Here is a 71,607-nt window from a genome sequence, read left to right on the forward strand (position 1 = left end):
CAGAGAAAAACAAGTATTGCTGCTGTCCCAGCAGCCGTACTGTGGGACCGCTTAGAGGTCAGCTGTAGAGGGGTGCCATGGAGCCAACGCCCACTGCAGCTGCAGCCCATTAAGTCCTTACAACTTGAGCTTCCCGTGCTAAAAGAACAGTTTGCACACGCCGATACCACTTCGGGATGTGAGCCAAAACGCAACGAGGATTACGGGTTAACTCACTTCAAAGGGAAGCGGTGGACGTGCAAACAGGGCGCTGAGGGACGTGGTTCAGTGGCCATGGTATGATAGGTAAGATAGACGGTCTTGTAGTTCTCTACCGACCTTAATGATACTATGGAAAGCGCACACCTGATACCAGCCTAGAACATAGTTACAGCCTCAGCAACTCGGGGAATCCTGGCTTTCAGCCACTCGCTCCCTGCCTGCCTGCGGACACGGCAGCCGAGAGGCCAACCACCCCCTCACCTCACCCCGGCGGCCGGTGGAGACCGACCTCACCCCACTCACGCGCGGCCCCAAATCTCGCGAGACGCGAGGCGCCGGGCGGGCTGGGAGGGAGAAGGACGGTGGCGGTGCCGGCGCTGCTGAGGAGGCGCCAAGGAGGCGGGGGAGGGGGGTCCGGCTGGGCGCCCAAGTGCCCGCCCCCGGGCCGGCAGGACGGGCCGTTCCTTCTCACCTTAGTTCACCTCCCGCATGCCGCCGGGGCCGGGGGCGCTGTGGAGCGGGGCTCGGGCCGCCCGCCATGGCCGAGGCAGGAGCGGGGAGCGCCGAAGGGGCCGAGGAGGAGCGGCGAACCGCTGGAGGTGGGTGCGCTCCGCTGTCATGCTGCAGATGTGGCAGCGCACGGATGGGGTTCGAGCTGGACGTGTTTCTACGTTCGGCTTAGTTCGTGGTATTTTGTTCCCGACACGCGATTAGCTGCACTCTTAATATTCCTTTTTTTTTCTTTTTCTTCTTCTTTTTTTTGCGGCTAATGTGATTTAAACGTAGCGATGTTGGCCGCTGTGTGCTCCAGCAAGTTGCTGTAACGCGGGCGGCTGTAAAGCAGAGCAGCAGCAGCTGTCCGTGTTCCTCCTGCTCGGTGCCTCGCTTCCTCTAGGCGGAAGGCTGAGCCCGAAAGAAGCGTTGTGCTCGGGGCTCTGAAAGGCAGAAGTCGCCGCTGCATTTCTGCTCAGTTAGTGCCGGTTCTTGAGGTCTACTTGCCGCCGTTTTAATGTGCTTTGGGTTGGGTTCTGTGTGTTTTAACGTTTACGGGGATCCTGGCTGTCCGGGGGGAGGCGAAAAAGAGGCATTTTTCTGTCTGTGTGTGCTTGGTTGGTGAAGTAGTGGTGTAATTCCTTATGATGCGCGTACCGTAAGGGGAGGAAATAATAATAATAAAGCTCGGTGCAGACGTTTGCATTAAGTGGGAAAGCGGTGAACCGTAGGCTTTTCCGTATTGGAGCGGAGGAAACCCTACTACGTGGTTTCTGTTGTTAATCGATGTTTGTAGCTGTTCTTCTAACAGATTTTGAAGAGATGGAGTCTTGATTAATTTTATTTTAAAGATAAAATTATCTTCATTAGCATGGAATAGATCCACACTGATATTAGCTGTGGAGTTTTCTCCCTTGAGGTGCACATTGCTGTTAGTACACCTGGGCATTATTAAAAACCAACTCTAAACTGGGCAGTTTGTATCAGCTAAGAATCGTCTTCACTGTAAGAAAAATATCCTTGTGGGTGACTGGAGGTGCTCTGAGAACTCCTTCCCCAGGGCTTGTTTAAACCATGGAAGTTGTGCTGCGGACTTACAAAGCCAGTGTTTTACTTAAGATAGAAGCTATCTTCTACTCCTTTAGCAGTATGTGATTGGAGAGTTACTGGTGTTAGCTTTTTTTGCTTGTTTGTTTTTCAGTGTTCTCCTCCCTCTCTCCTCCAGTAATAAATTGAGATATATGAGACTCTCAGTTTCTGTCAGTGACCTGATTTGAGCCTGGAAGTGACGAGGAAAGCAGGGTGATCTTCCAAGGGCTTTAGGTATCTTTACATTAGTTACAGTCTTGCTTTTTAATACGCTAATAGGTTTGAGCAAATAATTAGTGTTTTAAGGTCTATTAAGTGAAAATATTATTTAATTAGTAAGTTATGATTCCTGATTATTTTCTTCTGAATGTTAAAAATAGATACAGAAAATTGTCAATGGCCCGTATTAATATTTGGTTTACATTTCTGTAATATAGGATATTAAATTTTTTCTTTTAATCTACTGGTGGCATTAAAAACCAATCCAGTGTCCTTAAGCTAACCTAGAAGAGTTAATTCTCTATTTAGTATTGTGCTTAAGATGGCTTTATCAGTGCTGTTTGCATCTTTCTTCTGTTTCATGCATGCTTATAAAATGCAATGTTAAAAAAAACAACAACAACAACAAAAAAAAAAACCACGTATGTTTTATGCAGCACATTTCTACTGTTTTCACAACTTGACCCAGATGAAAATGGTTGCCCCAGCTTTAACTGTGTACTCAGTGGGCTGTGGTCCGGATGATAAACTTGCTTTAAATAGTCTGAATATGGTTTTCATTGACTTGTTATAAAGCTTTAAAAGCAGAAATATGTAATGCAACTCTCACTCCTATTTAGAAAGTATGGTTGGTTGTTTTACTTGTATTTAGACCTGAGGACCTGTCTGATGATGCATGAACCTATAAACTTTTTCTCACACAGTACTGTATGTATATAGGATATTGGTATAGTTTTTTCATTCCTTAATGAAAACATGCAGTAGGAATTAATTAGAATAATTTTAGAAAGACAATTCTGTGGTAAAATAAATCAATTTACGTGATGTTAAGCTTTTGGAAATGATTTGAATCATCAGCTGTCTTGTGTGAGTGTGCTTATGTATAGGTACAGGTAGATATCCCTAATTGCTTAAGTAGTCAGAGACAGCTGACATCTTCAAATGAAAAGTTTGAGTGTGTCAAGTGTTACAAAACTTGTGTGTCTTGAGTTATAACCTGGTTGAGAAAATCTAGATTATCATAGAATCACAGAACAGCCCACGTTGGAAGGGACCTCAAGGATCATGAATCTCCAACCCCACTGCCACATGCAGGGCCACCAACCTCCCCATTTAATACTAGACCAGGCTGCCCAGGGCCCCATCCAACCTGGCCTTGAACACCTCCAGGGACGGGGCATCCACAGCCTCTCTGGGCAGCCTGTTCCAGCACCTCACCACTCTCATAATAAAGAACTTCCCCCTGACATCCAACCTAAATCTTCCCTCCCTTAACTTCAAACCATTTCCCCTTGTCCTGCTGTTATCTACCCTTTCCAAGAGCTGACTCCCCTCCTGTTTGTAGGCTCCCTTTAGGTACTGAAAGGCTGCAATGAGGTCACCCTGCAGCCTTCTTTTCTCCAGGCTGAACAAGCCCAGCTCCCTCAGCCTGTCTTTGTAGTGGAGGTGCTCCAGCCCTCTGATCATCTTGGTGGCTCTCCTCTGGACCCTCTCCAACAGCTCCCTGTCTTTCTTGTCCTGGGAGGTCCAGGCCTGGATGCAGTTCTCCAGATGGGGCCTCACAAGAGCAGAGTAGAGGGGGCCAGTCACCTCCCTGTCCCTGCTGGCCACCCCTCTTTTGATGGATCCCAGGATACCTTTTGCTTTCCGAGCTGCAAGAGCACACTGCTGGCTCATGTTGAGTTTTTCATCCACCAGGATCCCCAGATCCTTCTCTGCAGGGCTGCTCTCAAGGACTGCTCCTTACAGTATGTAAGGATGCCTGGGATTCCTTTGGCCCAGGTGCAAAACTGTGCACTTTGCTGTGTTGAACCTCATTAGGATCACCCAGGCCCACCCTTCCAGCCTGCCAAGGTCCCTCTGAATGGCATCCCTTCCTTCCACTGTGTCGACCACACCACTGAGCTTGGTGTCATCAGCAAACTTGCTGAGGGTGCACCGGATTCCATCATTGATGTCAGTGATAAAGATGTTGAAGAGCACTGGTCCCAAGACAGACCCCTGGGGGTCGCCGCTCATTACCAGCCTCCACCTGGACACGGAACAGATCACCACCCTTTGCTGCCTTTCAACCAATTCCTTATCCTCTGGATAGTCCACCCATCAAATCCACATCTCTTTGATTTGGAAATTATTAGATTAGATTGCTTATATACCTAGATATTGGGGATGATGGGGGCGGGAGGCAGAATACCCCTGCTTCTCTGTGTGATTGCATTCATGAGGGCTTCAGGCTGAGACCCTTGCATCAAGTAAGTACTCAGAGGCTGTGTGTGTGTTAGCATTCTGATTCAAAGCAGCAGCATTATTTTGATGTGATCATCCTTGTTCCATGCTCGCTGGTTTGGCTTGCAGTGCATTTTTGCTATAGATGGGTTGAACTCTTTTCAGAAAAAATTGAACTAGAACTTTACTGTAGGAAGGTGAGTGTTACTCCAGCCCAAATGTTCTCCAACTCCAAACTTAAGCCAAGGGTTGGTTCTCAGACAGCTTTAGAACACGTGGATGGTAAGGATTTTTCTTCACTGAACCAGACAATGGAATTTAGCATAAGCTCATTGGACTACTTTAAAACTAGAAACAGGGACTTCTGCTGCAATCACCTGCTTCTGTCTATTAAACTGTTGTACTACAGCTTTTACTAACATAGATACAGCCTAATAACTCCTGTGGATGGATTTCAATTTCAGTAAGTCATTTACGTAGTCAGGGGAAGGACCACTTACGTATCATCGTAACTACACCCACTTTCAGCACAATTTTGAGTTCTTTAAACTTGCCAAAGCTTGAATTTCTTGCAAATGGTTTTTGTGCGTGCCGAGGAAACATACGTTTGCAAAATACGCACTTTAATAGTTTGATTATTTAAAGCATGTTATAGAATGTTTTTCAAAAGATTGGAAAAATGTATCTGTGGTCTTAGGAACTTAAATTCAAAGGAGCTTCTTTCATCTTCTGCCAGGAAGTGTTTCAAAATGGGAAGTTGGATTGTAAATGCGTTCTTATTCTTAGAAAGATTTGTGTTAGTGTTACCACATTGATAACTTAAGCAGCTGCAGAGTAATTCTCAAAGTCTGTGGTGTACATTTATCCTCAGAAAACATAGTGTGCCACCCGTAGCTGTTTGGGCTCTTCTGTTTTGTTGTTTGCTGAGGTGATTGGAAAATATCAATGAATATGTTTTGCTGCAATATTCTGGTAGATGGATTTAGACGTTCTTTTATTATTATTTTAAAAAAAACCCCAAAACTGTCTAAATGAGAGCTGATGGCTTTTTTATTGATGTATTAATATCACTCAATGTTTCAGGAAAACCTATGAGGAGTTAAACATATGTTTAGCCAAAAGCTAAACTTTCACTGGGGGGGGATGAGTAGGCCATGGAGTAGTGATGTGTGATCAAGGCAGTGATTTTTGAAAGGCTGTTATGAATTTAAACCTCAATGTATGTGAGGCAAACAGCAGCGGTCTGTGGCTGCTGCATTGTAACAATTGTATGATAATTTTATAGCTACCTTGGGTGGGACTCATCTCACTTACCTTTAGATATCTAGAGTGTAGACATTGGCATCTCAGCTAGTTACTTTCTTCTTTGAGTAATTACTGAAGGGAAGGAGGTAGGCACTCTTGGACTGCGCTTCATCTAAGCGTGCAAATTTATTTTAGATTGAGATGAATCACCCTAGAAATGTACTTCATCAAACTGATTGTAGGAGTCTATTTTAAGTTGAGATGAATCACCCTAGAAATGTCTTCTACTCTCCAAGAGAAGCTAGAATGGCTAGCTCATGTGTGGACATGATTATTTGCTCAGATGAATCTCACCATTTATGGCTGACGGAGTTTGGCCTTAACTCTTTTCTGATAGACTGTCTTTGTTTAGGAATCAATAACATCGGTGGACAAAGGAAGGGCAGCTGATGCTGTCTACCTGGACTTGCACAAGGCCTTTGACATGGTCCCACACCACAGCCTCATCTCTAAATTGGAGAGAGATGAGTTTGAAGGGTGAACTATTTGGTGAATATTGGGAGGAAGATTGCAACCGGAGGGTAGTTGTCAATGGCTCTATGTCCAGGTGGAGGCTGATGATGAGTGGCGACCTCCAGCATTCTGTCTTGTGACTGGTACATCTTTATCAGTGATGTAGATGATGGGGTTGAGCACACCCTCTGCAAATCTGCTGATTACACCAAGCTCTGTGTTGCAGTTGTTACAGCAGAAGGATGTCACCCAGAGGGTCTTGTGCTGGCTTGAAAAGTGGACCCATGTAAACTTTATGAGGTTCAGCGTGCGGGGTGTTACACTTTGGTTGATCACAAATAAGTGTACTGACTGGGATAAGAACTCCTTGAGAGTAGCCCTGCAGAAAAGGTCTTAGGAGGCCTGGTAGATGAAAAACATAATGAGAGCCTGCAGTGGGCACCTGCAGCCCAGAGGGATAACAGTATCCTGGGCTGCGTCAAAGAGATGTGGCGAGCAGGGAGATGAAGGGGATTGTCTCTCTCTACTCTGCTCTTGGGGGGCCCCATGGAAGTCTGAGGCCCTCAGCATGTGAAAGGCATGGAGCAGTTGGAACAGGGCCACAGGAGACCACAAAGATGATCGGGGGCTGGAGCACTTCTCCTAGAATGAAAGGCTGAGGGAGCTGGACTTGAAGGGAGCTGAGAAACAGGAAGGAAATTAAACAAAAAACCAAACCAACACGAGGGTGGATAGTGATAGGACAAGGGTGGATGTGTCTATGCTAAAAGAGGGGAGATTTAGATTTGACCTCAGGGGAAATTTCTCGCTAGGAGGGTGGTAAGGCACTGGAACTGGCTGCCCGGAGAAGTTGTGGATGTCTCATCCCTGGAAATGTTCAAGGCCAGGCTGGATGGGGCCCTGTGCAGAATGATCTAGTGCTGGATTTAGTGATTGGCAACCCCGCTCATGACAGAGGGGCAGGAACTTGGTGATACTTGAGGTCCCTCACAGAACCACAATACGGTTCTATGAAAACCTCAGACCTGTTATTAGTGAAAATTTCAGAAACATGGCATGTATTTAGAAAATATTGTCAGTAATTAGAAAAATCTAGATCTCCCAAGCCTTATATTTTGATGCGTTGCATGTGATCTGCACAGAACTATTGCTGAACACAGGAGTGTAGCGTTACATGTAGATGATCCTTACTTTGTATCCCAGCCCTAGACAGTAGTTTTGTGTTGATAGGTATATATGGGGTTCATACTGAGAACTAAGCAGGAATCATATATGGGCATATGTTTTCAAGGAGCTATTCACCTAACTTTAAAACTTAAATTATCTGTATACAAAGGCCTTAATAAAACTGCAAAATAAATAGTAGTATTAGTGAATAGTGTCATTCAAGTTTGAATTTTGTTAGACTTGCAAACCAGGTGTCTGTAAGTAATAGCATTTGGACTGGAAAAACAAAATGTCTCTAGTTGAATTATATTAGTAGTTTAGAAACTGGCTAATGATTTTAGTTATTTCAGTCGCCCGAGAAAATAAACTTGGATATTATTGTTCTTGAAGCAAGAATGCTATGAAAGTGGAAAATGTTTAGTTTTGCTTCATATTTTCTTAGGGATGTTTGATTTTACTGTTAATGAATGGTAGGAATGTAGATGAGAATCTCCTGTCATAGAAGCAGTTCCTTGTTATTGGACTACATTCTAGGTCATGCTCTTTCTGACCCAAATGATTTCTGAACACTTTATCCATCTCTTCTGAAGTGCTATAAACAGAGAAATGAAGGAATCTTTCATTGCAGAGGGCAGGAGATTAAGATATTCTTCAGGGAGAGGGCGAGCAGCTTGGAATCACCTAGTCCATAGTCAGAGCTATTGCAGAAAGCCCCAAGGGGTTATTTTAAAGCACTTGCTGACTTCTCAAAGCTGACCTCGCTTTATGAACTGCTTCATCTGCTGCTTGTTCAGTGAGTAGTAGGTATGAAAAATGCCCGTTCTTGTCTCTTGAATTCAGAACTGAATTCAGAATAATTTCTTCTATACTAAGTTTGGTAGTTCTAAAGCTTTGGATTTTTTTCCTATTTATTTGTTGAGACTCTCAGCAAATGCACGTAAAGAATATATGCTGCGTGCTCTACATGGCAGAAATCAATACAGATTCTTGTCTTCCTTAAGTTAAAGTTAGATGGCATTTTAGATGGTATTTAGTTTAAGGTGTCACAGTGATATTGGTCAAGGATTCAATCTGTCACCTACACACTTTGATAGTCAAGTTCTCAGTGGGTCATTGTTGCTGATGATTAAACACTTAAATTTTTCTTAGTTAAGAAAAAAAGGACAACATTGGAAAACACAGAGGAAGTAGGTGCAGGTATTCAGAATTTATTGCCAGAATGCCAGGAAAAATGTTAGTTATTGTGATAAAATGACATATAGTTGGAAAGGCTGTAAATGGTACTTCGTTTGAATTCATTTTGTTTCTTTAAGGGAAGTGGTTTAGAAAGCAGGCTGGCCATCTGTGTGCAAAGGAGTATTTAGGTCAGTGGGTCTGTTCTGCCCTGCTTTATTGAAGGCTGAAAGGATCTGTTGTGTTGAAAGCATTCTTGCCTTCGGTACATTTAGATTTCTATTTAATAAGTACTCTGTGCTGAATGTGTAAAAGTATGGTTGTGTTTCACAAATGTGCCATAGTGATATTGTATACTGGTGTTTGATAAGTGAACTAGAACTACTCTTCACAAAAAGGAGTTCCTTTGGAATTGTTGGAGTTTTTATTTGTTTTTATAATTGCAAGAATGTGATAGAAATATCAGATGAGACTATTATAGAGTGATAATGAATGAGAAAGATATTTGAAACATTTGCCGTTTGTGCCCTCATATACATGGTGTAATTTCTTTAAAAATCACTTTAATAACCTTAATTGGCCTAAGTTGTGTGTTTGAAATAACTGTGTTTCTGTTGCAGATGCCCAGAAGCTGTTACTTATTTGACAAATGTTTTGTTATTCCTTGCGTTTTTACCTCATTTGCTTTGGAACTTCCACTGTGGCTTAACGAGTTAAAGAGATTTCTACAATAAAACAGGGGCTGACTCTGTGTAGTCTGACTTGGTAGAAAGAGGATTAGTGGCAGACCAGACGATGCTGTTCAAGTATTAGCCTATTTGATTGAACTCTGCAAAGTAATATTCCTACAGAAAATGAGAGCCTAGAAGTTCATTTTCCTGGTGTAAGATGTGCTTACACCTAAGAGGAAAAAAGCGTACACTGCGTGTCATTCTTTTTACAGATTTTGATCCGTCATTTAAAGGCAGCACAGTTACAAAAAATAGTGATATAATAAAATAAAGCTCTCTGTAATATTCCGTTTTTCTTCCTGCTGGGTTTTCAAAGAGCCTTCTTGGTTTTTGCCTGCAGCTAAAGTAGGAGATGCCCACTTCCTTAAGTGACCTTTGTTAATCCATCTTCTGCTGCTTCGTGGAATTAATCCTTTGGTGTTTTGAGATGTATGTCATAATCATAGAACTGCTCAGGTTGGAAAAGACCTTAAAGTCCAACCACAACCTAGCCCTACTACCCTAACTCTAACAACCCTACGCTAAATCATGTCCCTGAGCACCACATCCAAAAGGTTTTTAAAAGCATTCAGGGATGGTGACTCAACCACATCCCCGGGGAGCCTATTCCACTGCTTAACAACCCTTTCTGTAAAAACCCTTTCTGTATGTCTTTGGATACTTTCCCTGCTAGCTCAGGATGTGTATGGGAGTGCCTATATTTGCTCAAACAGGGTCAGTCCTGTTTCTTTAAGCTGAGTAGTTCTTTGTGATGGTTTTACACTGAGACAGGAAAAAAAGGTTACTAAAATTCCTTGAGAGTATTTTTCTTCCCAAATAGTTGCTGGGGTTATTTTGGCTTGTGACTTCTTTTTTGTCCAACCCAGAAACAAAGTAGTTTGCCTTGAGAGAAAGAGTTCAAAAGGAACTCTGAGGCAGAACTTGACAAGTTTTTAAGGCTGTCTTGACTTACATGGCTGATGTTACGAGTAATCATAGATTTATGTCAGAACTATGGCACATTTTTTTTCTGTATGTTCAGCTGCTTTAAAAAGCTTAGTTCATGTTATATATTTTTAAATTTGAATCTAGAGTTAGTATTTTGATCAGCTAGCTGAGGATACATCGTGTGACTTTACAGCGGGATTCTGGAGGTGCTGGGAGATTTAAGCAGAATCTGCTAGGACTGAGTGAAGAAAAAGTGAAGTGTATTTTATATTGCCTTGGTGAGCTGAATGAGTTGATGAGAGCTTGATGTGAGTGTTCAAAGACTGTGTTTTTTATGTACATAGGTATTTGCTGTGCAACTTCTGTGGGCTTTGTATCTTAGGTGTGAAAGGCACCCATGCAGGTGTTTGTTTTTTTTTTTCCCAGATGAAAACCAGAATGGATGCATGATGTTCTTATTGTACACTGGGCTTATTTTTTTTCTCATTCACAGATAATTTCCCAGTAGATGGAAACTCGTGCATTGCTTCTGGAGTCCCCGGCCTCATGAATCCAATAACTAAGCCTGCTACCACTTCTTTCAACAATTCTGTGGTTGAGATTCCAAGGAAGCGCAAAGGAAGTGATTCTGATAACCAGTAAGCAAATTATTTCTGTTTGTTTCTACAAAAATCTGAGTTGTTTGTGTATTATTTCTATGATGTAACTTTTGAATCCTCTTTCCTTTATATATTACAGTTATTTATTTTACTTTCTTCTGTATGTGTTGTTTGACTCTTTGGAGCACTTGAAACTAGAAAAAAGAATCCTTCTATCCAAGGGGTAGGGGTAGGATTCTGATGTAGGTGTAAGCGAAATTTTTGGGGCATTTGTCTCATGATAAAATGTGAGTCCTGCCTCTCTTTTCTTTCCCTGCATGTAAAGACAAGTTCTGTTTGCAACAAATGACTGAATTGCTTGAAGTGCTAGAATTTCATCTCTAAAGTCTTTTATGTAGAATCAGAACTGCTTCTTCAGTGACCAGGGCAGCCATTTAAATATCCAGAAGGAACTGTGACCTAAAAACGAGTACTTTCCTGCAGTAGAGCTCAGTCTTTTTAAGCAGGTCGTACTTTGTTGTAGAGATAATACAGTCAACTATTTTCTCTTACTCTGTAACTGCAAGTTAACCAAACACGTATTTTCCTGTAAATTTGGAAGAATTAATTTTAATAAATCTAATTTATATTTCTCAGCCAGAAATCAGGATGCAAGTCAGCATGCAGATATTCTGTATGGCAGGCATCTCCAAACTATGTGGAAAATCCACCTTTAAAAAAAAAAAGTGTGCGTGTGTGTGTAAGAAATTTACATCCATTTGTGATTTTTAAAGCAGTTATCTTTTTCTGTGTGTAGTCACTGATCCACAGAACATAGCCATACTGTAGATGTTGATGTAATTGTCAACTCACAGCTTCAAGTCTGTCTTCTAGATCTCTGAACACTTCAGAAGGACAATAACTTCTAGAAAAAAAGTGTTTCTCAGAAGCATCAATTGATTTTACCTATTTAATGAGAATGCTGCTTCATCAGTGCTATTTGCTTGAAGTTTGGGTCTGTCTCTGATTTAGAGAAATTTCTGTCTAAAAAAAAAAAATCACATCCAGTTGAAATATTCAGTTGATATAGTTTATAAGAATTCATAGTTTCTAAAAACGAATGTTCTTGCTGAAAATAACTTGTCAAGTGGGGTTTCCGCTGAACTTTTTCTGCAACAACTTTTTCTAGTGGGGATATTGTGTCATGATTTTCTGCTTCAAAGTGTACATTCTGCTTACTTCATTACCTGTTTCTACAGGGATACAGTTGAAGTTGATGGGGATCCTCAGAAAAGGTACTTTTTATAAATGAACCCATTTCTATTTTCAGTGTTGTAAGCATGTCACAGTCTTCTATTTGGATAGCTAAAGTGTGTGGTTCGCCTTAAGGAATGTTTGTCTAAGGATGCGTTTGTAGAGCAGAAAGTGAAGCTAATTAACGTGTATCTAATTAGTGGGGTGGATAGATCCATCCAGTGTTAGTTTTCTATTGTTTCTTTCAGAGAAGATGTTACGACTTGCTTACCAGCTTACCAGACCTATTTGTGTTGAAATTAAGATAAGAATAGGAAAGAAAGAAGAATAACATATGAAAAGACTGAAGAGGTGAAGGGAATGTCTCGTACTCTTCAGGAATGATGCATTTAAACATTTTTTTTCATTTATTCCCCGATCTTGTCAACCTGCTTTTTAAAACATAACTACTGCAATGTTAAAATATTATTATTACAAAGTGACAAGCTAAAGTTAAGATTAGCTGTACCAATCTTAGAAAACAAAACAAAAAAACGAGTTTTTGGTGTGTGTTCATATTATAGGGCAGTTATTAATTACACGATTATCTTGCTGTGCTTTCTTTCTCTGCACCTCACTACCTTATGTAGAGAAATATTTGTATGTAGCTATTCACTATTCTCTTTTATCTTTCTAGGTAGTGTTTGGTGTGTGGCTTAGTGGGTAGCATTAAAATCTTTTCCTAAATATCATTCATTTCTTTGTGGATTTTTCCATTGTTCTTATTATGGAAAGATGCAAAGGTAGTCCTGTTTTGTGTTTAATATCCCTGCTTTTCTTTTAGAAGAAATATAGATGTATGTTTAATAAAGGGGAAAGTAGAAGAAAAGGTGGTATTCTTTAACTCTTTTTCAGAATAATACAACTTTTGTTCTTGCTAAATTGAATGTATCTACCTTTGAGTTATGAAGCAGACTGTCATTCTGTTTTCAAGGTAGACTTAATCTAGCTCTTTTAAACAGTAACAGCACAGCTGTTGGGACAGAGGCTATATGAAACCATTGAAGACTGTGATTGCTTGAGCAGCAGACTTGCTCTAGTTCCTTCCCTAAGTAAAGGTCCTGAGGGAGGAGGAGATGTAATCAAGAGGCTCCACACTGCACTTTGTGTGGTCTAGATCCGCTTTATCTCTTCACCCCTTCTGGTCAGACAAGGTAGCGTGCTGGGTCGTTGAGATTGGAAGAGACCTTCAAGTATATCAAGTCCAAGCACCATTATTAGCCACCATTTATTATATAGCCCTAAACCTAGGGGTGGTTATTATTAACCACTATTATTATATAGATTATCCAACCACCCTGCTGAGTTCCTTCACTAATTCATGTTCCTGAGAATCATAGATTTGCCAAGGTTGGAAAAGACCTCTAAGATCATCTAGTCTAACCATTCACCTACCACCAGTGTTGCCCACTAAACCATGTTCCTTACTATCACATCTAGATGTTTCTCAAACACCTCCGGGGTGGTGACTCAACTACTTTCTGGAGCACCTGACCATTCTTCTAGAGAATTTTTTCTTAATATCCCTCCCCTAGTGCAACTTGAGTCCATTCCCTTTTGTCCTATAGCTGTTACCTGGGAAAGGAGGCCAACTCCCACCTTGCCACACATTCCTTTGGGGTACTTGTAGAGAGCAGTGCCACATCCCCATATCTCTTAAATACCTCCAGGAATGGTGACTCCACTTCCCTGGTCAGGCCGTTCCAATGTATGATGAACTCTTTCTATGAAGAAATTCTTCCTCACATGCACTCAAAACTTTCCCTGACACAACTTGCATCTTATCACTTGGCATCTGGGGAAAGAGACTGACACCCTCCTGATTGCATCCTTCCTTCACAGAAATCATAGAATGGCCAGGGTTGGAAGGGACCTCAGGGATCATGAATCTCCAACCCCCCTGCCACATGCAGGGCCACCAACTTCCCCATTTAATACTAGACCAGGCTGCCCAGGGCCCCATCCAACCTGGCCTTGAACACCTCCAGGGACGGGGCATCCACAGCCCCTCTGGGCAGCCTGTTCCAGCACCTCACCACTCTCATAATAAAGAACTTCCCCCTGACATCCAACCTGTATCTTCCCTCCCTCAACTTAAAACCATTTCCCCTTGTCCTGCCATTATCTACCCTTTCCAAGAGCTGACTCCCCTCCTGTTTGTAGGCTCCCTTTAGGTACTGAAAGGCTGCAATGAGATCACCCCACAGCCTTTTCTCCAGGCTGAACAAGCCCAGCTCCCTCAGCCTGTCCTCACAGGAGAGGTGCTCCAATCCCCTGACCATCCTAGTGGCTCTCCTCTGGACCCTCTTTAACAGCTCCCTGTCCTTTTTGTACTGCGGGCTCCGCACTTGGATGCAGTATTCCAGATGGGGCCCCACAAGAGCAGAGTAGAGGGGGCCAATCATCTCCCTCTCCCTGCTGGTCACCCCTGTTTTGATGGATCCCAGGATGCCATTTGCCCTCCAAGCTGCAAGAGCACACTGCTGGCTCATATTAAGTTTTTCATCTATCAGGTGAGGATGCTCTTTAGAGAGCAGTGAGGTCTCCCCTCAGCTTCCTCTTCTTCAGACCAGATTAAATAGCTCCAGTTCTCTTATCCATTCCTCATGTTAAACCAAACTGGCCCCAGTACTGAGCCCTGGGGAACACAACTGGTGACTGGCCCACCAGTTGGATTGAACATTGCCTGCTAGGATTCTTTAAGCCCAATCATCCAGCCACTTCTCTTCACCCAGCAAACTGTACACTTGTCCAGACTACCAGCAGACTTTCTTTCATGGGGAATACCTTGAGAAGCAACGTCAAATGCTTTACTAAGATCCAGGTAAACAACATCCGCAGTCGTCTTTGTCTACTCAGCAGGTTATCTTGTCCTGCAAGGAGATCAGGTTAGTCAGATAGGGCCCATCTTTCCAAAACTTGTGCAGGCTGTATCTGATCACTTGATTTTCCACATATGCTTTGAGATGATGTTCAAGGTGATCTGCTGCTCTATACCCTTCCCTGATACTGTGGTCAGACAGACAGGCCTTAATTCCCTGGATCCTCTTTCCTGCCCTTCTTGCAGATTGGAGTAGTGTTTGCTAACCTCCAGTGAACTGGGACCTCCTCAATTAGCTGTGACAGCTGGTAAATTGTCAAAAGTACCTTGGTAAGCACCTCTGCCAGCTCTGTCAGTATCTGTGGATAAACCCATCCAGCCCAATAGAGTTATAAATGTTCTAATGATGTAGTAGGTCACCTGCAGATTCCTAGAGGATTGTAGGCACTTCACCTTGCTCCCTGTTACTGTTTTCCAACTTGGGGGTCTGGGTACCCTGGGAACAGTTGGCCTTGCTAGCAAAGACTGAGGCAAAAAAGGTATTAATTATCAGGGTTCGTAGTATATGCACATTCCTGGTAAAAGTTTATGTAAACACAAAAGAAAAAAAAGGTATTACTGACTTGTCTAAATCTGCATTTGGGTTTATCAGGCTGCCTAGAAGATGCGTGAGATCTAGTAAAATCCTGAGTTGAAAAGCTGAAAAAAGCTGAAAGCTGAAATGAGCCTTGTGTTAATTGGGCTATGGCTGCTTCATTCTTCCTGGGGTCAGTGCTTGGTTATAAGTGGAAGCCGCTTTTGAACTCTTTCCTAAAGCTCTAATCACCAACTGTCTTTCTGCTTCTTGCTTCTGTTTTCTCATAAGAAACAGCTGTGACTGATACACCTGTGTCCTTATAAGCTGCCTGGTACAACATACGCACCTTCTAAAATGATCCCAAGGCTTGCAGGCCTCACCTCTGAAATGGAACTATGTGAAATGTCTCCACTGCTGAATTAAAAAAGAAAAAAAAAGAAAAAAAACAAAAACAAAAAAACTTAAGTACTGCTATGAACATTAAAAAATGCTTATATCAGTTTATTTCAACAAAAATAGTTGCCGACATTAGTATGGAAGCAACCTCTGTGCAAGTACCAAGTTGCGCGTGCTGAGTTGGCAAGGCATCTATTAGGCCATTTTCTGAAATTATTAAAGGTGGTGGTGAGGATTCCAGTGATCTTGGAGAAGAAAAAATATTATTGTCTTTGCTTGATTCACTTATTTTTTTCGTGCTGCTGAAGTATTTATCATGATACTAGCACTATGATTGTCTTTCATTTATAGTTTTCTCATATGGACTCTTTCCAGTCATTGCTGTGTGGTATGGGAAGATGCTTAATAGTTTTGCTTCTTTTTTTCAGTCCTTGAGCAATTGCATTGTATTTTAGGACCTATCTAGCCTAGGGTTGGTTTTTTAATCTTTTGGCAGTAAAATTTTAGAGATAAGAGTATGAATAGAGAATCACACTTGAAAAATTAACATAAAATCACGCCTAAACTTTGAATGTTGTTTTCTTTCAGATAGAAGTAGACCCATAATCATTAAATATCCCCATAATGCGTTTACATAAGTATTAATATTGGAAATCATGCCTTGGTATTTTATAGTATGCATCATTTATAGAGGGCAGATAATTTTTGTATTAGGAATTTTTGTGGTTTTGGTTTTGTTGAAATGATAGCAAATTTGTAGAATTTCCTACGTCTCGAAATGCCTAATATTAAATGTGCAATATAAGAGTCTATGTCTTGCTTTCTCTAGGAATGAAGATGAAGAGCATCTTAAGATAAAAGATTTCAGGTACTAATTCCCAAGATAAATATATTTTGCCAGTAAATACTAGGATTGACAACAGCAGGATTAACCATAGCAATTTGTTGGTTACTGTCAAATGTCTAACAATAAACTTTGCCTTTCTTTCTTCTGACTTTGTGTTAATTCTTAGAGCTTCCTTGGGGTTCTCATTTTCTACTAATTTTAATCGAAGTTATACCACAGAATCTCTCTCATTTAGGAAAAATCTGAGATTAAAAATGTCAAGGTGAGAATCAAATGAAATACTTCCAAGTCATGCATGAAGGAGCTGCCTCTCAGTCCGTATGACTTGAAGAATTGTTTCTTCTTGATTTGTGTGCACATGGGGTTATTTAAGAATTATCCCACATGGAAGTGGATTCAGCAAAAGCAAGCAAAGAATTCTTGTTCTGGAGCAAGTGCTTGTATATGGAACTATTCAAGGATTGCAGTTGTACTGTGAATTCACATCTTAATCTAAATCGAAATTTGCAGAAATTGGCAGAAGCATTACTTGTACAATATGCTAACTAATAATTATGAAGTGTTGTTATAATTTAAATTAAATGGAAGAAATGGAAGTGTTCTGAAACATTTACAATTTTTTTATTGAACTGAAAATTTCATTTTTGTTTAATGAGTACCCCAGATCACTATGCAAGAATCTGTTTCTCATTGCTTTGATAACACTCATGTTCTACCGTTAATTTCTTTTCCTTAAGTTTTGTTTCATTAGTTTGGAAAAAAAAAAGTGTATGTTGGAACACATCTTGAAGGTTTGCTCAACAGTTACCTCTGTCCAGTGTTTCTTTTCACAAGTCTGTTGGGGGATGTGTTTTTTCCTCTTCCCTTTTGTAACTGTGTAGTGTAACAGCTGGCTTTCTGAATTATCCAGTCATAACTACAACTATACATTCTTCTTGAATCTTAGAAATGTGAATATTTGTTCTGTTTCCACATGTGTTTGTAGTCATTTTCCTGAGGTTCACAGTTCAAGGAGCATCCACAATTTGTTTTTTGACTGTTCCTACCTGATACAAAAGAAAATTTGTATGAACCGGTAAAGTCAAGTGCCAACTGGTAAATTTTGTAAGAGCTTTAGGGAGAAAAGCAAATTGCTTCTGTGAGTGATCCAAACTTATTTGCATAGAAGGGGGATTTCTTTTTTGTGCTTTCAAAGAAAAATTTAAAAAATAATAGAAGACAAGATCTCTAAAATTCTTTTAATTCTTTCCATCAGGCCAGGATTAGTTAACTTCATTACCTATAATGCTTTCTGTTACAGTATGTCTGAAAAGAAGAGTTTTGAAGATCAGTTAGCCAAAACAGGTTGTCAGTTTGATCAGTTTGATTTACTACCACCGTGCCAGGTCTCGGTGAGAAAGGAGAATAATCCTCATTTTAATTGAGTGGCTAGCTTGTCTTCTTGGCTAGGCTGGAAATAGAATGAATTTAAACCTTCCTTGACCAGCTGCAGGATGTTAGAGGAAAGAAAGGTCAACTAGAAAAGCCCACATACTTCACTAGAAAGAGTTAAAGAAAATTCCTAGGAAGAATTAAAGAAAATATAACCTGAGTTATAAATGTTTGTGAAATGTACTGTTGTGTGCCCTGGAAGAAATATTATGATGAAAACATTTTTTAAGAGAAGCTCTTTCTCTGTTCTTGAATTCTTGGATTGAGGCTTGCCAAGAGATGAAAGTCTGAGACGGAGTACGAGCAGAGGCTAAACCCTTTTCTTGCCCACCTTCAGAGGTGGATAAAGGGGAAAGCCTTCTGATGTACCTCCAGTGAAAATAGGTGAGTGTATGGGAACTGCTGAGTCAGGGCCTGAACCTCTGATTGATCACCTGAGGTGAGCCATGAGTCAGCCAGAGGAGCACAGCTGAAGGCAATTCACCTGTGCTGCTGGAAGGGGTGGAACCTGGCTGCACCCCTCCTGGACCTATTGAAGAGCTGGCTGCCAGTGGGGAAGGATCTCTTCTGGAGATCGCCTCTTCTGGTGTTTTGTAGGTGAGCCCAGCATATGGGTAAGCTTTCCATTTATTCTCTTTTGTTACCATTGTGCACTTTGCCTAACTCTCTTGATTGTATTGTGACTGTAACATCTTGATATCCATTGATTGTACAGTGAGGTATAGCCTTTTCTTTCAGTTTCCACAGCATGAAAAATGTGTTGTCTGTTGCGCTTTGCTATAAATAAATGCTTGTGTTTGTGACTTTATTCAATGTGAGTCATTTTCAAACTAATTAAATAGCAAGAAGACATCGCTTATCTCAGATTATTGAGTTCAGAGATACTTCAGCAAGTGCTTAAAGCAACTTAAAAAAAAAATAAAAAAAATAGTTGGATGAATACCCCATCTTACTTACACAGAGAATAATGTATTCTGATGATTACTGTTGACGTCAAATATCTGATATATAGAAAGCCTGGAGCCCCCAGTACAGGAAAGATGCCAACCTCTTGGAACACATCCAGAGAAGGGCACTAAGATGATCAGAGGTCTAGAACACCTCTCCCGTGAAGAAAAGTTGAGGGAACTGGGCTTAATTAGCAAGGAGAAGGAAGGCCCTGGAGAGACCTCTTATGTGGGAGCATATAAACAAGTGAGGACATGACTGTTTATGAGGGCAGATAGTGATAGGACAAGGGGGAATGATTTTAAACTGAGACAGGAGAGGTTTAGGTTAGATATTAAGAGTTTTTCAGTTTTGTAACTTTTCATGGTGTCTTGTTTCTGCCACAAATGATCAATTGCTGTGAAGTATGATTCTATGACTCTTAAGTTGTTACTTAACAGAGTTTCGCAGTATTTCATGTAGGTATTGTGATCATTGCTACTTTGATCAAATGAATCCAATTCAGTTGTCAAATAGAGGTTGTGTATGAAAAATCATTTAAATGTAGAAATAGTTCTTGTGGTGCATTATGTTTCCAAAATCAAACTGATGAATATTATAGAGGAAATTGTGTATTCCACATCTTTCTTAAAAAAAACTTTTCTTCTTAGAGAGGCTCACAGTCAAACAGAGAAACGAAGAAGAGACAAAATGAATAATTTGATAGAGGAATTGTCTGCTATGATACCTCAGTGCAATCCTATGGCACGAAAACTAGACAAGCTTACAGTATTACGGATGGCAGTGCAACACTTAAAATCTTTAAAAGGTAGGTCATAGGAAACTAATGCTTAAAGTCCTTATTCTGTCAGGATTTATACTACGTATTTTCTTTGATGGCAAATACATCTAAGGTCATCTGTTATGTTTACTTGCTGAATTCCGTTCTGCGTCTGTTTTAAGTTGATACGCTTGTAGTTTCTAGAATTTTGTTTCGTTTTGGCTTTTCTTTCTGGTACTGAACAACACTTAAGTGTTTGATATTCTGTTTGCTAAAGCTATACCTTGCAATCAAGTTATCCTGATTCTTTTTTGAAATCATAGAGGTCAAGCAATTCCATCTTCTGTTATTTTCTAACCCGCAAATGTTTTGTGATCTCTCCACTTCATACTTTTTGCGACAGTAATACATGTGGTGCTGTACTGACATCACTAGCTGAACTGCTAGTGAGAAGAAAATGTTCTTCGTACCCCTGTTTGTTACTGCAGTTTTGGGGATTGCATCAGCCTTTTGTCTCTGTATTGAAATTTCTTGTTTGTCAGTTGAGTTTAAAATGCACATCACTGAAAAAGACCTTTAAAAAAAAAAAACCAACAAAATTCTGTAAAGGCATGGATTTGAAGGCCAGGTAACTTGTAAAGTGTTTCATATTTCTGATGTTTTTTGTCTAGTGCGAGTTCAGAAAAAAAGTCTTCTAAACAATGGGAAACTATGCTAACGCTTACCTAATCACTAACTACTTATCTAAGTAGATTTGCTGGTAGGGGGCATAGGTTAGAGCTTCAGTGATCTTACATCTTTTATAGATTAGTTTACCAATGTACTTTCATGAAACAAATGAAAAAAGGCATGAAACTAAAGAAAAAGATTAAAAAGATAAAATTTGTCAGTGGTCAAAAGGAATGTCTTCATACTTTGAAAGAATAGTTGATGACTGCAATTACATTTGAGTCTTAAATACTTCGAAATGTTAAAGAGTGAAAAGAAAAAATGTTATTAAATGCTTATATTCTCAGCCACCTTACAAAGCACTCACAGATTTCAGTGAACAATTTAGTGTAGATACCAGTGTCTAGCTTAAGATATATTCCTTCATCTCCTTTTACTGTTATTAATAGCTTTGAGGGTTTTCTTTCTCTCCTAAGAAACATTATATACAAGTTACACATAAGATTCCAGGGTTTTTGGCAATAGCATTTTAGAATAATTTAGTGAGCTGTAAGCGAAGACTATGCCTTGCAAAAAAATTTGATTATGGATGAACATCTAATAAGAATCCCCCTTGTCTTCATGAATTATGTGACTATCTTAACAGTAATTGACTTGGAATAATTTGGGTTGGAGGGATTTCTCAGTCATCACAGACTCTTTAGCAGGATCATTTTAGACTAAAAAGGGAGATTCTGGTTGGATATAAGGAAAAAGTGAGGCACTGGAGCAGGTTGCCCAGAGAGGTGGTGGATGCCCTGTCCTTGGAGACGCTCAAGATCAGGCTGGATGGCACTCTAAACAACCTGATCTAGTGTGGATGTCCCCATTCATTGTAGGGGAGTTGGACTAGATGGCTTTTAAAAGTCCCTTCCAACTCTAAGGATTCTGTGAATTTCTGGAAGTCTTCTTTTCCAAGTAGCTGAGAATTTTGCATAAATAATATCACAAATTAGCAGAATAATCCTTGCACTTGGAGTTTAAACAGTTGTCTTCATCTTGACAATGAAAACAGAAATCTTCAGCTTCAACAGCATTATTTTAACAATGGGTTATAACAACAGCACTGGATGAAGTAGAGTTTTTATATGTATCTTCAAAACAAATGCTTTAAGATCATACAAGATAATGTGTGGAATTATAGCAAATGCTCACCAAAAAATATCTAGAAAAAATTGTGTAAATACTTAAAATGGCTAAGAAGGATTTTAGGGTATTTGCCACAGATGCTAGGACAGTAAATGTAGTGAGTGAAATGTACAGTATCTTTTAAATTTAACTACCTAGAGTGATTTGTTTGGATGGCTGACTACGTTAGAGTGTTAATGAAGCTTTATTCATGCTGTAAGACAACTGATAACATAGGAATTATTCACATTCAGCAAATGTTAAGGATTCTGGAGCAGGTGTACAAAGTGTTTCTAAGTAATGCATTTATCTAGCAGTATACTAAAGATATCTGATCCAAAGTTTCCTTGTTTTGTGCTAAGTAAAAGGCATGGAAAAAATCTGGTGGTATGTCCAAACTCAATATCCACATATGTTTAAGAGGTTTGGCTGGTTCTTTTAAAAACAAAATATCTTCTAAACTTTTATTCATCTGTTCTTACTGCAAGGAGAATTTACAAAATAAAGACCAAATAAGAAATATAATTTTGTTAAAGATGAATTTTTAATGTATCTTTTGACATTCTACGTATGTCTACAAATAAGCTATTTTCCAGGTTCCACTAGCTCTTACACCGAAGTCCGGTATAAACCTTCGTTTTTAAAGGATGATGAGCTCAGACAGTTAATCCTTAGGGTAAGTAGAAGGCAACTGTCGGTGAAATTATGTCCTCTTTAAAGCTTGCTGTTAACTTCAGTTTTTAGTTTGTGAGAACTTCCCACCCCCGCCTCCCTTACATCTTTTTCTTCAGGGAAGCGCTTTGATGCGCTTAGTCGTTAGGATTTATAACCTCTGTACAGGAAACAGGATTTTTCATGAAGAGATACAGAAGATGATAGCAGATGGCAACACTTGGGGGGATAATAAATCTGTGTACACTCTGCATATTTAATACTTGAAACATTTTTTTTAATATTGATATTGAAATCTGCATGCAAGCATATATAATAATCTTAGTTATTATAAATACAGTTGTTTGCTGTGCTTTGTTTAAAATCTTAGCAATGTAATTTGGAAAAGATGCAGAAATAGTACCTGAAAGAAAATCTTTCTTCCTGCTTTTGCATGCAGTCATACGCCCACACCTCTTTACCCTTTCTCTTTTGCAGCTATTTTCTTTTTCTTTTGCTGCAATAACACAACTTGGCAAGATTTGTAAGATGACTCCATGTTAAGCTGTTTTGCAGCTGGCTTTCTTTTTCCCAAAGCTATGTTTAGGAAACTCTAGCTGTCTGTATTTAAAGGTCTGATTTGGTCCTTGCAATCTTTTAAATTGCTTTTTGCTGTGACTTTTAATTTATTTAATAAAAAGCATACAAATGTACTTCCTTCTATCCATCAATATTGATTGTATATTTTAATGGTAAGTTTTTAAAGATGCTGTCTTTATATTTTCAGGCTGCGGATGGATTCCTGTTTGTGGTTGGATGTAACAGAGGAAAAATTCTGTTTGTCTCAGAATCAGTTTGCAAAATACTTAATTATGATCAGGTGGTTATAATTGAGTTTCTTAGTTTGTGTTTATCTTAGAATTTGTCTTACTTAGAAATTTTTAAATTTTGTTGGTTTATTTTATCCTTTTCTGTAACTTCTTAGAATATCCTTGGTTTGACCTCTTTCAAATTAAGGCTAAATTTCCCAGAATAAAAATTTCAAAGTGCAATCAGTGCTCATGACATGAGTAATAACTGGGTTTCAGTTGATCATACTGTAGAGTTGCTACTCTGAGGGAAAAGGATAATTTGGAAATGTCCTAATTTTATCCCTGAGAGATTTCCTTTAAATGGTGATTTTCTTTTCTTTTCTTTTCCTTTTTTTTTAAGCCTGAGGAAAATCGGTTATAAAGCAGTGTGCCCAGGTGGCCAAGAAAGCCAATGGCATCCTGGCCTATATCATAACTAGTATAGCCAGCAGGAGCAGGGAGGTGAATCATCCCCCATACTCAGCTCTAGTGAGGCCGGACCTCGAGTACTGTGTTCACTTTTGGGCCCCTCACTACAAGAAAGACATTGAGGCCCTGTAGTGTGTCCAGAGAAGGGCAACCTTTGCATTAGGCTTAGATACAGACTGGGTAAATGAAAGAGGTTGAATGTTTATCCTGCTTTCTTAGAAGCTTTGCAGTATGTCCATTTCTGACTCTAGTTTATTGGAGAGGTGTTTGTTCCCCTTTCATGCACCAAGAGTCCAAAATGAGTTGCGGTTTCAATCTACAATACTGATCATTAACACAGCTCCTTTCTACCCTTTGATTTGACCTGCTGTGTAGAAGGTAGGGAATCGAAAAGAAAAGAAAAAAAAGGTTGCCAACTTGTTTGAGAGTTCGTTCCGGTTTCAAAAGATGGTAGTGGTGCTTACAGTAGTGCTTACAGTAGTGCAACAGACCAGCTCTGGATCAGCAGAATCAGCAGGTTGAAAGGATCCCAGCTAAGGAGATCCCTGTAAATATCTTCAACTAAGAAGCGCAGAGGTGAAAGCTCTGTGCACCTTCCAGACAACTCCTGATTAGCAATGCTCTTTTGTCCTACTAAATGAGAGTTCAGTCATAGGTACCATTAATTTCTTCCTATTCCTTCCCTTGTCCCCCCACTCCCAAAATAATCTGTGCACATAACCTTTCTAAAGGATCGGGAATCGTGTTAAGTAAACAAACAAAAAACATTCTGTTTTAACAACACTCAATCTTTTTGAATATGCAACTAAATTGAGTATTTTTTTTTTCAAAAGGAAGCTACAGATTATATATTTGGCTACCCAGCTTGATAAAAATAATAATAAATAATGAAAAAATAAATGCGGATTGATCTATAAAAGTTTAGAATAACTGTGGTGTTTTACAAGGTATTGTTGTTTTTTTTCCAGTAGTGCAGAATGTTGTTTTTCTGAGGTCTGTAATATGTAGTGTCCTGTTGTAAAACAGTGAGGTTCTTTTTTGTTTTTTTAATAGGCCAGTTTAATTGGACAAAGTTTGTTTGATTACTTGCATCCAAAAGATGTTGCCAAGGTTAAGGAACAGCTTTCATCTTCAGATATCTCTCCCAGAGAAAAGCTTGTAGATGGCAAAAGTAAGTCGTATTTGAACGCACTCAGATTTCTTTTTTCTTTTTAAAAAGATGTTAATGAAGTCAGTTCTTATGTAAAAAATAATTGTGTGCATGGGTATACAACCTTGAAATATAATTTCTATGAAAAAACATGTTTCAGTGCTCATCTGCTGCTTATAATTCACTTGCAGTTTAAAAATTAGCACAGAAAAGAACTTATTCTAGGTAATAAGAGTGATTGAATTTAGCATTGTTGAACATTTACCAAGTTGTAGTCTGACATTCTTCCTACCAGGCATACTACTTTTTTTTCTTGTATTTGATAGGTCTTGTCAATACAAAAGACCTGATGTAGTCGAGCATGGAATAAAATACTACAGTATCAAGAATCACTGTCTTCTCTGAAAATGCTAAGTGTCGATTCTAATTTAACCAAATCTATTTACAGTTATTTCTGATATGAAAAGCATTATGTACTCTGCAGCTAATAACTATTGTATAGCTGGCTTTTATAGGCATCTTTGCACTTCCTCTGTGTACAAACAGGAGTTGAAAGTTGGTAAAGTGTATTTATTACAGTATGATTCAAAATGTTAAGTATAGCTTAAATTCAGTTTTGTAGTTCTTTCAAAATTTGGAATCTGTGTGGCAGCCACGTTTTCTTTGCCTTGTTTAAAGTTATTAGACATTTTTTCTTTTGTAATTGTAAGGACAAAATTTAGGTAACTGAACAGTAAGGAGAACATATGAGAAACTGGAGCCTTGGACTCAGCAGTTTTATTCTTGGATTTTTTTGTTTTCTTTAACTACTTTACTAAATTTTTGTAAGCTGGCTTGCAAGTACATACAGATTTTCAAGCTGGACCAGCTCGACTGAATTCTGGTGCTCGACGTTCCTTCTTCTGTCGGATAAAATGTAGTAGGACCACAGTCAAAGAAGAAAAGGAGTGCTTACCCAACCCAAAGAAGAAAGGTATTCAAACAGTGTAGCTGAAATGGGGGCTTTCAGTCTTGAAATTCAGTATATTTATGTTCCAAGCCAGTAGTGTGACCTTTCTAATTTCACTGATTTCACATAGTAGCTGTAGAGAAGTGTGTACTACAGACCTGTTCTGAAAAACAGTCTAATTGTCCTCTTTCTCCTCCCTGTTCACTCCTGAGAAGAGGAAGGGAGGAAGGAACCTGGGTTGCATTGTTGGTTTAGGAGGCACGATCTGTTCTAGTCAAATTTTTGAAAGCACTGGAGCAGATCAGAAGAGTTAAACTAAATAACATTTGTCTTGAAGATAACTATATGAATAAGGCCTGCAAAATCTGCTGTTTTGGAGGAAAAAAAGCAAGTAAAAACTTTATCTGATTTATATTTTGTATTGTGTGTACTTACAAATTATTTTTTTAACAGTAAAGTTAATTTATCAGTGTAATTCCAGTGTTTTTTCCAATATCTTTAATTTAGTTCATAGTTTTAATTTAGTTTGGTATGCCTGTAGAGCAGTATGTTCTTGTCAAGTTTTCAGTGAATGAATCTTTTTACAAATGTAATTTCCAGCTTTTGGTTAATATCTTGGCATTGATTTTTGGAGGGAAAAAAAAAAAAAAAAAAAACCCTGCAGAAATTGTTATGGATCTTGAAGGAATCTTCCTATTTCTTTTATTTCAATGTAACCTGCTGCTGTTGAGATATGACATACAAGAATACATTCTAAAATGGATCTGTTGTTGTAAGTCAGAGGAATTCTATCTCTCTTGATGTGTCAGCTAACTGGGTGAGATAAGAATTTAGCTCTTAGAAACATGCTTTCAGGCAAGCAGTTTTCAGAGAGATCACATTAAAAATTTGGAAAACTGGCAGTCACAGTAGGATTACTCAATTTTTCATTTTACAAAGTTGATTGATGTTTTCCATAGCTAGCAGTTAATGCAGTCAAATCTGTGTAAGTCATAATTTGGTAAAATGTTAAGATTACTTCGCCAAGCTTGGGGGAAGATAGGGTTTATAGGATACATCTCTGTGGATGTTGAGGTTATTGGGATATTGTAGAAGTCAAAAAGTTTCTACCAGTCACAGAAATGAATGATAGTGTATGCTTCACTTAAATATCTTTAGTATTTGTGTTTTTGTAAAAATTGAGGACTTCAGAAGTCTGAGATAAATACAAAGTAGTCTCAGTTATTTTGGTTTGCTCTCTTTGTTGATTGTTTTAGTAATGGCAGTAAAAATGTTAAAACCATAGTATTTGCATAAGATAAATTAGTTTGGAAGCTACAGAATGCTTATTTAGTTTATTTTGATGTATGGCACATAAAAAAATGTGAAGGAGAAACAGTGGGTTACTATGCTGTTGTTTTGTTATTGTTTTTTTTTCTGTGATACTGCACTGTCAACTCCTATACTTTATCTTCTTAAATCTTGCATAGGGTTAGAAGCACTCTATTCAGGTAAAAATATACAGCCAAAATTAAGTAGTAAAAAATTGACTTAAGAACACACTGTAACATTATCCATAGCCTTCTACAGTTGTTGTAAGAATGCATAAAATATGATTGTTGGTCTTATGGTGAAAGACTTTTAAAAATTATATTTTGAACCATAGCTGCTTAATTTCTTTCTTTTTAATAGATCACAGGAAGTATTGTACCATTCACTGTACTGGGTATATGAAGAACTGGCCTCCTAGTGAGGTGGGAGTAGAAGAGGAAAATGATGTAGAAAAGAACAGTAGTAACTTTAACTGTCTTGTTGCAATTGGGAGGTTACACCCTTACATCGTTCCACAAAAGAGTGGAGAGATAAAAGTCAAAGCGACAGAATTTGTTACACGATTTGCCATGGATGGAAAATTTGTCTATGTAGATCAGCGGTAAGAGTTTTCTTCTTTAACAGAAAGAAAATGGCATGGCTTGGTTAGGTTTTGTAAACTTTTCTGTCAGAAAGGACTGCAATTTCTTAAGCAGGTTAGAATTTCTAGACGCTGTACACATGAAGAGCCTTGTCATGAATCTGAGTCCTTGGACTTCAGTTTGCTAAACGTAAAATATAATGTAGCAAAATAAGTGCTTTGTCCTTTAGGGAAGTGTAGGCTCCCAAGATGAAAATGCATTGTAACATACTCTTATATACTTAAATATTTATAATAACAAATTTCAAGACAGAGTGACATAGCTATACGTATGAGTTATATTTGTTTGTAAGTTGCACTGATAGAGAAGTAATAAGCCCTTCACCGAAAATGACTGCTTATTTATATTGTAATGTTTGGAGCAAATACATTATATTAAATGAGTTACAAAGTTATTTCACTGGAATTGTAAGGCAAGTTCCTATTTTCTGAACTTCTCTAATATAGATTTTTGTTTGTCATACAGTCTGTTACCACTTCACATTTTGAATTTCATTATTGTCACCAGAAGACTTTTATTGCTTTCAGCCATCTCATCTCATATCTACAAGTGTTAGTTTAAACTTATTCCTAAATATAGCAGAGCAAAATTTAACTATTAATTTTTTAAATGACTCATCGTGTGGGTTTGGTACTTTGAATGCCTAATTGGAAGAGCTGATAGTCATATATACTTTGTGTCCATTTAAATTGTGCATACAAATGGTTTGCATATTTAAACACTGTTATTTTGTCTTTGAATTGATACTCTTACACAATCTTGTTCTCCTGTATTATTCATTGCAAACAGATCCAAGGTAAACTGCAGTTGATATATGCTATTGTTTTAGAGCTATGCTAATACCATTTTATCAGACACAAACGTAAGCATCTATTTCTTTAGATATTCATTTTGTGCCTTATCTGATACTTGAGAAAGCAAGCATTACAATTGTTTGAATCCACCGCAGTTCATTTTTTTTATTTCTAACAGTGCAACAGCAATTTTAGGGTATCTGCCACAAGAGCTTCTAGGAACTTCTTGTTACGAGTACTGCCATCAAGATGATCACAATCATCTAGCTGAAAAACATAAAGAAGGTATAAAATGATTGGTTCTCCCAGGCTATGTACAACTACATGTAATTGCTGTGTGAAAACAGTGCACATCAAAAAATCAGAAGCTGGGAATTAATGAAGTTAGACAATCTTAACATTGTCCCTTTCTATGTCTATGTTAAGACATGCCTTCATCAAGTGTGCTTTAAAATCAGGGAGTTTCCTTCTCTGTTGTCAAGGATCTTGTCAAGACAAGATCCTTGTCCTCTGTTGTCTTGGATCTTGGTGCAGTGCTTTAATTGCTGGGCAATAATGCCTCTTTCAACTCTGTGCTTCAATTTTCTTTTTAAGAATAAAGGAGTCCTGAAGACCAAACATGCCTAATAGAATTAGAATAGAATAGTAATTGAAGACACCATTGATGAAAGGTCACCAAATCAAGAGTCTCCCTATTAGTTGTCTGCAGAAACTTAGTACATGGGGTCTCATTTAAGATTAGTAGCACTGTTAAAACAGTAGTTTAATTTTATAAAGGTCTTATCTTGAACATTTTTCTGGCATTTAGTTTGAACTTCTGGTCATCAAAAACATTTTGTTTTTATGGTACCACAAAACAGATCTATTTTTTTTTTTTTTTTAGCTCAACTCTGTCCTTGGAAGTATGAATATAGTGATTGTAATTCCTCTTTCTTATCTAGTGTTGCAGAATAAAGAAAAAGTATTTACAAATTCCTACAAATTTAGAGCAAAAGATGGAAGTTTTATTACTTTAAAGAGTCAGTGGTTTAGTTTCATGAATCCGTGGACCAAAGAACTGGAGTACATTGTATCAAACAACACTGTAGTATTGTAAGTAATTCATTATGTGATCCCCTATGTTAGTTTTTGTCTTAATTACAGTTAGCATTAATAGAAAACAACCTATTTAAGAAGCAGAACGGGATTAGGAAATACCAACAGTGCATAAAGAGGTTGATCAACGTGGAAGAACATTTGACATTTGATTTGCACCAGTTGATTTTTATTTCAGCCTCAGGTCATGGATTGAACTATGAAAACTGTGCAATATACCAGTTGAAAAATTAGAGGAAAGAGTTTCTTATTAAAGGAAGAACTATCTTTTAGGAAAATAAGTACAAATAAATGGAAAAGTGGCATTATTTTTTTTCCTTCAGAGCTTTTAAGTCTGCGTGTGTTAGACTAAGGAGAAGCATAATTGATAGATTGTAGGAAATGTAAGGCAGGACAAAAAGATGCTCTCCAAATTGCAAGGCAGCTGCCCTCAAGACATTAAATGAACTGTTGGAGTGTGTGTTTCATTCTTACTTTGTTACATTTTATTCCTTGTGCCTTGCAATGGAATGATAACTTGGATTGTTCCAAAGGTACTGAGCATCTTTCTCAACAACTTTGGTTTTTGGAGGGGGAGGAGGGTGATTTTTTTTTTTTTTCCAGCAGACAAAGTGGTCTGGGGGCCTTTTACCCACGCTGTAGTTGGTTTGAGTCTTAAGCCAACATCACCTGTCTATTTTGCCCTTGTCCTTTTTCCCCAACAAGACAAAGAGCAGTTAAAGCAGTCTGTGCTGCCAACAGGCAAAGGCCACTTTTGCCTGCCCTGGAGATCCAGGCATCTGCAGCTAGAGGAGGGGAGGTAGGCAGCAGCTGCTAGCAGAAAGTAGCTGCTGATCTGTTCTATTAGCAGCTGTTTCTGATTAATGGCTCTCCCTCCTATAAGTAGAAATGGCAGTCTTACTCTCATCATGTGACATAGACAACTATATTGGCCTTAGTTATTGATTTTGGGAGTGAGTGTAAATGAGCATTTAATTCAGTGCTTCAGAGATAAAAGTAGAAAGGATTTAACACTGAGATGTGTAAGGAATATCTCATTTTGTTACTGGATTCAGCATGTTAGATCTTCTTTGTAAAGCACTGACTGTAATAATATAGAAATAGAATGGATTTCACCATTGAAAATGTTTCTGATTTGTTTGTTTGTTTGATGCTTTTTCATTTAAATCTTAGAGGTCACAATGAGTCTGCTGAAGAACAGGTCTCCTATGGTTCCCAGCCTGCAGAAGGCAAGTGTTGCTTCTTAAAGTTATTGTAGTTGTATCTCCTGATCAATCCATGAAACTTTAGGTTTAATCAATCCAGGATTTTTTTTCATGGTAAGTTATTGTACAAGGGAAAATAATTTTAAAGGTAATTCTAATGAGGTAATTTTAAAAGTGATTCCATTTAGTTACAGCATTCTAATTCATGTAATTCAAGTAACTATGATCAGAAAGGCTTGCAGCATATCTTTTTTCTCTAGTAACTCTTGACTTGGTTTTTGTTTGATAGGACGCAATGCTTCTATCACAGTCTCTTCATGCTTTTTCTGGTTTTCTGCAGAAATACAGGTGCACTGAGTTTAGCTACAGAATAAAGGGTAGCAGATATATATAGATATATATTGTTAACAATTCTCTGCTGTGCATAAGTTCTGATATCTATGTGGTTTTCTTTTATCTTGCTATAAAGTTTTATGTTTGTGAAAATCCAGTATTTTTTTCCTCATTCTTTTTGAATTGTCTGAGTATAGAGGTGATAATGATTAAAGCTAGTAATTACATTGCTGAAGATCATCAGTTTTCAAATTAATTTTATTCACTTATCTTTGTATTTCAAATAAGATAGCGATTCCTATAGGGTTGCTGTTCTATAGAATTTTATTTCTGACAGTAAGAGAGTAGAACAAAAACTGCTTTAAAATGAATCCTCAAGGTGATTGTTCCTCACTGAATAATGAAACTGCTACAAACTTAAGATTTTATTTTATTAACTGTAGGTGCTGTAAAACAGTCTTTAGTGAGTGTACCTGGAATGTCCTCTGGAACAGTTCTTGGTGCTGGAAGTATAGGAACTGAAATTGCAAATGAAATATTAGAATTACAAAGGTAATAAACACTTAATATCATATTTTAGGGGTTTTTTTTTTTTTTAGGTAGGGTTTTAAGTAAAGATGGAGAAGGGGGATATGTGTTTATAGGGGGACTGTTCAAGTTTCATTTTTATTGCATACATTAAATGTGTTTTGGTTGAGCAGTGGCATTGTATGATACAAATTATAAGCTAACGTAGATCTCATGTATGGCCATATACATCACTGGTCTTGATAAATAATTTTGTTCCAGAGATGCAATAATGGAAGAATTATGTAACTACATCTTCAGAAGTATTACTGTAAGGCTCCTTTGTTTGAAATTGAAGTGAGTAGATAAAACATTAGGGAATGGAAATTTATTTGCCTGTGAGTGGTGCTTATATTTTTCTGATAGATTCACTCTGCAAACAGATATTTCCTTGAAACAGTGAAGTGCTTTCATAGCCTGTATTGTCCCTTCCTGATTGTCCTGAACACAGACTAAAGTAATAGCTCAATTGCTCCCCTGTTGCCAGCTGTAGTTTTAAAAAAATATGACTGCACCATTTTAAATTGAAATTCATGCCAGATTCAAGCTGTTAATTAAAGACTCAGCCTTTTAAAACTAACTTGTTTCACAGCGTACCAAATAAATTACAAAGGAAGAAACACAATTTTAATGTGAATATATTCTGTATCTTTTGTATTTTGCATCCACTTTGGTGCCAGGTTTTGTTTATAGACAAAGAGGTTTTTAATATCAATTTGCACTATATCAGCACTTGTTATTTAAGAACATTGTTAGAAAGTCTTTGAGCTGGCTAATTCCAGGGGATCCACATGCACAGCTCTTTCAGGAATCAAGGCTTCATCAGAAGTTCTAACCACTTTTGTCAAGGTCAGATCTAGCATAACAGAACAATCATCTTATCAAGATAGGACCAGTCATCCAAATGGTAGCTTTGGCTAATGAAGCCATCCCTCTGACTTTAGGTCATTTATTCCCAGATCCAGGTAAAGAAAAACGAAGAAGTTGTTTATATTTTCAAATGCAATGTATTCCAAGATCCCATGTAATTTTTTCCAGCAGCGCATTTGCAACCATGCCTAAGGACTGCAATAATATTAAAACTCCCAGTAAGAAGTATACCGGTTTTGCAAACTGTGGTAGAGCTGTAAGGAATAGTTTAATAAGCCACAGTTTGCAAAATAGCACACCAAGCCATCTTAGACTTTAGTAGATGTCCAACTTGTCAGCTTGTCTGTGAGAATGTTATGGGAGGCAGTGTTAAAAATTCACTGAAGTCAAATCTTCCACTAGTAATGCCTTTATTCCACCAAGCTAGTCACCTTACTGCAAAAGGCTGTCAGATTGTTTAGGCGTAGTTGGCTCTTCTGCACACTGAATTGCATGATTACGTATTATCTCCTTGTAACGTGATTCTCTTCTCAGCTGTCTTTTCATCAAAACACAATATTTTATTGTCTGAAACAGTGAAAACCATGGCCAGATCTTAAAAATGTGATGAGTCACAGTGGTTGATTTTTTTTGACTCTGTTTCCCGTAGTTTGGAATCCCTTTCCAGCAGTGAAGTCATGTCCCTTTTCTAGAACAGCCAAATTGCACCGTTCCTTTTGAATGAAATGAAGGAAGGAATAATTGCATCAGAAGTGACAGGATGAAAGGATTGCTATTAAAACAAAAAAAAATCCATCTGCAGCGTGTTGATAGGTTGCTGACATTATCCATAAAGGAGGAGGAAAAGTACTGACAAAAAATTCCAATTGATACCTTTGGCATCAAAGAGAAAATATTACACTTTAGTAATACCATTCTTAACGTCTTCCCATCAGTACCATTTCTAAAGACAAAGAGCCGTTCTATCAAATTTTTTGAAGACCAAAATAAATTGGCAGAAGTTCTCATCTCTGATGGTAAATGTCCAGGCCTGAGCATAGAGCTTATCTTGACGCTTACTCTAGAGCTTCTAACATTAGATATTCTTGATTTAGATCCCCTGACTTTTGAAAATGCTCAACCACGTGAACAAAGTTAGACAAAAGAAGTTCACTCCAGCTCTTTTTTATTAAATAATTATGTGACTACAGACATAATCCGATAGAATGCTAATAATACCTGAATTTCCTCTCTCGTTTTTTAATGTCCATGAGACACAGATGACTTCAGAACTGTGCATTAAGCATGACCAAGTTAATAAGAACATCAGAGCTATATCTACACCTCTATTTATGAGCATATTTGAATTGGTTTAGCATCTGAGGACGCTTTAGTCACAGCAATACTAAAAGTTATTCAGTCTGGATTTAGAGACATCAGTGCAGCTTACCAAATTGCACTGGATTTTGGAATGCAGGGGTCTAATAAATATTCTGCTCAAGCAGCTACACTTACTTTAGGTAGGCTGTTTATTCACTCGTTTCCCACCTTTCTTCCTTTACCACTGAGGATGTGATGTAAATTGGAGCATTCAGAGTGCTGCACTTCTATAGCCTTGTCCCTTGGGAGTCAGGAAGAGCAGGTGGAGAGGGAACAAAGACCCAAAAGGCCCTGGTACAACATTTCCAATGTTATATTCATGTCTGGCATGTTTGGTAAGGGAGGATGAGAGGATGTGTTGTTAGTTTTCCCTGCACCATTTAGCAGAACTTGCTTACGTTGTCTATATTTGAGTATTTAAAAAATACTTATTTATTCCAGTATGTGTAAATGAATACTCTCTGGTCTGTCAGTGTTGATGACTGAAGAAAAAAGAGAAGCATGCTCAATTAAGACCAGTGGACTTTAATCATCTCTTGTGCTTTTTGCTTTATCGAAACTAGAGCAAGAGAATTTAAAGTCTTCAGGAGAATTTAGAACAACGTCTTGGTTTAGCTGGCTCATATTTCATCACTGGCGAGGACAGATCTGGCAGGTTCTGCAGCAGGCTGTTTTTCATTTCATGATCAGTGTGACTTGGTAAATTGGTAAATCATGTACATATAATTTTAGGTTACATTCTTCACCACCTGGGGAGTTAAGTCCATCACATCTCTTGAGAAAGTCACCGTCTCCAGCTTTAACCGTAAACTGCAGCAATGTGAGTATATCACCGTCTGTGAAAAAATGAGAGGTTACTGTCAAAAAAGCCCATGTTTAGGCCAGTTACTCTGGCATGTTTTTGTGAGAGAATGTGTTAGGTATTGCCAGTTTCATGGCAGCTATTAAAATTTATATTGTAAGACCCATGAAAGCAGCAGAAATGCCAACCTTAGTTACTGGGACATCACTTCAAGCGTCAAAGGGCCATTTTCTGAAGCTAAGAGGACTGCAGTCACTATTCAGTTACTAGGATCTTTGCTGAAACTATATGGCATGTTTAATTTGATGAATGTGATTCACATAATAAGGACTCTTCTGAACTTTGTATTGCCTTAAAAGATAAGGCAAGATAAGTGGTCATCAAAGAGTAAAAGTGTTTCTTACCTGCTTGAGTTCAGATTGACAGCCCAAGTTAAACAGCAGTTCTTGCTTTTTCTCAAACATTTTTTCTCTACTTTAATCTTTGTGTCCCTGAAGACCCCTTTAAAGGTGCATGCTGTGTTCCTAGTTCTCGAATGTTTAAAAATTTTACTTAGAAGGTACTTCAGTGGTCTTCTGAAAAAATAGATAGAGTCCATTGTTCTGTTAATCTATTAGAGTTACTGGCTAAAGCTATGAATGAAATATTTATTTACCTAAGTGTATTGTGTATCATTGTTAGTATATGCTGCACTATATGAACAAACATCTACACTTCTTTGAATGTAAATTTCTTTCCATTTAAAGCCAGTCTATCCTTCCATTGCTCTTTCAGTGCATAACAATACTGTTCTGTACAAGGGATTGTTTTGGCTTTCTCTTTTTTTTTTTTTTTATGATGCTCTGTTTACCCCTTCCCTACTTCAGGTCTGTCTTCCTAAGAGTTAGTTGACATACATGTACTGAACTTTTTCTGGCATGCAGCATCACATCAGAAGGATAACTTAGTTGTATTCATTGCAGATGTTCTTTTGTTCTGTGCTGTTTGTTTTAAAATGCTTTGGTAAAGCATTTCAACTTAATTATAATTTCCTAAAGGGCTATACACAAGACAGGCAACCCAAGAGATCTGTTCTGCTAAATTTTATACATGTCCTATGTGAAAAAAAAGGAAAGATATATTTTTTGCTGGTATATTTGTGTTTGGATGACTTCCACCATCCCTATGGTAACAAGATGCAAATTAATAATAGAAAATACTCAAGTTCATGATTCATATAGCATGGTGCATATAACATATAGAAGGTATGCGGGTTTTTATCTTTAAGCAGGAACGTGTCAATATTGACATAGATTGATGTCACTGGGAATTTGTAGTTTACGGTTCTAGACACGGAAATTGTATGCTAGAGCATCTTGTTGTGCTGGATTTATTTACTGATTGTTCAGTTAAGCACACAATAGGGCAGATGCCAAAACTGTGAAGTACCTTTGAGAGATATGTAAGTATCACCTTTTGTTAAGCAAAGGCCAAGGTAGTGTGTACTCTAGTTTAAAAAACAAAAACAAACAAACAAAAAAACACAATGATAATAAAAAATTAAATAAAAAAATAAAGAAATAAAAGATTTTAATATGCAATGGGTCTGCCTTGATGCATATCTTTTATTAACTCTTACTTAGTTTTTTACGCTTTGGCAGCTATTTACATTATTTAATAATGGTATTTTAATTTTAATAATATGTAACTACTGCTTCAGTAATGTAATAATTATGGTTAAATTTAGTATTTAATTCTACTACTTCTGTTCTTTCAGGTGCCGAATAAAGAGTTGATTCAGTTATGTCCTTCAGAAGCAGAAGTTCTGGAGACTTCAGAACAAAACCAAGGTGCTATTCCGTTTCCCAGTAATGAGCCCCTCCTTGGTAAGATTTACTTCTCTTTGGCTGTAGGAGAAGACATTTATAATAGTTCTGTATTTTTCAGTGCACTAGTATACAACCATGTAGAAATTATAAAATTTCAAGAGAGTTCAGAATCTGTCTTAAGATGAGGGGACTCTTAATAGAGATCCCCTTGTCTTATAGCTCTCCTCCAGTTGAGGTATGATCTTCAAGTAAGGATTTGAAAGAGCATTCACTCAAGGTAGGCAAGGCAACATAGTAGGAAGCACCTTTCTGCTTCCGTGGCATGAACTTCACTGCATGGATAAAGAGTTTCAGTAGCTAGTCTTTGACTGTCTGCATACAGCCATTACTTCTTTTTTTTTTTTTTTTTTTTTTTTGAGCATTTACTGTACACGTTTGCCTGAACTTCAGAGAAAGATGCTGTTTAAAAACAAATCTGTTGAGAGAGTTGCCATATTATTCGTGCTTTGTACCGCAAACATAAATGTTTCAATAATTTTTAGGTGGTAATTCTCAGCTGGACTTTGCAATATGTGAAAATGATGACACTGCCATGACTGCTCTTATGAATTACTTGGAGGCCGATGGAGGACTTGGGGATCCAGCTGAACTCAGTGATATACAATGGGCTCTCTAGTTCTCGTTTTTGGAATGAGAAGGAATTTAAAATCCTTAATGCACAACAACCGAACATCCTCAGTACTGTATTTTTTTAAATGTTTCATTTGAATTCCTATGTACTATCAATATATTTTTAAAGACTGAAGCCTTGTTCACGGAGAGACAGTTTCTGCTGCAACTATGGAAAAATGCAATATTTTTTTTTTCCATGATGGCAACTTTGCAATTTTAATACTGAACTATCTGTAACTGGAATGCTTATATTTTTTCTAAGAAGCTTTAACCAAAAGGTACTGTACAATATACAGAAATATTTTTCTTAGTTTTAACACTTAAACTTTTATTTATTTTTTGCTTCAAATGGGACAACGTTGATTATCTATGTCGCTTTCTCTAGAACCTAGTGTACTTAGAGTCTAAAAATATTTATAACTATAACATTTCAATGTAACTCTGATATGCACACACTACAGTTTTAAAATCAGGTATCGTAATTCCTACATAATGCAGTTTTTGATTCCTTGTTCTTTTCAAAAATGCAATTTTTGTAGTCAAAAGTGAAAACGAAGCGTACGCTTCTGGGATCATGGGTTATAATTAGATGGTCTTACCAATCAGAAGAGAAGGTTTTAAGAAGAATCCTTTTGGTCATTTCTCCAGTACACAAACTGAGAAATGGCAAGGGTATGAGGAAAGAGAAACAAAATCATAGTTGCTACGTTGTATTATTTCTGATGTATTATTAGAGGGACAGCGCTTACAACCTAAGAAAAATAATGCTATACCTGTAATAAAGCATTTTGGTTTTATCGCAGATTATTTACTGACTAGAGAAGTTTGGATAGATTGTCTTAGTTCCAGAATGAGGATAGCACTGTTAGTGGAAAAATGTTAAAATTCTGTTGTATCCTTTGTAGTATTTCTGTTCTGGGAGATTAGGGTGATTTTCTATTTCTGGAGTCTGTGACTTTTTAAAAGATTTGTGTAATGTAGTGCTATATAAAATGGTCTTCTTTTGAGAGACAGCTTTTCTAAGACCTGTATCCCAGTTACAGCAGATTACTCAAGAACATGGCATTTAATAGATTGCATTAAAACAATATAGCATAAATACATTAAAATTGATTTTTTATTTCTGATACCAAATGTATAGACAAGTTTGTGTGTGAATTATATATCATAAAAACATAGATTTTCTTAAAGTTTTTGTTTAAGTTCAGGTAATGAAAGGAAAGCACTGAAAGGCACTTGATATTTGTGCGTCTTTGTTCAATACAAATATGAGAACTTAAGCGTCGGCACCACCATAAGCACTGTCACATCTGTTTGAAGTTTAAAGGTGGGAGGCAGGTAGCCCTTCCAGATCTTACAGAGGCAGAATGAAGTGTGAACAAATAGATGGCTTCTCTCCAAGCAGCCGCCAGATGTCATGCTTCTACCGTAGGAAGCCACCTTTCCACGAATGAATACACAGTTTGTCAGCACTGACTTGCTATGCTTTGACAGAGCAGCTTTATATCTTACAGATGTGAATTCTTTCAGAAATGATGAATTTTTGGTGACATCTTGTCCGTGTTTTCTAGAATGGTTTGTTGGTTTAATTTTTTTTTTTCCTTTTTTATTGTCTGTAAGTATTTTGCACTGACCCAGCATGTGATTTCCTGCATTCACAGTTTCTTGAGGACCTGGGGCCAAAATTTACATGTTTTTTAGCTTTATTGGAATGAACTGTTTTGTTCCTTCACAGACAAATAATTTGGGGCTGTATCATGCAGCAAAGTGGGGAAAAAAGAGCAACAACACAGGTGTTTCCTAACAATTGTTAGACTTGTATTTGTACTAATAGTAAACTCAGAATTTAAAATTTTGCCATTGTGAAATGTATTTTCTCTTTTTTTTAATGATTTTGGCCATTAAGGTAAAAATAAATTCTAAATAAAACAAGAAGTACTGCAGCTGAGACAGAGAAATAAGTAAGTAAATGACTTTACAGCTATACAGAGTCTCTTCAGCGTGGTTTCTTTCTTCACTGATTAGTTTGAAAATGGTGCAGATGTTGTTATTGAAGGAATATACTAATTCTTTCACAAGATTTATGTGATCTTCCAGAGTTAATCCACTGTTTTGGAACGTTATTGCATTTCCCTGGAATTCCAGGAAGTAATCAGCTGGAAAGTTTCGTGTCACATAAGATTTTTCTGAAGGCAACCATTTTGTTCTCCATTCAAGATGAGAATAATTGTATTCTGCACAACTACGGAGAGGTTGTGGAGATATTTGTGGATCTTGGTTCTTACAGCTTAAAAGCTAAAAGCCATATTTCAGAATGGTGCTGTTAATAGATCCAAGGAAAGGTAAGTGGAGAGGTGAATGAACTGCTGAGGGACAGCTCGTGCTGCTGCACTACATTGTGTGTTCCAGAAGATTCATCTCGATTGCTCCTCTTTTCTGTGGCAGAGGGCTGTCATAATTAGGTTAAGAAACTTCCCATCTTCCTTGTGAGGAAGAGGTAGGCTTCCTCAGGCGTGTCAAGAGTTCTCATGTCCCTTTGAAGCAAAAAAGCAGTTTCACTAATACAGTTCATGTTTGTTTGTACAGCACTTTTTATATGAGGTCCTGGGGGACTGCTGCCAAGCTCTGTCAGTCTACTGTTTTTTTTCTTTTAAAGGACGTTTAAGGACCTAAGAGAGGTGCATGTATGTGTCAGCTTCTATTTTACTTCATTAAATGAGGGTAAGGGAAGTGAAGTAGCTCAGAATGTCTGATTTATTGAAGGATACATTTGCATGTATGGGCAGTTAGTACATACAATTTATCCTCCAGCTGTTCTTATGCCAAAAATTCTAGAAATAAATGCACAGTCTTCGGCAATCATAAAGGTTTGTAGGAAAAATCCTGCTTGTTGTTTGTTGCTGTGACACAGCTGGCCCTATTTGGGAGGGAGGTGTTTGCTTCCACAGCATTTGCCAGATCTCAGGAGTGCATGAGCTGACATCGGTGGTCTGTCCTGCAGCATCTAGAGAACTTTGGCACAACTGGGAGAAAATCAAGGAGTCAGTCTTCAGGGCTCTTCTGTAAATATAAAGTGTATCAATGTGTTGTGTTTCCAAAAAAAGACTGAAGAGAACAGCGGAACTTTGAATACTACAGCATTTCAGCTGATTTGTAGTGATTTTAAACCAATCTAACTTCAACAGCTGCTTCTTTCGTAAATCTTACAGGTGAGGCTAAACTGTAGAAGACTGGGGCTTTAATATTTATTAAAAAAAAAAAATTAGAATGAACTGATATAAATTCTTCAACCAGAGTGGTTCCATGTTTAGATTTTGTGTTGTCAGAATGGGATCAATAAGCAAATTGGTTTCTTAATTGCTCATACTTTGAGCACATCTGATTTGCCAGGCCTTTAAGAATACCTCTTTTGTGGGGACAGATAATGCTTGTGTTATCGTTATTAAAGGGATGCTAAATCTCTTGTTCTTCAAAACAAACAAACAACAAAAACAAAAAGCCCATGCCAAACCAGGCAGGTGAACTTAGCATTGTGTCAGCAAGATACAGTCACATGCTGAGCACTTGTGCTGAACAAATGAGTTGTGTAGGGCACAGGGCTGGCTGGACTTCATCCTGTGTGGGGCATGAGAGAAGCTGTGGTGGGTAGGGCTGCCCTATTCATGCAACAGCCATAGGCACGAGCCGACTCCTAAAGAAAATGAAGAATAGGAAAAGCACAGCAACAGTTTTAAGTGCTTTCAGCTTGGGGGATTTCCTCAGCTTCACTTGGGGTCTGTTTGGCAAACCCCACGGGATGCATTTCAAGTGTGTCTATTTGAACTAACTGCACTGAGCCTGTGGAAACATCCTTGCTATTGCAGGAAGAGCTGCTCGTATCTGTTTTGGCTCCTGTTAGCTTCATTTTTGGATACTAGTTCATTTTTGGGTCATTTCCTCTTGTTCTGGAAATGACAGCAAACAGTTGTGTCTCCTCTCCTGTCTCTGTGCTGTCTCTCTCATGACTTAGGGTTTTATGATAGTACCCCTTTATGAACCAACAGCTTTTAATCTTAAATCACAGTTCTTTGGAGATGTCTTGCTGTGGTTTATTACAATAATTACAGCAAGTTCATAGGTTGCCTTTGCAAAAAAAATGTGTATTTAGTTTGTTATAACCTTTGGGGCATTTTATATCCTTGTTCTGGAAGGAACATCGAGTTTCCAGTATAAAAACATGTGTTGTATATCTCAGAAATCAGAGGTCATTATTTCAGAGTTCTTACAGTTGCTCTGGTGGAAAGCCATGGGAAAGAGTCCAATGTCGAGAGAGTATGTAGATAAACAAAAAGATCAAATGAAGTGAAGATTCACATAGAGTTGCAGGAAACAAACAAAAAAAAAAGGCAGCAGACAGGACAACTACTTCCATAAATAATCTGAAATGTAATTTTCTACATGCTGCAGGCAAGGGGCGTGTATGGCTGGGGCTGTGGAATGGGATCTCAATGGCTGTGATAAAGCAAAGGAGGCTGGGTTGTTGGTTCTTCTGTCTCCATCTTGGTCATATTTAACCTTTATTTACTCATTCTGGTAAGCTTTTTTATCAGGATCACTTTAATGTTATTTCAGCTTTTGTTGATAAGCGTAAGGGGTAGTAACTTTAAAAATGCTGAAGAGGATTATTGGTAGCAGTCCGAGGGGAAAATGTTCTGAAGCACCAGGCTGGACTTTTTTCTCCAGTAGGAGTAAAAGGCAGCAGCTTCAGTTCACTGAATGCTCAAACCTATTGCACTCATCCATCCTCAGTCGCATTTTTGTAATTATTGATTTGGGGTTTCTGGGATGATCAGATAACAGAAACAGTGCCTGAAAAGAGCCAGGAGCTGAGCTGGTTGAAATTTGTGCTTATGGAGCAGTTTGTTAGTGTTACAAAGGGGACCCTTTTAGAAGGGGTGGGAAGTTACTGCTTCTGGCTCCCCGTCTTGCTGCCCTCAGCCTGGTGCTGGTGCCTTGCTTAGGACAGCCTTAACTCAGGGTTATAGGGAACAAGGTGCACAGAACTGAGATTTGCTGAGACATTTGCTAATCCTGATGACTGTTCCACTATAAAAAATGCAAAGTAACAGTTGTTCAGAGCTTGGAAGATAGAACTTCCAGTCTCTGAAATCACCCAGTAATGGGATTTTCATGGAGGGGAGTTTTTCATCATCACAGAACTTCTGACCTGTACTTGGTACTGCTAGCTCAATCTGCTTGTGTGTCGTGAAGTGATGTCACAGCTGCAGGGATTGGGCACGTGCTGTAGGGGATGATGGGGTTGTACTTTCCTCCTCAGTGATCAGATGTTAACAGCTAATTTTAACTGGGGCACTGCTATGCAAGAAAATTTGTGGGCACTTCTGCCTGTGGTTCAGTGAAATACGTGCAATCTTGTGTATGCCATTGGGTGGTAAAGCTGTTCCTTGCAGTGAAACAACCTGGGAGACTTCATGCATCCCTTGAAAGAGCTGTAATGAGCAGAGAGTTATTTGTTCTTTGTGACTTTGTTTCTTCTGAAAGTTGAGTTTCATTGAGAATGGAGACCCAAGCTTGTAAGGTTTTTACTTTGTCCAAAGTGGACTTCTGCATTTTCACTGATTTGTACTAGCAGCATCTGAATGCAAACTTGACTCCACAACAGTCAGTGAGTTTCTTTGCCTTTGGCTTCAGCATGACCAGGATCAATATTAAGACTAATTGCAGTGCGACTGTTAAAACTGAAGTTCTAAGAAGAAGAATTGGCTGGGCCTAAATCCTCTATATAGCCAGGCTTCTATTCTTTTGCTGCAGTCAATGTTGGATAGATATATGGACCTTATGTGTATAGATACATACGAGATATATAAATAGACATATACGTCTTTAATTCATGTAGCTGCAGGTGAGCTCATCATAGCAGAACTTTATCACTTGTAGATATAGTGGCCTATCTTTTAATGAGAGCAAACTTGGTAAATGTTGCTGTATTTCAGGAATTGGTAGAATGAAGCCTTGTGCAGCTGTTCATAGCTAAGAAGGGAAAATATATACAGTAATGTTCACGTCATGCACTCTACATTAGTGCCACAGTTAATCACCTGGAGAGCAAGTTCTGTCTAAAGGCAGGTAGCATATTTATGCCAAAATAACAAGCTCATGTTTCACATAACTTAGTTAACAGCAAAAATGTTCTTTGATATTTCTGCAGAGGATGCAGTGTGTTTCAGCTCTCTTGGGGTTGCGTGTCTCTTTATGGATACTTTTTAAATTGCATTTCAGCATCCTGCTGCAAGTTCATGTCCAAATCCAGTTAAAATATGCCAATACCAACTGTCCATTTACAAATTAAAGTAAAAGATTTTTAAAATCCCAGGCACAAAATATAGAGTCTTAATTATGTTTATTATCATCGCTCCCTCGTGATCTCAAGATGGTTGAACTTAATCATCAGCTGAAAAACTGCAGCCCTTGGTAGATTCTCAGGAGCTGTAAATAATAAGAGGTTCATTTTATGAGTATTACGTTTGGGACCTAAATTGACTGCATGTTTGATTTTCAGCTAGGAAAAGTATAACCCCTATTTTTATGCAAGTGCTTTAGAAATAGCTGCAGAGCGTGAAGAAATGCTGGGTCTTGTTGCTGTTGGCAGTTTGCTGGCTTTTAGTTTTGAGGAAGGTTTAGTTATTTCTGCAGAAGGATCCCTGCTTTAACAGCACTGCCAATTGTGTGATAGCACTGTGCTCTCTTGAGAGCAGGCTGCTTTGTATGGGGTACAGCACAAAGAGAATCCTGGATGTCACCTAATTATGAAGATAGTGGAGCTTCTGGGACTGACATAATTGGCTTGTCTTCCTCCACCTCACTTCAGGGCCAGCCTGGGCACTGCTGCACACCACTATTCAGAAGAGTCTAAACCTTGCCCCAAAGCTTCGTCTCACACGCATTTCTATGTAAGTAGCTTTCTTCACAGGCTCTATTCTAAATTAGCCACGTGTTTAAATAATGTTTAATGTCCATGTTTACATGTGGAACATGTAAGGTAGAATTAACTCCACAGATTAAATTGCCTCTTTGGTTGGTGGCTGAGTGGAAGTTTTAGCAGCCAAAAGAGGGGGGAAAAAAAAAAAAAGCCACTAAAAAAAAAAAAGAGAAAAAAATAGGAAAAAGAACCAAAACGGGTAAAGCCACAGGAAAAATAATTTAAAAGATAATAAAAATACTGTTTTAGCAAAGGCTGGACAGCGTCAGAGTTGCATTGAGATATTGGTAAAATTGGATTTTAAAATGACAGAAGTGATCTGCATCTCTATTTTAAACCTCACTAGATTTTCAGTGCAGCAACATTAGTTAAATTTTAGTTAAATGTCATAAATAAATGCTTACATTCATTAACATTAGAAAAGATATGAATAGCATTTTCTTGTGACCATGTTTCAGTAAACTGACAGATGACCACGTTCTTTGTGCATCAGAGACAACCTCGCTCAGAAGGCATTTGCTGAAACTTCAGAGCAAATGCAAACAGTAAGGAGTGGCTGAGCAGAGCCTCTAGTATGGAAATAGGAAACTTGGCAGAAGAACAAAACCAGGACAAACGTGAATTCAGACATGGTTTAGCTTAAGCAAAGCTGTACATAAATAGCTGTGAACTTTACCAGGCAGATGCGACTTCCCTTTTCATACTCAGAATCCCACTTTGAGACTTCTTAATTTTGCCTCTTAGTTCTCAATGTTCTAGTTGTTATTGCTGTGTATTTTTAGCAATTAAATTAACTTTCTTTCCTACAGTCTATAAATGGAAATGAAAACACTTTCCAGTCCTGCCCGTTGCAGCTCATGCCAGTAGAAGAAAGATCCACAAGGCCAAAATGGGAATAGAGGAGGGAGCGCAATCCTCTGCTTTGCTGTTACAAATGGGAGTTTCCTGACATGACTGCAGGACCTTTAATCAAGCTTAAGGTGAAGGCTGACCAGTCAGTGCTGAAGTTGCTCTTTTTTAAGTAAATGAGATCAATACCTACTCCTAAATTGTAATGAAAATCAAGAATAATTATGAGTTGGGGTTTGTATCACCTTCACTGTGTATGCTTCTCTCCTCAGCCTTTGTGCAAAAGAGCAGCAAGCTTGGTTCCCTGCTTGCGTTGATTTGGTTGATCAGTACTCTGGCAGAATTACACAGTTGAAGTGCTGAGAAGACTAATTACAACATCAAGTCTGAAACCCTGTGAGGACATCACAGTTGTTGCTGCTGGGGGGAGCTCAGTGACTCCCATAGTTTTGAAAGGGGGGTGGTATCTCATATAATAATCATTTACTAATGCTAAAATAATATGGATTAATAATGTCACCGATTAAACTTCGCTGCTTCAAGGACTGGCACAACATAAAGTAAAAAATACACGTTTGTGTGCCTTTAGACCTTTGGTGTCCTATCTTTTTGCCTGCCTGGGCCACAACGAGCAAACAGGAAATCCAGTGAAAGTGGAGACACAAATATACGAAAAAATTGGTGGTTTGTTGTTTTTTTTTTTTTTTTTTTTGAACTCTTGAACACTGTTCTCAATCCCTTTATCAAAAGGAAAAGTTGAGCTGCGTATTTTTTTTGCTATTCACAGGACTGTGCTTAGACAATGTAGCAAAATGCATCCACAACTTCAGCTTGCTATAATTTATGTTTCTTTTCAAACACTGTTATGGTTGGAAACAGCACAGATAAATTCATTTAAATGAGTGGTCAAATCTACCAAAAGTGCTAAATCTGTGAGCCATTTTTCATCCTCATGTTCTGGCACAAATATTCCTTTGGATTCCATAAACGATTTCGTTCTGCAAATCATAAAATCTTTTTAGCATTTTGCTCATACTTAGCCATCAGCTTCTGGCTTCAGAAAAGTGAAAGATATGTCCACATAGACAGTATCTATACTTCTAAGGAACTGCTGCAATTGACAATGACTCGCTCCCTTAGATGTTATGAAATTCACAGCTTTATCAATTTATCATAGCATCATTAAGGTTGGAAAAGACCTCTAAGATCACCTAGTCTAATTGTCCACCTAGCACCAATGTTGCCCATTAAACCATGTTCCTTAATACTGCCTCTACCTGTTTCTTGAGCTCTTCCAGAGCTGGTGACTTTACCACTTCACTGGGCAGCCCGTTCGAGCCCCTGACCACTCATTCTGAGAATTTTTCCCTAATATCCAACGAGAACCTCCACTGGCACATCTTGAGGACATTCCCTTTCATCCGATCGCTAGTTAGAAGGGAGAAGAGGCTGACCCCCACCTTGCCACAACCTCCTTTCAGGGAGTTGTACAGAGCAACAAGGTTTCCCCTGAGCCTTCTCTTCTCCATATTCAACAATCCCAGCTCCTTCAGCCGCTCCCCATAAGACTTGTGCTCCAGCCCCCTTGCCAGCTTAGTTGTCCTTCTCTGGACACACACCAGGGCCTCAATGTCACTCAATGTCAGTGAGGGTCCCAAAACTGAACACAGTACAGGGGGATGATCACCTCCCTGCTCCTGCTGGCTGCAGTGTTTCTAATACAAGCCAGGATGTCGTTGGATTCTTGGTAACCTGGGCACACTGCTGGCTCATGTTCAGCTGAGCGTTGACCAATGCCCCCAGATCCTTTTCATCTGCATGGTCTGTAGTGTTGCCTGGGGTTGTTGCAATCAGAGTGCAGGACCCGGCACTTGGTCTCAATAAACTTCATCCCATTGGCAAGTTATCCAGCCTGTCCAGATCCCTCCGAAGGGCCTTTCTACCCTTAGGCAGATCAACACTTCCTTCTGTCTTGGGGTTTACCTAGGAACTTACTGAGGGTGGACTCAGTCCTCTCGTCCAGATCAACAATGAAGATGTTAAACAGGACAGGCCCCAGTTTAAGATCAGACAGGACTGATCCCTGAGGAATGTGATGGTGGTGGGAAGGTGGTGGCCACACTGCAAGCTGTGCCAGGCTGCGGATTGGGTGTGCTTGCTTTAGCCACTACCTCACAGAAGAAGAAACTTGGCTTTGGACATCAAATGACCTTGTCCTAAGGCCATGCTAAAAGCTTCTAGCCCACATAAGTTTCCCACTGTACTGCTTCCCCATACATCTCAATTTGGAGGCAGAGATATTTCCTCTGCTGGAGAGGATGCATCAGATTCACCGCTGGTTTCCTTGGTTGCTTCACTGAGCTTGCAGACCTGGGTTATGCTGTAGCACCTGTTGTGATGATGGTTTTTTGTAGGATGTATCTACACCTCAGATACTGATTGACAGTACTCACTAGTTATGGCCTTTGTAAATTTAGAAGGCTTGCAGTTTGTTATCAAAGGGCGATGTGCAGATGAAAGATAATGTTTGTAATGCTTATAAATAAATACTTATGCTTATAATAAATAAATAAAACCCCATCCAGGGATTTATGATGGCAAGCAGGCAACAGAAAATGCTGGGCTGAGATGAAAGAAACTAGGGAAGCTGTTGAGACCACGTTTCCTCTAATTCTTATTTCAAAGCCAGACAGAATCTAAAGCCAAAGTCAAGAACCTGTCTGCTATTTTCAGTGGCTTAATAAGGCTGAGACCATCAGCCACAAGAAACTGTACTGCTCACAAAGTTCTGTGCTTTTGCCAAAGGGAGCCAGTGGGGTGTATCCTGCATGCAGTAGCTTTATTTCTTGGCAATTGTTGGTCAGGTGGATGGACTCCAGCACTTCACTATCAGTGTCTAGAACTTCATTTGCCCTCAATTCTTTGTCCTCAGCCTCACAAGACCTACAGCAGGCTTCTTTAGAAACAGCAATGAATGTATTCAAAGATGTGCACTGATGCAGAAGTTTTTGTAAACCCATAAAAAAGAAGGAAAATAGCTGAAAGTGCTTCCATTACTCTATTTTTATCCTACCTTACATTGCATATAGAAGGATACTGAATTCAGCAAACATCCATTTTAAACACTTACCCAATCCCTGGGATAGCTGCGTAGACTTCTGCTGCTTTGCTGCAGGCAGCCTATGTGACCTTTGGAATTCACTGCTACTGGTGAAATCAAGGCTCAAAGTACTCTACATTTCAAAGGCCTTTTTTGGAGAGTAATTGCTTGACTGTTATGGTATGAGGATTCATAAAGTGCAAAATGAAGAGGGGCACTAGATGTTGGTGATACTCTGCTGGTTTTCCAAGGGAAGCAGTGCATGTGGAGACTAAATAATTGCCCAAAATGTCAAATTGTCAAAGCTAGAGGCTACATTCATAAGCAATGTATAGAGTATTTAGCTAATGCCATATCAATGTAAAAAAATTGATTTCATAGCCAGGGATAGGATGGGATGGAAAGTTCTTGCTAATTTTTTAATGAATTATACCACATGTTATACAATGTGTTAAAGCCACAAAAAGGAACATTGGGTAACGCTGGCGTGGCTGGACTCCAAGTTGAAGCTGCTGGTTCTTGTTACCTGATGAGGAACATCACAACCTTAAAGTAATCGTACAAGCATAGAGTTACAGAATGGCTTGGGTTGGATGGGACCTTAAAACCCAACTGTTTCCAACTCTCTGCTGTGGGCAGGGCTGCCACCCAGCAGCTCAGGCTGCCCAGAGCCCCATCCAACCTGGCTTTGAACATCTCCAGGGATGGGGCACCCACAGCTCCTCTGGGCAGCCTGTGCCAGGGCCTCACTGCCCTCTGAGTGAAGAACTTCCTCTTTGCATCTAATCTAAATCTCCCTTCCTGACGATTAGTAACTCTTCTGTATCTATAGCAGAATAAGCATGATGAACCAAACCTGAGCTGCATATCAGAAACTGCACTTGCAAGCAGAAGCAGAGTTTTTCAGCTTGATTAATTAAAGTATAATCAATAGCTGGGACACAGCTGTTGACTAGGAAGTGAGCATATGGAGTTGGTCTGTGATTTTGTGAAGAAAATATGAAGTTGTGCGCACATTAGCCGTACGCTTCTGTTACAGCAATCGCTGTTTATATTTAAAACTTGTCAGATTGACTGTAAGCCTAATTGTGACTTGATGTTTTTAATTGCTTGGAAAAATGGCAAGTTAAGATGTGCTTTGTGCTAAAAGTGAGCACAGTGCAGTGCTGCTATCTATAGTATTTCCTGTCTCACAATAGTCCACCCAGCTGCCTTCTATATAGCCGCATGCTCAGTCCCGAGTAATGATGCACAGAAGATGTAATTCTGCAGTGCAGCACAGTGCTGATGACAGCTGTGGATTCACTATCTCTGCGCATTAGAGAAGGCTACAGAGGTCTCTCAGATCCATCAGAGATGCACGCAAGCCAGTTGCTGAGCTGAGCAGTGCTGTCGCTGATAGTCACCCCAGAGTATTCAGAAGACAGAGCACTCACATCGAGCCACAAGAAAGTGTTTCAGTTTCTCTGAAATTCTGCAAAACATTGGTCCCAGTTACCAGACAGCCTGTGTCATAGAATCATAGAATCATAGAATGGCCTGGGTTGAAAAGGACCTCAATGATCATCTAGTTTCAACCCCCTGCTATGTGCAGGGTCGCCAGCCACCAGACCAGGCTGCCCAGAGCCACATCCAGCCTGGCCTTGAATGCCTCCAGGGATGGGGCATCCACAGCCTCCTTGGGCAACCTGTTCCAGTGTGTCACCACCCTCTGTGTGAAAAACTTCCTCATAATATTTAACCTAAACCTCCCCTGTCTCAGTTTAAAACCATTCCCCCTTGTCCTATCACTATCCAAAAGCTGTGGGAGCAGCTATGGCAGAATTCACTCATTTGCTTCTCTGTCTTGTGCAAGTAACACAGGCAGGGAATTCACAAGGATCCCGCCTGGTTTGAGGACAGCTCCAGCCTCAGAAGGGGAGATGCAGCAGGAGGCAACCTGAAGCCAACATCTGCTCCTTCTCCAAGCCTCTTCCACTGCTTCCCATCTTTTTTCTTTTAAATTAGATATGTTCTTTGTTCTTTCTGACTTTCTGAAAGGTTGGTTATGGCACAGAGCAGCCCCCACTAGGGTCTTCTCTTCTGGTCAGAAATCAATGTGCTGTGAAGAGGAGGGCTTGCCACTGCTCACCTTATCAAAAATCCCTCCTTCTCCCTGTGTAGCAATATCTCTCAGCAAGCAGCGAGCATCCCAACATAAATACCTCTTGAGGATCAGGTTATTCCATCTACTATTTCATCAAAGTTTTCAAACTTTGTCTTGGTCTTACAATAAATATTTACCAGACCAAATACGTCAGGAAACTCCTGCCTGATTACACACTTCCCATGGCCGAGGCCAGTCCTGTTCTCACACGTGGGCATAGCTAGTCCAGCTAACTTGCCAGTGGTGCCTTGCTGCACTGTTTGGTGGGCACTGTGCGCAGCGTGATGTGCTGAGATGTTGTATTATGATAGATGAAAAAATACACTGGAGTTTGCCGTCTCACAAAATCCAGATTATTTACACCACGAGTGAATGTGTAGGAGCTTGCTTACCACTGGCTTCCTTCTCTTGCTACAGCTCATTTCCTTTGTTCTGGCTCTTTCTGACATGAATTGGAAACAAAAGAAAATTGCCCCTTTTTTGAGTCATCCCAGAAATGATGCTTTATACAAGCGGATGCTGAATTTTCTGCCTTCCGGACTACTTGTCTGTTATTCTAAGCTTAGAAGCTGTACCTTTCTTTTGAAACATTAACGATCCAAGGAAAGCAGATAGTTTCCTTCATCACATGAACGTTATGTGAAATGAATTAAATGAGTCAGGGCTGGGGAAAAAAACACACCACATCGCATTTATTGCTCATTACAAATTCCTTGCTGCATGAGGGGCATCTAAGATAACCATACGCTGAGCCTGATCCCCAGCTCACATACACTGGCATGGCCACGTGCAATCACTGCAGACACACCATCTTCCTCAGCATCTGGCCTGACGTATCAGCATGCAGATCTGTAATTTAATGGACAGATAAAGACACAGAGCCAGGTGAGCGCCCAGTGAGTGTACATGCAGCAAAACAGGTTATTCTCAACAAAGTTTGTGCTAGCTTAAGTTCAGAAATGTTCCCTCCAGATCTGCCTGCTTTGTCTGTTAACGCTTGCTTTAAATGTCATTCTGTGCTGTTTTGACATTTCCCCACCCCTGCAAGCTACAGAGCTTGTCTAAGAAGCTGGAGGGGCTTTTTTCATGAAGTGGGAGTATTCAAGCAGATAGGCAAAAGAGCTGCAGGGCAGCAACAAATAAATGATACCAGCCCTCACTGAACATAATGTGGAGGCAAATTTCAGCTGTCAGAGAGATATGCTTGCTCCTCCTGCTCCATCAGAGGATGTACCTTAGAACATGACACAGCTCTGTGGTGTCCTGGCCTTGCCTCCACAAGGATGCTTATCTAGTTTTAAACAGAAAGCGAGTATCTGTGACAGGTGACAGCAAGGGATGGAGGACAAAGACAAGAATAAAATGACTGGAGACTGCCATTGCTTAACTTGGCATTTTACAAATAGGTCAGAATGTTGAAGGCAAAGGGTATAGAGTGTGGCTGGGTGATGTCTGCTATCCCTTTCCCACAAAATAATTGAGTACCCCGCTACACTTCTCCTCACAGACTTTGCAGTTGTGGCAAACTATCAGGCTGTGGTAGGTGTTTCATTCCTAGAGAACCAGCTGCACAGTTTGGTCACCTGGGACTCCAAAACCCACAGGTCAGTGATTTAGACAGCTGGAAGGTTTGGTGGTCTTCACGTCACCTGTGAAACTGCTTTCCTCACTTATCAGCCCACACATTCCCTGGTGCTCTGTATTGTCAGATTAGCTGGTGTGAAGCTGGCAGGTTTCTCCTGTACGTTTTGATCTGCTGGAAGAGATGGCTGCTCCAGGTGCTGTTAGCTAAGTGTCCTGCTTCTACTGTTTCATGTCCCCAAACACCTCTTTTGGTAAGCATTCATTTCTGGTTTGTGTTCAAAACGACACCATCCTTGCCTGGGTCCTTCTCTTCATGATGAAAGAGTGCTGCACACTGGCCCAGGCTCTGTGAGGGATGATGATGTGCATAAGAAAACACTTTGCACAGCATCTGTTGGAGGAATGGTGCACATTCCTCAGAGATGCATGTAAGCACATCTCCTGCTCTGGAAGTGCCCTAAGCCTTGTTCTCCCTTTTCATTTCCTGCCAGGCTATCTCCTTGCCTCGCGATCCCATGTGGCAACAGGTGGTGGAGTCTCCTTCTGTCTTTTTCACAATAATATCATATTGATGCCAGAAGCTCAAGTCATCATTAACAGAGATTATTTCCACATGTGAAATTCCAAAAGGCATTGGCAGATGTGTTTGGTCTAGCTTCGGCTAGCTGCTTCCCCACTTAAAGCAAATGCTCACTTAAACAAATCTTGAAACTTAAGGCACAGGAGGGGACACAGCTCAGGACAGAAGGCAAATTAACTCCCACCACCCATTTTGGAAATGCCATTGCTACGCTATGGGTCAGATGAGACAAAATTTTTGCAGCTGCCTGAAACTCATCTTGGTTGAAGTCTACGTCAGTCTCCCCACATGACTTCGATGCGTGTCTCCCAGTTAATGCGGGAGCAATCAGCTGCATAATTTTTATGAAAAGCAAGAGTGCAGCTTGCCTTAATATTCTCCTATATGTAAAATAAGATATATTTAATTTAAAAATACCACCACATACATAATGCAGCTTTGGTAGCTCACAGCCCATACTGATCACTGTAGGCAGTAGGGGTCCTGTGGGCTGGAGGACATGAAAGCCCTAAGATTTTTAAGTCTGTTTTTTTCCCCATTATATTTTATAATAAGAAATGCAGAACAGCTTTTGTTCTGCTTTACCAAAATGCTCTGATAATCTCCTGTCATCTGGGTGGGGATGTGGGCCTCCTGTGCTGTTAGATAAAATAGGCCATGACTCTATTGCAATCAGTATGTTACCAGCTCCTTGTTAAATGCCAAATGCTGCCCTTCCAGCACACAATGGGGAGAATACATGGCACTGGAGTGGAGGACTGTAAGCAGAGCTGCTTGCTTCTGCAGATCTCTGACCTTGACTAAAACCTTGCTGAAGTTGCTGTTCTGCTCAGCCTTACCAGTGGTGTAGCAGCAGAGTTGGCTGGGGACAGCCACTGTGACCCAGATGATGCAAACCCCCAGGCAGGTGCCTGCAGTAGAGCTTGGATAGAAGTTGGGTCCCAAAACATCCACTGACCGAACCCTTGCTTAGCATCATTCAGCTCAGGGTCAGCCTGCTAGTGCCACCTCAGCAGATATGCAGGTCCTGCTGGGAGGGACAATGGAAGCACCGGCAGGTGGGTGAAGAAAGGAGGCTGGATGACAGCCAACATGGCAGGAGTTGGGCCTAGGGCTCTGCAGGGAAGGTGTCTCTCCTGAAACCTCTGGTGTCTTCCTGGGGGATTTCAGCACATACAGCGGCAGTCACAAGCACCTCTGATGGCATCAAATGCTTTGCCCTGTCTCTTCCTGCTCTGGTGCCTTCTCTTCAGTGATGTTGGTACAGCACCTGTGGTGGGCCTCAAGGCAAGGCTTTGGCCATGAGCTGACTCCAGGGGCTGGCAGGCCCTGCTCAGCCACACACAGCCACACCTTCTGCCTGGGGACACCACCAGGCCCCACAGCCTGGGGCACCATTTTGATGCCGTCCTTGAGCTTTGGCCTGGTGGTGCCAAATGGTGGTTGCCCAGCCCTGTCCCAGCTCACCGCCTCGCCTCAGGGCTAAGCAATCTCAGGAGCGCTGAGCTGTTCCTTACATTAATGTTCAGGCTCACTTGAGTTGAAAGTTTTGTTCTGTTTTGTTCTGTTCATTTGTTGCTTTTTTTTGCTGGCCTGATGGTCAACAAGCTCTCTGAGGAGGGTACACAGGTGGAGGTGCTGCACAGGTGGCTGGCAGCACTGCTGTGCCCTCAGGTGCTTCCATGCATACTGACGGGGCACTTCATTAATTTACCCTCTTGCGGGCGCATGCTGTAATGTGTACTGTGCCATGTGCATCCTGCCGTGACTGACTGAAGGGTTAGGGCTGCTGCATGTAGTGTGTTAAGAGCTTATGTATGCATACATTTATTTCACGTGTATCATTCTCTCCTAACACAGGTCCTGTTACTTACACACGTGTGGGTCCTTAACTAAACATAAGCATGGGCTGCAAAGAGAAGCTGGCCTGAAGTCTGCCTGCCCAGTGTAGTGCAAGGCACATCACACTCAGCTTTCTATCAAAGGGGGACCACCGTGACGAACAAAAACATTTACCCATCTCCTGCAAGAATAAGGAAACTGAGAATTTGTTGTCTTCTATCAGCAGTGTGTGCATGCAGGGTGGAAGAGCAGTGCTGCCAATAGCCTGCTGGGTGTCCACACACTCGGTTCTGAGTGCACACGCACATGAAAAACCGTTTTCTCCTTCAGTATTTACGACCAACTGCTCAGTTACCAACGTACTGTTGACAGGAGAAACAATGGAAAGCTCCTCATAGCGTGTAGCGTATTATTCATAAAACCTGACTCATTCAGACAGATCATTTGCAGCTAGTGAACTCGAAGTGATTACTTCTGACTGCAGCGTCCCTCAAAGCGTGAGGACTGGGAGAAGTGGTGTTTTCATTACTCCTCTTCATTCACATATTTTTGGGCTTTAGTTCCCAGTTAGTTTCTTGGTTTTGAATTTTTCCTGTATTTTTATTTCAGATTATTCAATGCATTCAGCTCCAATATTCTTTCTGCACATATAGAAAAATTACTGTTATCAAAAGCTGGTTCAGTTCAGCCAGTTCTTGTTCCAGATGTTCAGATGGTAATTCCATCACTTCAGAGATTTTATGTTCCTTTAAAACTTTAACAGCAAATGCTTATGGTTTTCACCTTAGATTTTATGACACTCATCTTTAAAATTATATTGTTTCAATAGCCCATGGAAGAATGTCACACTTGATTTTAAATAGGCTTATCTCTAAGTAGGATATTGAATTACTAATAAGTCCAGTTCAAGTGTTTACATATGTATACGTAAAGGCATACAAATATACTTTAAAAGAAAACAAGATTTTTCAATGCCATGTAGTCTGAAGTCCTAGTTTTCAGAGATTAAGGGGAACATTTATGTTTGCAAAATACCTGCCAAAAGATAATGGGTACTTCTGACTCATGCTCTATCTTAAATGTGAAAACACCATTCCTCAGATGCCTAAGATGGACTGAAGCTTCTTTTGAATGTTCCTTGTATTTGTTTTGTATATGAATTAAAGACCTCATATCTGAATTTAATGACATTTGGGGCTGAATTTTAGGGTGGTTTATGTATGAATACAGCAGTGCTGTATGCAGCTTTACAAGAATCCATCTGAGGAGGGGGAATGGGAGGATACATTATTTGGAAATACTAAAATGGTTCTTACTTGAGTCCAGGATTAGCAGAAATCGGGCACAGATGTTAAGAAGAAACAAGAATAACTTTGGTCATTTAAATTTGAAACTTTCTGTGAGAACTATTTTAAAATTTAAAATTTTAGGAACCAGAGACTTTATTGTAAAAAATGGATGTAGGTGTTCTCACTGAAGCAGATTTTCCGCACTCATTGCCTGAATTAAAGGGGAACTGTTGCTTTAAAGATGTTAACAGAAGTTTTTGGCACAGAGACAAAAGCCTCACAACAAGGCCGCTGGTGCAGAATCCCGGCCCTGCTGCCTGTGCATTAACAAATTGTGCATTAATTAGCTGATAGGGCTCACAAAACCACTTCGTAGAACAGCGTATAGCCATTGAGGAGCAACAACCACATGTATTTTTGTGAAGCTGCAAGGGAGGTGTGCCTTCCATCTTCAGCAAGATTAGACTGAGAGCGTAATTAATCTTATCTGAAATGCACATTGGCCACGGGCTTATCCAGACTTTGTTTTCTTGTACTCTGTTTTCTTTGCCTTACTTTTTCTTTTGCACAAGTTTAGCTTTTTATCATTCATCAGCCTGCTTGTTTCTGTAAGATAATTCCACCCATGTGTTTGTCACAGTGAAGGAGATGCAGCAGGAGACCTGAGAGGCACAAAGAAGGCCCAGCTCCATGAGCAGGAGTGCTCCTGTGGCCTGGCAGAGCTTCTGTGCTGCTCTGCTTGCCCGTGTGTGTGCATCCCAGCACGGCCTTCACTTTCTGTCTTGTTCAGCACTGCTTATCAGATTGAAACTTGAACAACCATTCACATATTCCCATGAAATACCTCAACACCTAGATTCTGATTTTAATATTAACTTCCTTGCCTCCTGTTCTTGGAATATTTCATTTCATGAAAATCCTCAATATTCATCTCTTTCCCAAATGTGTTGCTCTGTTTCTCTGAATGTCAAAGCCAGTGCTTTGTCTGGGTTGGAAGCTAAAACATGTAAGCAACCTTAATGGAGACAATGCCAAATAAATGCAATCTGAAAAAGCCTTCTGGTATCTAAATTGTAATATAACTTCAACAAGATACTTTTGTAATGGGAAGAAGCCACCATTTCTCCCATGAACCAGCAGACAGATGAAAGTGTGATCATCCTGCACACCCTTTGATGAGAAAGCAGAAGTATGGTTTTAATTCCTCCCCATTGTTGTCTTGTGAACAATGCCTGAATGGTTCATTTTAGGTAAACAAGGTAATGAGCTTTACAAAGTCCTATTTATAAACCCTTCATATCAGCCATACTAACTCAAATATGACTTATTACCCACTTAAACAAAATCTCTTTGTCTCTTCTTTTCCTTACCCTTAATACAAAAAGACAGGGCGCACAAGTGATGCGGAGAATAAAGATCATTTTGATGTTTTTTTTGTAACCTAGAGAATAAGTATCTTTCAAAAACAAAAGCTTTATTCTCCTTCTGCCTAAAGTGAAAACTCTCTGGAAAGAGAAAGAGAGAGATCAAAAAGAAGTTGCAAAATTGATGATCATCACCTCGTGAGGTGTGTTTTCCGTGTTTCCCTCTTCTTTCTCTAAAATAATCCCCATGTTTCAGTTGCCTGGCACTTTGCACTGAGTGAGGCAAGTGTCACATTGACTGATGCAGTAAGACAGCATGGTCACCATATTTGTCATCCCCTAAGACTTCCCCTACCACCACCTATTTTCTCTAGACCAGAAGATTTTAGTAACTGGGGCTGATTAATTGGCGTGGTGCTTGCTGCCTGTGGCCATCCCTTCCTACCCTGCATGTCGAGGGTGACTCAATCCCGCCGTCCGTCACGGTTTCCCACGCCTGTGAATCACCATCAAAATGCGTCCCACCAGAAGTCACTGGTGCAGGAACGCCATGGTTCAAGTACCTCATGCTGCTTGAAGTGGGAAGCAGGCTCAGTTCCTGTTCTCGTTGAGGCACGATGTGTCGCCTTCCCCCGAGGCACTTGTGGCACTAGTATGTAAGGAATGTCTGAACCTGCCTTGTTTTCCTCTTTCGAAGGCCAGCTCTGCAGTGAAAGCACGAGGCCAGCTGGTCGTCTGGCTTTGACACTGACTCATTGTCAGATCCTGAGCAAGTCACTACAGTTATGTCTACAGCGTGCCAGGCAGAGATATCTGCTGCTCGGGGCTGGGGCTGGCCCCCACATCCTGGCTGCTGTGAGTGCAAGGACTGGGCAGTGTGAGCACAAATATTTGGCTTCTCCATGTTGTGCAGACATACTGCCTCATGCAGAGGTTTGCTCAGTGGTCTCTCTGTGGTGTTACGCTGCAGGCATGGAAATATCCTTCACCTCTTTATCCCTTGTTTTCTCCCTTGGCACTAGAGAGCAAATAACTTCTCTGCAGTACGGTGCAGTATTTTCAGACTCCCTTAAGAAAGGCACTTTATTGATGTACTGGTGCTTTACTTGCTGAAGAGCCCCACTAAAGGGATTTGGGGTGTAGCTATAAGCCTGATATTAGCAGAACTGTAAGAACACTACATGCAGCAGCACTAGCTGCTGTTGATTGGATTTTTGTGTGTGTGGTGCAGTCTAGGAGTTGGTGCAGGTAACAAACTGGCTAAGAGATGTGCCTGGAAAAATGAAGCAGGCATCATTATGAGAGGAACTGATGGAAGATAGTGTCTGCATGCAGTGTGAGGCAAAATGGAGCAACATCAGTTCAGAATTAGTAGGAGGTGAATAGTGAGAGTTGTACTAAAAGTCAGGGCACAGAAGCTGATGTCACCACCAGCCAGGCAGAGATGCAGGGAAGTGGTGAGGCCAGATGTGAACAACACTGTGAGTTGTACAAGAAATGGTCTTGCTTATATCTAGAAGTGAAGCCTCTTCAGATCAGGCAGGTGCTACAAAGGGTTTTCAGTAAGCACCAGGAGAAGTCAGTGCTGTTGGCTGTGTGTCCTGTGAGTCCACTGTGCCTGCTTATCTCTGATGATACTGTGCCATGCTGCATGGACTCAGGTGTTTGCCTTGCTGGCTGATCACTGTGCAAGCTCTGTGTGTGTTTAAGTGGAGATGTGCTTAACTGGCACGTTCAACCAAGACCATATCAGTAAAAGTTAGTTCCACTACCTGTAATGCCTCTCTCGCTGACTACTGAGACAACACCAACTTGTTGAATGTTTCTTTCTTGTGTCTGAAGCTTAACATTCTGGATACCCAAAAGGCTGCTGCCTCGCACTGGACCAAGCTGTCATGTTTTACTGAGTACATTGGGAAGCAGCTACAGAATGTAGGAGTTATCTTCTGGTGCAGAAAGACAGCAGTGAAAACTGCATGGGCATGATTCTAGAGAGTATTGAGCCCAGTGAAGATACATCTATAGCCACGTGAGTGAGCAGCAGAACTCCATATAAAGAAAAATATGTTTTATATACTTGCAGAAATTTAAGAATGTAAACTGCTTTTAGTCATAGCAGTCAACCAAAATAATGGGAAGACAAAGCCCAGTTGTGCTGTTGTGGACACAGAAGTTGTTCATATTCCTCCACCAGAGCCCACAGTGCTTCCCCTCATGCCAGGAGGGTGTCTTGCTCTCCACGGAAGGAACACCATCTTCTTCTCCCCAGCAGTATTATTTTTGTGGTTGGGGTTTAGCCTGGCAATTCTCTGAAGTTCACCTCAGTATTCAGGCTGGAGAAGTTTCTGCTGTCGATTACTTTGCACCCTCACAGACACATAGAGTTTTACAGAAAGATTATGTGTCCACTTGAAAAAAAAACCTTGGGTTTGCTTTTTCTGGTAACACTTCCAAGGGTAACTGCACAAGCTTCCAGATAAAACAGCAAGACTGCTCATCTCATTAAACAACCTCACGAGGAGGAACAGATTGGTCATCTCTTAAATGGCCTTCTTCCTTCTGGGACACTTAAAACTGGTGAGAAACCTTGGAGCTCCTCGTGTCTCTCTGGCCAGCAGAGGCAATCGGAGGCAGCATCCCATCTGAGCACAGTAGTGCATGCAGTGTGCAAAGCTTCCTCAGCATTTTCAAAAGCTGAGCTACAGGAAGAGGCAGCGACAGGACAACCAAGGTCACAAGTTTGGCAGTTCTTGGGGCATTATATACTGAGGTTGCTGTGCACTGTTGATGCTCTTAGCACTGAATCTCCTCCGCTTTCCTCCTCTCATTTTTATTAAGAGATTGAAGGGGAATTTAAACAAGTGAAGGAAAGTAAAATTGTTGATTTGACAGCTATAAGTGGTTTGTACAGTGCTTTGTCCTAGGATGTGATAGATGAGCTCAAGTTTGTGGCTCAGACAGCCAGCTCCGTGATAGCTAAGGGTTTAACAGGCAGGGTACCTCAGGTAGCTGAAAGGCAGGGCAGCTCGGACAGCACAGCTAAATGGCAGCTCAGAAAGCAAACACTCCCAAGGTAGATGCAGCTGCTAACAGTAAAAGTGAGCTTCTGCTGAGCAATCAAATCCCAGCTCCCTCAAGCAAAATAAGTCACCCTGACAGAAGCATGGTTCTCCTGCACGAGTGCTGGCACTGGCACTGCTTTGCCACCAAAGGGCAGCTCTCACTGCAGCCGTAGCTGACACTGCTGTGCCAGGGGGAACAGGTGCAAAGACCTGGCCCTAAACCACCTTGACTCAGCTTTGAGGTTAACACTAGGCTGGGAGCAGCTTGCTGAATCCACTTTTTAAGTTCTCCTAAAATGAAAGCATGTGTGCAGCCTTGGTGTGAAATTACCACCTGTGTGGAAGGAGATCTCTCAGCACTCCCAGCTGTCACGTTTTGGTAAGTGATTTAAGTCTAAATGTAAAATTTCTGGGGCCCAACAAAGTGGTGAAATTTTAAAGTAAATGAAATAAAAGAGAATTGGCTTCAGAGTGCACAGCTTGTTGTTGCAGCTAAGAGCCCTGCCCATAAGCCAGAACTGATATCAAGGAATGGGGCTAACGATGGATGGCTGTGCTTTTAAAACCAGAGGAGGGCAAAACTGGAAAGTGAATCACTCCCAGTTAGCCAGTGTGGGTCACTTAAACTGTGCAAAGTGTGATAGTGATGCCTGTGAGAGGGTGCTAAGTATAATCACATTAAAAACTGTTTTAAACAATATTCTTATCATTCAGGAGTGAAGCTGAGGCAAAAACATGGAGAAGATACAGCACAGAGTTAATAAGAGTGCTGGTAACATGTTTTGCAGCGGGTTTAATCTGCTCTCAGAGTTGCTGAGAGTGGACAGCACAGCCCTGCCCTGGTCCTTTACATGCTGCTTTGCACCAGCAGTCCTGGGAGCCTAATCCAGCTGAAAAAAATAACACTGTGAAAGAAAACAGTCATTTTTCTACTAGTTAAGATGAACAGAATGGGGAAGCTCCTGGTCACTTAAGGCGAATGCAAAGGAGGGGCTGGCAGCAAGGATGTGGCACTGTGGAACACAGCCTAGTGGGACGGGCTGATGGTTGGACTAGAAGATCTTAGTGGTCTTTTCCGGCTTTATTGATCCTATGATTCTAGTCCATGATTCTAACATGATGAGGAGATAGAGTGATGATAGGAGCTGGAGGAGCTGACATGCAAACCCAGGTCCTGTGTCGTACAGCACTGTGAATATACCAAACACTCCAAACACTACCTGCAGAAGTCAGTGTAAGACAGTGTTTGATGTGCCTTCAAAATGCCTCCAGCTGCTCTTGAAATACTGGGCTTACCACCACTTACTTATCTGTAAGTGTTACGACTGCAAAGAGGGGAAAGATCTTTCCCTCACCTCCTTAGGCAGTGAAAAATGCAGAGAAACGCTCCAATTTGTCATCATGTCCCATGACCCTCACAAGAGGGACGTCTCACGTGTTTTCACAAAGGTATAGAAAATCAGCTTTTCCTTGCAAAGCAGCCTGAGGCAACAAGGACTAAGCTATTCTGGGAGATGAGAGATAAGCAAGCCAGAAAACCTTATCAGAGATTTGCCTCAACTTGCACAGGTATTTTCTGTAACGCAAAGGTATTTTCTCGGACTGATGGCTGTTTGAAAGCTCTGTCCACTCAGTTTCTTTCAGATGAATCTCACTCATGCACTGTCCTAACAAAGCCCTTCTGAGCCAGATGCTGTAAGAAGAATCTTCACTTTCTGAATTAAAGGATTAATAAAAATGAAAAAGGAATTAACAGAACTGAACAGTTGACTCAGAAAGCAAAGACTGCTGAATGTGGGGCTCCAGTTGGGATTGAAAGCTGTTTCAGGAGTTTGTTATGATGCAAGTCCAGCTCCAGTCTGCCCTGAGATGGGAAATGGACAGAGAGCAGGACAGGGAGCCTTGTGTTTGAAGCCAACAGTAAGATGCAGAGCAGTGCCAGCCTTGATGGATTAAATGAAGACTCAAGAAAATGAGCAAAAAACAATGGCAGAAATGGATGTCATGGGGTTGAAACTTGCAGTTGGCCACCAAAGCATTGAGATGGAAGAGCTAAAGGACAGCAGGGAAGGAGAGGGATTAGGATTGCACAGCTGCATTTACTCCTTTTCTTGCAGCCTGTTCAATCAGTGATGTGTGGAGCTCTGTGCCCTATCCACAGATGGGTAACCCGATACAGGAAGGTTTTTGGATCAGCTTCTCCCTGTGCACACTGTGCTTGAACAGCAAGCGGTAGACTCCATGTTTTGCTGAGAACCCAGAATGTTTGCTTTCCACACAGTTTTGAATGGAAAAAAAAAAAAAAATCACTTTAAGAAGTTACGGTCAGAAGCGAAGCAAACCAAATCACTTTTTCCACATACAAAAACATCAAACCCAGCGTTCGCACAATCCAGCTCCGGGAGGAGGGCACGGGACAAGCAGAATAACGCGGTTCGGGGACAACCGAGCCCCAAGCGCAGCTGGCCATGCCCAGCCCTTCTCCACAACCGATGCCATCCCAAACGCCTAGTTGTGCGTTTCTCACCGCGGCAGCTCAACTCCACGGTCCAACGCTCGGCCGAGGGCCGGCCGCCCAGCCCGTCCCGAGGCGCGAAGGCGGCGGGAGGGACACCGGCACCACCGCCCCCTCCTCCCCTCCCGCCTCCGCCGGCTGAGTGACCGCCGTCGGACCCAATCGGCTTCGGCTCTGCCTGGAGCTGCCGCCCGCCCCGTCGGGGAGGCCCGGCCCCGGGGCGGGGAATGAGGCGAGCGCCCGGCGCGGGGCGGCCCCGCTGGGTCCCGGCCGCCGTGTGCCAGCCGGGGTGCGGGCGGGGCGGGCCGGAGGCCGCCCGGAGCTGGCGGAGGTGGAGAAAGGGGCGCCCCGCGAGAGCCTGCCGGGGTTTGGACGTGGGTAAGGGGGCACCGGGCGGGCGGAGGGAGGGGGTCTGGCCCCGCGGGGGGGGGGCCTCGCCGCGCACCCTTGCCCCGGGGAGGCGTGGGGCCCGCCTGGGGCGGAGGAGCGCGGGTTCCTCCAGCCCGGATGATCCGGGCCGAGCCCAGCGTGCTCCGCTGCATCCGGCGGGAAGGGGACGGCGGGGCAGGCTGTGCGGTGAGCTGGTGAGAGTTACTCTGCGCCTGGCGGGGAGGTGTGCGGGGCTGCGTTCCTCTCTGCGAGGCGCTGCGGCTACAGGTGGTGGGGAACTTCGACCGGGAGTTGTGTCCCGAGCGGGCAAGTGCGTTTCGATGTAAGGCCTGGGGTTCCGGCATCCTGTAATGATTTCTTTTAGGTCTGTTTCTTTTAGGTTTGCCACTGGTACGGGCCGAAATAGCCGTGCTGGCTCACGCCCTGGCTGGGTGCAGCCGTGGTAGTGAAAAGGTGCTTTGTAGCTGCTTCCAGGGGGGAGAAGTGAGCTGTGCTGTTAGTGCTCCGCTTCGGTGCGGCACCACGCGTGTGCGCTCCTGGGCAGGGGCAGCGCGGCTGAAGCTGTGCTTGGGACGCGGGTTCGGCCCGCTCTGCGGCTGTCGGGGGCTGTACTGTGTCAGCCCAGGTACGACAGCAGAACGTACAAGTGTGGTGTGGATTGAAATGGCAGCACGACTGAGCAGTGTGGGTGCACGTATTCCAAAAATGAAGCAGCAAAAATGGGTCACCCGAAGCGAGACTGTTCTTTGTGCTTCCGTGATGGAGTGTGTCTGACAGCAAGAGGTTCCGGTGTGCAAAACCCAGATTTATTGCTCCTATTAAAGATAGCGGCCATCGCTTCAGATTTACGTTTGTGAAAGACAAAAGTGGTTTATAATTGCCATAAAAACCCAAGTATGGATCTCATGGAAGCAGTGTGCATGGGTGGCAGAGGCATCCCACAAACCAGGTGAGCTGAAGTCTGTGTGAGGTCTCAGCTCCAAACGCAGCTGGTGTTTCAGTCTCTTGGATTCCCTGTGTCAGTAGGAAGCAAGGAGCCGCAGCACTGCACAGTTTGGGTGGAAGCCATCCCGGCAGAGTTTTAGTGATAAGGTTTAGCACAATTTCTTAAAAAGCTGTATGATGTAGATCAGCTCCTAGCAGCAGGGGGATCGTTTGGCAAATGGGTGACAGTCACTGCGTGCCACATGGCTCGTGCATTAAGATCGCTGCTGCTGTGCCTGGAGTACAAAGTTGCTGCTGTTCTCCTCCACGAAGGAGTTGCACGTGTTTGCCTGGCAGCAGAGCTGGGCCTCTAGGAGCTGTCTTTCTCTACGGCAGCACTGCTTGTTTTGAGGCACGCTGCCTGTGAGCTAGGCAGTGGTAGGTGCTCTGCTGCCACGATAGCCTTCCAAAGTAAGACAATGGCGAGGGCGCCAGACAGAACACACAGGGCCAGATTCAAGTGCTTTCTTGGCGAGTTCTGGGTTTAGCAGTTCATCTGAAGAGCATTTGAGTTGCTCTGTCCTGCGTGTACGTATCTTGTGTGGTGGAAAAATTAGTGAGTAACGTTTCTGCTTCCATTCAGGGTGGAGTGCCTTGAGGTCGGGTGTCACGTGAGGCAGAAGGCTCTGAGTGTTGTCGTCTTTTCCTGAATCCTCTTTCTGCTGTGGCCTGTGCTGCCTGCTGCAGTGTAAAACACATTGCGGGAAGTGATGTGGTCCTGATGAAAAGGCCTGCAGAGGTGTTGTGGGAGACCTTTTTTGCAGCAATTGGTGTTCCTGGAATTACAGACACTCTGGGAGATGGTCTTGTTCTGCTGTGATACTACCATCCTGGTCCCATCAGGACCACTGCTTTCTGCTTACCAGATAGGTCAGGATGGTGTGAAGACGTGTGTGCTGACGTGCAGACCCAGCATTCTGCAGAAGGCTTTGTGTCTTATATTTGCACAAGTGGGGCTTCTGTGGTGTTTTCATCTTTTACCACATCAAGAAATCAAGGTGGTTTCAGTGAGCAAAAAGTTCTCTCCCTGAAGTAAGAGGACAGAAAGCTTAGTCACTTTCTTAACAGTGAGTGATGGCATCAAAATGTACCTTTGGCTTACTGGGGGCTAGCAAGATAGCGCTGCTCTAAACCTGCCTGAGTTCTGCAAACCCAACTTATTTTTGTTGTGCTTCATGTTAGGTCTCTGTGAAGGTGAGGGAGCTCCAGGAGGTGCCTGAGTCATGGCTCCGGTGTGATGGTCAAAACATTCCCTTGACTCCTGTGGTGGGGGCTGGAAAGGGGGGGGGGGGGGGGGAGGGGGGTGTCTGCTAGTTCTTCCTAGAAATAGTTCTTACTAGAGAAAGAAATAGGCCAAATATTTGCCAGGATTTAGGGAGAGAATGGAGTATCCTGGAAATTCCTCGTGGAACAATTGAGGAAAGCCCCCATTCCACTGCTGAATCTATGGGCGTTTTGGCAAGATCCAAGGTGCCTTGGCTCAGAAATGGCCATGGTGGGTATACCCAAGGTGGCTTCTTCCCTTTAGTGTCTGTACCTTTGTTATTTTCTGCCCTCAAAGCAAAACTCCAGTGTTGTTACCTCTTTAAAGCTGTGCGGACATGTTCTGGCCCATTTTTGTTTGGCCTCACTACATCCATAGCCTTGAAAAATGCAGTAGTTTTTTTGGAAGGGTCAGGCAGGTTTTGTTGTGTTCACTCCTCTTGTATAGCATCTGCATACAACCGCATGTTAAGAATAAATAAAAGCACTTAGTACCTTAATAATAAAACCGCTTAATGCCTTTCTGCACTCAGGCTGAGCAGTGCCCCTGACTCCCCCACAACTGTAATTGTGAGATCCCATTAGTCATCTCATTAGCAACTGTACTCTTGGGTGCAGTCCAAGAGAGGTAAACTACATTGCCTCGCCTTGTGTTTACTGCTGGTGTCTGTACCCAGGCGGTCACTTAACGTTTATTGAACGTGTGCTATAAATTCACACCCTGTCCTGCCCTGTGGTCACTTTGTTTGCGTGCCCAGAGCTGAGCTGGTGTTCTGCAGTGTCTCCTTAGCAGAAATACCGTGTCTTTTTCTCCTTCACCAATCTTTGCATTCGCACTGAATGTTCTGGTTTCAGTCGGATAAGGACATCAGCCTGCCCTGTGTCATGGTAGGAAAACGAAGATTGTTGTTGGAAGGTTCACCGCTGCCATTTAATCACTGCCTCAGGAATTGGTGGGTGTCACTATTCAGGTAGCTCTTTGGAGGTGGCTGATTTATAAACAGCACTCATTGCAGCCTGTGCTAGGAAAGGCTGCATGTTCCTTCTGAGAGATCACATCTGCCCAGTTTATGAGAAGTCAGCATCTTGTCCAGTATTCAAGCCTGGTCTTTTTGGGTAACAGTGTTTCTCTTGCCACAGGGTTGTCTTCCACAGCTGTTGCATCTTTAATTTCATTCAGCTGTTGGTTATGTTAAGTCCTAACACCTATCTCAGTGGGTTTTTCCTTGCTCTGAAGACTCCAGCAAGGGTGTTCAGAGATGAACATGCTGCGAGGTGCAGGGAAGGATGCATCCATTCTCTCTTTTTCACACATTGATGTATGGTTTGGTCCATCTTGGCCTTTCATTTTTCTGGCACTGTCATTTTTCTGACACTGCTGCCTAGATTGTACTTCACTTCTATGTAAAGGTTGGAAGTTTCTCTTAGTAATTCAGTCATCGCACTGGGTTTGCTGTTGCTTCCCCACAGTTTGTGTTGCCCTTTCTGTGGGCATGTATGATTTCCTGATATCTTTAGCTTCCAGAGTGTTTTGTTCCTGTCTTCTGTTATACTTGAAGAAAATGTGGTGTGTTAAATCTTTGTGCTTTTTCCCACTGCTCTGCTTCTATTTCTGTAAGAAGACCAAGATAAACCAATTAAGAAGAAGAGATGATTTCTTCCCTCAGTGGAAACACACTTAGGTACAGAACTTGACATTGGCTGTAGCTATAATCTTCTCCCTGTGCTTCATCTGCCATCTTCATCTGCTGCAGAGGAGGCGGGAAGAGAAGTGGAGGGGCTCTGGCTGTGTGATACAGCGTTGCAAAGTTTGAATGAATAGTGTATCCCACTGAATGCTATTTGTGAGCAAAGGGTTCTGAGATCAAGCATGCTGACCCTGAAGTTAGTGTAGACTCACATCTTTAAGTAAGGACTTTTTCTTTGATGGTAGTAGAGAGCTCACGCCAGAGAATCGAGCCAACTGTTGCAGCATCTGAACTCTAAACTGGAGAATCTTTGCGTTGTCAAAGGCAGCCATCTAAGTACATCTCAGGATGATTTAAAATGTGCTGATTTATGGCAGCGGTTATCAGATTTTCAGAGCTTTCTCATCGCTCCAAATGTGGCAGATTTGGGAGAGCAGCTTTATTTTCTTGCTTTGTAACAGCTACAGCAATGTAAGAGGAAATCATGATAACGATACAGACTTAAATGCCTTTTCTCAAGGTGATGAATTCTGAAGCGAAACTCTAGGGAGAAAGTATAGCATGCATTTTAAATATGAAGGTAGAATACAGCCCCAAATAGTTCCTAGGACAAATGGTATTGAAGGGAGATGCAACATATGTGAAGTTCAGTTGGTAACAGAAAAATAGCTTTAATGTGGTGAAAAAGAGCAAACTGCCAAACATCCCCCCCCCCCCTGCACACCCCCATTCCTTTCACTGTCAAATTGTTTCTCTGCATGAAGGACAGAATCAGGAGCACATGTGCACTTACTGAATAACAGAGGGATCTGTTTTTTAGTATGAGGAAGGGCGATGCCTTTTATCCCATGACAGCTGTGCATGTGGCTGTCCATGTGCTCAATGTGGTAGGCATGCTCTGTGAACCCAGTTCTCTCTTGGTTACTTGATTGGACATTTGTGACAAGGCTGAGGGGCTATCCAGCACACTGAGAATACTAAGACATTTCATAGTAAGTTGTGAAATGCAGAAAGAAGGTTCTTAAAAATTACTATGTATTTTTTTTTCCAAGAAGAATAGTTTAGTAAGTGAATCAGAACCCGTTGTGTTGGCATTCACCTCTTGAAGCAGAACTCAGCAGATACTTCAAGGCTGGCTTCTCTGGAGCAGAAAGATGCTGCGGAGAATTGATCCTGTTTGCATTTGGAGAGTCCAAGCCATGGCTCACAGACTGTGTTCTGTTCATCACGGTAGTTTCTGTGGCTTGTGGTTTGCTGCTAGCTGCCTGTTTCCCTGGGCACCCACTGGAGTGCTCCACGCACACCCAGCAGTTGGGCAGATGTTCTCGCTGGATGTGCAGAGTTTACTCGGTGTGCTTTGACTACTGTGTGCCATTGAGCAGCTTTCTGCAAAACAGCTCTTGACTAGAGCAGAATCTGCTTGGAACTTAAGTCATTCAAAGAATCATAGAATGGCTTGGGTTGGAAGGGACCTCGAATACCCTCTAGTTCCAGCCCTTCTGCCAAGAGCAGGGCTGCCAACTGCTAGATCAAGTGCTGGATCAGGCTGCTCAGGGCCCCGTCCAACCTGGTCTTAAACATCTCCAGGGTGGAGTATCCACATTCTCTCCAGGCAGTCTGTTTAGTTCCTCACCACTCTCTCAACGAAAAACATCCCCTGACATCTAATCTAACTTACCCTTCTTTTAGTTTAAAACCATTCCTCTTATATTGTCCCTGTCTACCCACACTGCTGGCTCATGGTAAGGGCTACAAGTCCGTAAACGTATCTGGGATTGCTACACCCAGGTGCAACATGGATTCAGAGGACCTAGAATAATCCAGGAATTCTGCGTAGGTGTTTATCCTGACGTCTTGACTTGGTGTTTTCTCTCCCAAGTGTATGTAAGCATTAGCAGAGGTGGATATGTTGAGCAGTTGAACCCCAGGAAAGGCACAGGGGAGCTGGATACCTCCTGATGGGTTTAGGAGCTAGCCTTGTAGTGCCTCAAGTCCTGCTTCCAGAACAGCATTAGTTGGAGGTTATTTCTTTACTCTTAACTGTGGGAAGTTGGTTTTGCTTCAGAGCAGAGACCTGAAAAGGCTTGTCCATTCACCCTTTTTTTTTTCTTTTCCCTCTCTCTCTTAACCAAAGCTCATTTGACTTATGACAGCACTTTTAATTTGCTATGTTTCTAAAGGAAACATCAGGGCAAGGTTCAGAATTGCATATTTATGTTTCTTGGCTAAGTGTGGATCTGAGAACCTGTTTTTCTTATTTCAACAAAGGAGATTTTCTTGTCTTAGGTAGAACATTTTTTTCTGTTTGTGGTTTTTTCCTTTCCAAAAAGAGCATGCAGTGGCTTACACTCATCTGACCTTCTTTTGGGTGTGAAACTTGTCATTAACAGGTCCTAACCAGAAGTGTCCTCTTGGACTTCTCCTAATTCATACTGGTGTCCCTCCCACCATGTAGTCTGGACTGGTGCAACTGTGCCCATGCTGATACAGAAACATGGCTTCGGGAGCATCCTCAGGCTAGGAATTTGGACACCACAGGCATGTGCAAGGAGCAGTAGCAGATCCCTCATGGGTGCAGATGCTTCTGCAGCAGCTTGTTGTGCTGGCTATCCCTCCATTTGCAGCATTGCCTGAGAGCATCCTTTTGGTGGGACAGCTGTGAGGCTTAAAATGCAACACAGAGATAAGAGCATTGTGATTTGTTTTCAGGGTGGTGCTGGTAAACTTCCTGCTACTTGGTGGGAAAGATAATCCTGCAGGTTCAGGCTCCATTGTTGTAACTGGGTCTAAGGTGAATTTAAGAAAAATATTTTGGCTGAAAAGGCTTTTCCTCTCTGTTTTATCCAAAGGGAAAAATCTGTTTCGAGCCTGATATGTCGTTCTCATTATTGAGAGATTCTGAATGGGACCTGAATCCATAATTACTTGCCTGTCCTTATCTGTGTGACACAGTGTTTTCCAGCTTGGTTGCTTGGGTTTTGGAATTGCGTGTCACAACATGCGGTCTTAAATCCACGTATGCAGAATAGTTTGATGTCAGAATGGCAAACGGCGTTTCCCTTGGGGTTCTTTTGGATATCAATGTCCTTTTGACCTCTAAAGGACAGGGTTTACTCTGCTTACAGCAGGCTCTTAGAGCTACTGTTGGAAAGGAGAGCGAAGTGCAGAAGATGTTGCCAGGATAAAGTCTCACAGCATCTCTAGAGAGCTTTGTGTCGGAACAGAACAACAACAGGCCTTGGAAATTACCTCCCTTTCCATGGGATGGTGGCAGACAGAGCTGCAGGTGTTATTCCTTCTGGACCTGGCTGGCAGGCTGTCCCTCTTCTGCCCACATGTTGCATAGCGGTGAATGTTTGCTACCTTGCTTGGCCGACATACTGGCGCAGTGCCTGGAGCTCAAGGCTTCTGTGCTGCTGTCTCCATCAGAAATCCTTCTGAACCTCCTTCAGCTTCCTGCTCTCAGTCCTCGTGGGAAGCTCCTTCTTCTTTCCCTGCTCTTCCAAGGGATTTTTACAAACAAATCAATAGCTGTCTAGTTATGACAGAAAGAAGAAGGTGGCAGTAATGTCTCCATGGCTACCTAAAAAGTACTTGCAAAATGCAAATGGAAGAGAGTGCCCTCCAATTATCTCTTATGTTCTTTGCATGCAGACTGAAAATCGTTTGCATTAGTTAAGTCGTTGTTGCACGCTTGTCCAGCATTTGATTACTGCAATAAATTGCTGTTCTTTTAATCTTGCGAGACTGAAAAACAATCTGTTTTAAATAGAAAACTAACTGACCTGAACTCCTGGTAGATGAGCTGATTGTAAGTGCTCCAGCTTAATCCAGTTTTTCCTCCTCCTTTCGTGTTCCGTGTAGCATCTGAAAAGAGACAGCTTGTGGCAAATTAGCTAGGGTAAGGCTACAAAAAGATTGAATTATTCCTGTTTGAACAGCTCCCAGCATGCGAGCACTTGCTGGCTGATTTGTACATAATCTGTATCTTGGGTGAGCTTGCCAGAGCTGCCGCGATTGAGGGGAAAGTAAATAATTTCCAGCTGGAAACCTTGCCTTTGATGTAATGATAATTTATTCATTCATTGGTGAAAATACCACCGAGATACGGTGAGCGGGAGTCACGGTGAACATTTGTTCATGTTCTGGCAACAAATGCCTGGGCCCGTTTTGTTTGGTGAAGAAAAAGCAAGTGACGTCCCTGTCCTGCTCTGTCCTGGAAAGTCACTTTGCTCCCAGTGAAATACAGCACTGGTAGGAAAATGCAGCTGTCAAAGTATATGTGAGGTCGCACTGTGCGCGCCGTTGTTCTGCGTGCTGCTCTGCTCCAACTTCAGGGCATGGCACAAAAATAACAGGCTGCAGAGCTGGGTCTGCCGTGGTTAGGCAGGGCTAATTGTACTGTCAGGCATCTGTAAGTGCAGAAGAAGTTGGAACAAGATAATGTTTCTGTAGGGACTTGCCTCGATACGCTGATTTATTGCAGTACCTCTTTGGGAGGGGAGGGACTGGACAGGGAGGGAAGTTGCAGCGTGTGGCAATAGCTGAGGATTGGATACCCGCTTGTTTAGGACAGTGCTTCCAGCTGAACTGCTGCTGCTAAACTGGAATTTGACCGTGATATTGCAGTTAATTCCTCTTCGTACAAAATGTACTATGCCATTTTTTATGGCTGTAGGGATTCAGGCCTGGCCTCATTGTCGCATGCAGTGGAGTCCTGCCATGCCTTACCCTGAAAAGTGAGGAAGTATCCTATACCCTTGTAACACCTGGTACTGCCAGGGGACCGAGACTGAAGCAGTCGCTCAGACTAATGCTTGATTAAAAACAGCAAAGGAGGCCCTTCCACTTTTGTACTGGACATGCTTACCCTGTTGGCTGCCTTTCTCTCTCCCTTGCATGCTAACAACACTGTGCCAGTGTCCCTGGCCCTATTTGCTGCTCTTGAAATCAAGGAGGAGATCCCGCTCTGGTCAGCTCGGAGTTCTTCCTTTAACCCTTCCTGTCTAGCTTGC

General features: G+C 41.2%; 2 protein-coding genes across 9 annotated transcripts in view; both read left to right on the forward strand.

The window, feature by feature from the left end:
* The first annotated feature begins 698 nt into the window (after nucleotides 1–698).
* Nucleotides 699–38,943, forward strand: ARNTL2 (aryl hydrocarbon receptor nuclear translocator like 2). 2 transcript variants are annotated; one of them, XM_042834919.1, is made up of 17 exons: nucleotides 699–800; nucleotides 10,477–10,621; nucleotides 11,821–11,856; nucleotides 16,478–16,516; nucleotides 19,525–19,682; nucleotides 22,067–22,146; nucleotides 22,909–23,001; nucleotides 24,455–24,572; nucleotides 25,381–25,524; nucleotides 27,172–27,412; nucleotides 28,425–28,531; nucleotides 29,188–29,338; nucleotides 30,515–30,570; nucleotides 31,323–31,431; nucleotides 34,408–34,495; nucleotides 36,234–36,342; nucleotides 36,828–38,943. In XM_042834919.1, the coding sequence occupies exons 1-17, from the start codon at nucleotides 740–742 to the stop codon at nucleotides 36,959–36,961; spliced, it is 1,869 nt and encodes a 622-aa protein (XP_042690853.1). In that variant the 5' UTR covers nucleotides 699–739; the 3' UTR covers nucleotides 36,962–38,943. The 2 variants fall into 2 exon arrangements, with proteins under 2 accessions (XP_042690853.1, XP_042690855.1); XM_042834921.1 differs by having other exon boundaries at nucleotides 25,393–25,524.
* A 23,605-nt stretch (nucleotides 38,944–62,548) lies between these two features.
* The window catches only part of PPFIBP1 (PPFIA binding protein 1), a 103,785-nt gene continuing 94,726 nt past the window's right edge, over nucleotides 62,549–71,607 (forward strand). For 6 of the 7 annotated variants that reach the window (XM_042834946.1, XM_042834949.1, XM_042834948.1 and 3 more), the window contains exon 1: nucleotides 62,549–62,645. The gene's annotated coding sequence lies outside the window, so the exon portion shown is untranslated. The remainder of the gene's footprint in view (nucleotides 62,646–71,607) is intronic. The other variant, XM_042834947.1, reaches the window with a different exon arrangement.

This window comes from Centrocercus urophasianus, unplaced genomic scaffold, assembly GCF_019232065.1.
Source record: "Centrocercus urophasianus isolate 14NV4802_14NV808 unplaced genomic scaffold, USGS_Curo_1.0 seq_5, whole genome shotgun sequence".
NCBI classification, from domain to species: Eukaryota; Metazoa; Chordata; class Aves; order Galliformes; family Phasianidae; genus Centrocercus; species Centrocercus urophasianus.

Excerpts from the sequence above, each read along its gene's own strand:
- ARNTL2 (XM_042834919.1), top strand. The coding sequence starts at position 740 with ATGGCCGAGGCAGGAGCGGGGAGCGCCGAAGGGGCCGAGGAGGAGCGG. Across the intron at positions 27,413-28,424 it reads TTTGTCTATGTAGATCAGCG|TGCAACAGCAATTTTAGGGT; the intron begins GTAAGAGTTTTC and ends TATTTCTAACAG. Across the intron at positions 30,571-31,322 it reads TGGTTCCCAGCCTGCAGAAG|GTGCTGTAAAACAGTCTTTA; the intron begins GCAAGTGTTGCT and ends TATTAACTGTAG.